The 72,089-nt window shown below is 44.1% G+C and overlaps 2 long non-coding RNA genes and 1 pseudogene across 9 annotated transcripts in view; all 3 read left to right on the plus strand.

The window, feature by feature from the left end:
* The first annotated feature begins 14,460 nt into the window (after positions 1-14,460).
* Positions 14,461-15,374, plus strand: LOC308051410 (tumor necrosis factor ligand superfamily member 10-like; annotated as a pseudogene). Its single transcript has one exon. The product of its transcript is annotated as a tumor necrosis factor ligand superfamily member 10-like (transcript).
* Positions 15,375-35,675: 20,301 nt separating this feature from the next.
* On the plus strand, positions 35,676-44,039 carry LOC308051362. 3 transcript variants are annotated; one of them, XR_013923465.1, is made up of 4 exons: positions 35,676-36,188; positions 36,373-36,424; positions 37,682-37,791; positions 42,287-44,039. It is a non-coding gene; the product is annotated as an uncharacterized lncRNA (long non-coding RNA). The 3 variants fall into 3 exon arrangements; XR_013923466.1 differs by lacking the exon at positions 37,682-37,791; XR_013923467.1 differs by lacking the exons at positions 36,373-36,424; positions 37,682-37,791.
* Positions 44,040-65,595: 21,556 nt separating this feature from the next.
* The window catches only part of LOC308051361, a 6,695-nt gene continuing 201 nt past the window's right edge, over positions 65,596-72,089 (plus strand). For 2 of the 5 annotated variants that reach the window (XR_013923461.1, XR_013923462.1), the window contains exons 1-2: positions 65,596-66,020; positions 69,304-69,539. This is a non-coding gene — a long non-coding RNA (uncharacterized lncRNA). Of the gene's footprint in view, positions 66,021-69,303; positions 69,564-72,089 lie in introns of all 5 variants that reach the window. The other 3 variants (XR_013923460.1, XR_013923463.1, XR_013923464.1) reach the window with 3 other exon arrangements.

A 72,089-nucleotide genomic window follows, 5' to 3' on the forward strand; every position in this document is an offset into this window, starting at 1 on the left:
ACAGTCTTCCAAAAAGCTTAGCTTTATGGCAAATACTAGGATAAACTTTTTTCCAGTTACATCTGATGCAATACTGCTGGGTTCCTCTGCCTACTTCAGATATACTCTGGAACTACATCTATCAGTGTAACAGAAACAGGTAGACAGAAATTACTTTGCAAGACTGAAGCAATTACAAGGAATCTAAATAGACTTGCCTTTCTCTCTCCCAAAAATGTATAGCAATTTTATTACTATTTCCATTATCTTGAGAGTTTTGCTCTTTAAAGACATCACTGGAAGTACTCTAGAAAGCACAATGACCTCTACTGACTTTGCATGTTACAGTCCTTGAGGTTGCTCACTGCAAAGGTGAGTTGTGAACCAGCCAGAAACCCTGAACTGGTTCTCATGTCCTTCACCAGTGCTTGGAAGCATTTGGTTCCTCCATGCACCGTGAAGCTCCCCTGACATCAACTCCAATTCAAAGATTTCTGGTGATTGAACTGTTGGCTAAAGTGACCCAAGAGGAGGGCAAAAACCAAAACTATCGCCTAAATCCACTCTTCTCTATACTTCAAATGTGATCACAAACACATCCTGTGAGCTCTATTGTGTTTTCTCTAATTTAAAAGTCAAAATGGTGTCTGAGACTGAAAAGGATAATGGCTCAAACATTGTGGCAAAAACAGTTCATCCAGCTGCAGGAGATGGGACATTCAAAGGAACAGGAGATGGGACATTCAGTATAAGGTAAATTGCAATTTACATATCAACGACAAGCTAACACAGACAAAGGCCGGATGGCTGACACAGGAGATGGGGGGCATGTTGGAGAGCACGTAACTCCATCTTCTAATAGGCCCAGCATGGCACTAAGGGAAAAGCTGAGACACTTCAATATAGATGGAGACTTGTCTATCTTTCGCAATCAGCCCCCCAGACTTTTCTATCTTACGCAATAACACCTCCACAAAAGACCAAAAATTATGCAAGCAGGCAACCCAGAGGGCTATAAAGGCCCACCTTGTGCAAGCACTGGTGGCACCCACCCACCATCCCGAGGACCACTCCGCCCACCAGTCTCACCGCATGAACTGAACAAGACACCAGAGGACACCGCACATTGCTGCATCTGAGACTACAAAACCCATCATACATAAAGCGGGGCCATACGGATGGTCAAATCTCTCTCCTTTTTTTTTTTTTATACTTCTATTCTTTTGCTTTTCATTTTATAAGTAATATAGTAACATAAGATTTACATCCCCGCATATGCCATGAACTTTTTGTTTACTAATTGAACCTACAATAATGTAAATCCTTCTGCCAACAAATCATTTGCTAATTGGGCTGTGGGGGACTACGGTGGGTCCGTGGATTCCCTGATGGAGGGCATGGGAACAGAAATTAGCCTTGAAGATATGAAGGCCTACCTGTGAGAAAGATGGGAGTAAAGGAATATCCGGAGATGTTAAGGATGTACCCGTGAGAGAGAAGGGAGTAGAAGAGTAACACTGATGATAGAAAAATTAGCCAATGAGATGTTACTGCTGAAACTTGTAACCAATAATGAAGAGACACATGAATTGGTAAAACTGTATAAAAATGCACTTGTGGCAATAATTGGCATCTACTACTTTCATCCTGGAAGAACTTGGTCTATGTCGTTTGTCCGTCTCAACCACAACATTGGGCCAAGCTGCAAAATAAAAGCCTTTTGTTTATAGAACTTAAGTACTGTGTGTACTGTTTTCCAAGGGGAAACCAAGGGGACCCACAAACCTGAGTCACTTCTCCCCCTACTCATACCTCTGGGCAGGAAGTGGCAAATGGAAATATCTTTTCATAAATGGCAATTAAAGAGAAAAATCACTAAAAAAGCCTCACAAATAATGCTTTGTTTTATAGCACACTTGACCATTTTATAAAAGAAATAAGAAATAATCCAATGAGATTTCTGCTAGATGACACATTCATTTTCATTTCATATTTAGGAAAAGCAAACTAGCTTGCTGAGTTCTGTACACAATATCTGAAGTATGTACAGAACAGTAGCAGCATCTTTTTGATCTGAGTTAAGATCAATGTCAACCCTGTTTGGCTGCTTTGCTGGTTTCATTTTCATTCCCAGGTAGACTTTTTTGGAATGATTTTAGGAGCTAGATGTTTTGAAACTGTCCCACACTCATATGTTTAAATTCCACCATTTGTGGTTCTTTGCAGAGAAAAAGATTAAACCACTGCCTGGAGCAAAGGAATATCTTAAAATGCTCTAGAAATGCCAAGAGCAATAAGAAATACAGGCAACATATTATTTGATGTTTTAATATAATACATTTCTAAAAAGCAACATCAGTTGAGGTTGTGACTCAGTTGTCATATATGCAAATTTTCAGTTCCCTGTGTCCAAAGGCTCCATGCCAAGAACAATCTTGAGACTAGTTTTAATTATTTCTGTCTATGACTTGTCTTCTAAAGCCCACTTTGACCTAGCAGGTACAGTCTGTGGTCAAGTGATGTTCCTTCTCTAATGGTCACACATTGTTTGTAGCCAAGAACACGGGGAGATCTTGTAAAACACTATGCTGACATCCCAAGCTCACAAAACAGGTCACAGGATGTCATGTGATGGATGTAGCTTTGCCTAATCTGAATCAGGCAAAGGAGTGTGGTGGAAAAGGAGGAAGCAAGTGCATTGTCTTGCACACTGCCTGTCCCCTGTGAAGGACCCCTGTGTTATGCACAGCAGGTCCACAGCTCACAGCCCTGCCAGAAGCAGGAGAGGAGGGAAGAGCAGTTCCACACTGTAACTGTGTGAGAGGCAGGTAACACAGCAGGAGAAGAGCCGCTGAACTGCATCTCTACATCCAAAGCAGGAGTTTGACAGGTTCAGCTGCCTCTCCTGCGAGAACATTTGCACAACAGCCAATGCTGACTTTCTCTTTTCATAGCATAAGAATGAAACAATGTATGTAAAATATGGCTCATTACTGCTAAGTATCTGTATACATAAAAAACAAAATTAAGTAGATACTAAAGATTAACCCCAGTCACACATAATCATGATCTGCATATAGGAGCTGAGTCTGGGAGTGGAGTCAGGAGGAGAAAGGCTGTGCAGCAGATAACCTAAAACATGATGAGAAAGCAGGTCCCACACTAGATGCTTTGTACGCCACGAAATCTCCGCTTCTAGATGGAGAGAAAGAGAAAGAAGCAGAGGTTTTTATGTCATGTAATGGTTGTGGGCATACTATGCCAGAGAAGAAAATGATTTTTAGTAGTAGGCAACCAACTAAAAGCAGTGTACTCGTGTGGATACAGAACTAATGATGACACTGATGAGTTATTCTTTAAGAAACTAAACAAAACCTCCAAGTCATCTGCCCTTGTCCTTATGGGGGACTTCAACTTGTCATATGTCAACTGGGAATATCATACAGCTGGCACCAAGAGGTCCAAAACATTCCTAAAGCATCTGGACGATAACTTCTTGGTGCAGGTACTCAGGGAACCGACCAGGAAAGGTAGATTTGCTACTCACTAACAGAGATAATCTTGTGGGAGACATGGCGATTGGTGGCTGCCTTGGCCACAGAGATCATGAAGCAGTCAGGTTCAAAATCTATGCTAATGGAAGGAAAACTGACACCAAGACCTCAACTCTAGATATGAGAACAGACTTCAGGTTGCTCAGAGAACTTAGTAATATTCCCTGTGAAGAAATTTTCTAAGGTGCTGGGGTCCATCAGTGTTGGTCACTTTTTAAGTACCACCTACTAAGAACACAGGACCAGGCAATTCCAAAATGCTGAAAATCTAGCAGGTGAGTAAAAAAACCAGCTTGGTTGAGCAGGGCCTCATAGTGAGGCCTCTCTCTGTGATTTTTCAATACTCCTGGAAATCTGGAGAGATCCCAGAAAACTGGAAGCTGTCAAATGTTGACCCAATCTACAAGAAAGGCAGCTGCGATGACCCTGGCAACTACAGGTCTGTCAGCCTCATTTCTGTCCTTGGCAAAATCATGGAAAATATTATTCTGGGAGTTATTGAAAAACATGTGAATGACAATGTATTTGTCCCAGCCAGCACATGTTCATGAGGGGAAAATCCTGTTTAACAAACTTAATTTCTTTCTATGACAAGGTTACCCACCTAGTTGATCAAGGGAAGCCTGTCGACATGATATTTTTGGATTTCAGTAAAACCTTTGATACTGTCTCTCACAGTATCCTCCTGGACAAGATGTCCAGCATACAGCTGGATAAACAGACAATGCAGTGGGTGAGCAATTGGCTGACGGGCCGGGCTCAAAGGGTTCTAGTAAAGGGGGTTATGTTGGGCTGGAAACCAACCATTAGCGGGGTTCTGCAGTGATCCATCTTAGGGCCAGTACTCTTCAATGTCTTCATAAATGACTTGGACACAAGACTTGAGGGAATACTAAGTAAGTTTGCCATTGACATAAAAGTGGGAGAAGCTGATGACACTCTCGAGAGCATAGAGGCCCTGCAGAGGGATCTGGACAAATTAGTGAACTGGGCAATCACCAACCGCATGAAGTTCAGCAACGGCAAGTGCCGGATTTTACACCTGGGGCACAGCTACCCTGGATGGACATACAGACTGGGGAATGAGATACTGGAGAGCAGCTCCGCAGAGAGGGATAAGGGGGTTCTGGTTGATGGCAAGTTGAGCATGAGCCAACAGTGCACCCTGGCAGCCAAGAGGGCCAACCATGTCCTGGGGTGCATCAAGCACAGCAATGCCAGCCAGTCAAGGGAGGTGGTTGTCCTGTTCTACTCCGCACTGGTGCGGCCTCACCTAGAGCACTACATGCAGTTCTGGGCGCCACACTATAAAAAAAGATATAAAGCTACTGGAGAGCATCCAGAGGAGGACCACGAAGCTGGTGGAGGGTTTAGAGGGGAAGCCGTATGAGGAGCGGCTAAAGTCATTTGGTTTGATCAGCTTGGAGAAGAGGAGACTGAGGGGAGACCTCATCGCTGTCTACAGCTTCCTCACAAGGGGAGGAGGAAGGATAGGCACCGATCTCTTCTCTCTGGTGACCAATGACAGAACCTGAGGGAATGGCAGCAAGGGGTGCCAGGGGAGGTTTAGGTTGGACATTAGGAAAAGGTTCTTCACCCAGAGGGTACTGGAACACTGGAACAGGCTCCCCAGGGAGGTAGTCGCAGCCCCAAGCCTGGCAGTATTCAAGAAGAGACTAGACAATGCTCTCAGACACAGTGTGAACTATTGTCGTGAGACGACGTGGAGAATGCAAAATTGCCGGCAGGACCTCTTTGAGCATGACGGGCGAGCCGTGAGAGTAAAGAGTCTAATTCAATATGAATTTACCATCAATACCCTTTAATGAACTCTTAACAACACTGAATATCAATGTCCGCCAGACCACGTTTTTCCAACCCTTATATACTCTATACCCAAAAGGCCATGTGGCAAGCACAGGCTATGATTGGTTACACATGCAGTCATTCTTCCCATCCCATGATGGTGATTAGCTGCAGGGCACTGTCCACATGCGCAGCAACGACGACGGCGCCCTCCTGCAGCCTGGGTCGAGGGCAGACCAGCTTCTGTATATTTCCGCATGGTCCTAGTGCACCACAGCCACAACAAGCCCTGGCTTGTTCACAGCATACAGCCCAAAACTCTCCACAAACTATGGGGCTGTCCTATGCACAGACAGGAGTTAGACTTGATGATCCTTGTGGGATCCTTCCAACTCAGGACATTCTATGAATCTATTTGTGCAGAACCTAGTGTATTTGGGGAGTTTCATGGCATGATAAGAAACTGTGATTTGGTGAGGAATGTGGCACATTATTGTTGGTTGTTCATTATTTCTTTTTGTTTAAGCGTTCTGGAAAGGTACACATGGGCAAAAAAGGTTCTGGGTAAAATAAAACAACTTAAAATACTGACCTTGTAGTCATAATCTACTATGAGTTCTTCATGAGATTGGAAATCTCTCTGCAAGAGATACAAATAGCGCAAACCTCTTCTCATTATATCTATCCACGTTTTATTGCAAGCATGTTGTTTGTGCTCATCAGAATGGATGACTGTTCTTGTTATCTTGGCCTTTAAAATGAAATTCTCTCTTGTAAAGCATCGTATTGAAGACTTTTTGGACAAAGGATTGTATTGGAAGTTTCTAGGACAGGAAATTGACTACAGCTTATTTCAAACATCTTTACAATTGTTCCAACCAAACTCATCTCTATCAAGTGAATGATGGTGGAAATGCTGTTTAGTTTCATATTGATATTGAACTGTAATATCATTGTTGCATTAACTGAATTTTCTCTATTTAGTTCCTCAAGGCATTTTCCTCACAATATAAAAGGTATTTTAAACTACAAATTCATACCACCAGAGGCTGATGTAATAAGGTTTTTTACAATGTACATTATGAAGAAACAGTGGGTTCTAAATTAAACTCTCATATCAAAAACCTGTGATGGGTTGACCCTGGCTGGATGCCAGGTGCCTACCAAACCCACTCTATCACTCCCCTCTTCAGCTTTCTCTCACATCTCTCTTCTGGCTGCTGTTGCCAAGGTTTGGTTTTGTGTTGTGGGTTTTGTTTTTCCTCCTTCTTAAATATGTTTTTACAGAGGTGCTACCACTGCTGCTGATTGGCTTGGCCTGGGCCAGCAGCAGGTTCATCTTGGAATTGACTGTCACTGGTTCTATCGGACATAGGGGAAGTATCTAGCAGCTTCTCACAGAAGCCACCCCTGTATCCCCCTGCTATCAAAACCTTGTCATGCAAACCCAATACAAAACCCTTTTAGAAAACTCAAAATATATTAACTCATTTATTCAACATTTTGATCATTCTAATTTTCATAGAAAACAAGAAACTAGATTACACATCAATATACCAAAGACAAAATACCAAGGAGCGACCAGAATAAATGAAAGACTGCATACTGGAGAATATGACCAAAAAAAAGACAAAGCATCAGTAACAATGCCTATTGTTCCAAGTAATTGAATTTGTACTCTGAGATGATGTGGGATCCTGAGGGTCTAGGAGGATAAAGAACTATGATTTTTCAGTACATTTGCAGACAGAGAAAGGTGTTTAACTAACTGTAAACAAGGGCAAATCTCACTTAATTTTTAACATCTGTTATCTGCAACAATCAGGTATAACAGCACATGATGCCTTTACTATCACTGAAAAGAAACCTACACACAGAATCTCTTCAAACTGAGTATATCCAAAAACTGCCTTGCAGAACAATCCTGAAACTGTATTTATTATAGAGCTGACTATTCAGTGAAACCTAAGGAAGCTGATATGCAACTGATCAAATTATTGATCAAAATGTCAGGGAAACTACAGAGAAACTGACAGCTAAAAAAGAGAAGATAATTTGGGGGATGTTGTTTATTTTTACAAAATTGAGACTGGACTCCTAATTTCATGTCATTTGCTTGCAGAGTAATTGACTTTCTGTGGTGGATTGACCCTGGCTGGATACCAGGTGGCCACCAAAGCTCTATCACTTCCCCTCCTCAACTGGACAGAGGAGAGAAAATATAATGAAAGGCTTGTGGGTCAAGATAAGAACAGGGAGAGATCATTCACTAAGTACCATCACGAACAAAGCAAAATCAACTTGGCAAAATTAGTTTAATTTATTGTCAATCAAATCAGAGTAGGATAATGAGAAAATAAAAACTAAATCTTAAAACACCTTCCCCCACACCTCCCTTCTTCCTGGGCTTAATTTTACTCACAAATTCTCCCCTTGCCCCTCTGGGTGGCACAGAGGGACAGAGAATGGAAGTTTTGGTCAGTTCGTCACATGTTTTTTCTGCTGCTACTTCCTCCTTAGGGGGACGACTCCTCACACTCTTCCCCTGCTCCAGTGTAGGGTCCCTCCCACAGGAGACAGTCCTCCACGAACTTCAACGTGAGTCCATCCCATTGGCTGCAGTTCTTCACGAGCTGCTCCAGTGTGGGTTCCTTCCACAGGGTGCAGTCCTTCAGGAACAGACTGCTTCAGCATGGGTCCCCCACGGGGTTACAAACGTTGTTACCAAACCTGCTCCAGCACAGGTTCCTCTCTCCATGGGTCCACAGGTCTTGCCAGGAGCCTGCTCCTGTGCGGGCTTCCCACAGGGTCACAGACTCATGCTGGTGCATCCACTTGCTCCAGTGTGGGGTCCTCCATGGGCTGCAGGTGGATATCTGCTCCACCATTAACCTCCATGTGCTGCAGGGGGAAAACGTGCCTCACCAGGGTCTTCACCACGGGCTGCAGGGGAATCTCTGCTCCAGCACCTGGAGCACCTCCTCCCCCTCCTTCTTCACTGACCTTGGTGTCTGTATAGTTGTTTCTCTCACATATTCTCACTCCTGTCTCCAGCTACAGTCACTGTCGTGCAACAACTTTCCCCCCTTCTTAAATATGTTTTTACAGAGGCACTACCACCATCGCTGATTGTTCAGCCTTGGCAAGTGGTGGGTCTGTCTTGGAGCTGGTTGACATTGGCTCTATTGGACATAGGGGAAGCTTCTAGCAGCTTCTCACAGAAGTTACCCCTGTAGTCCCCCTACTACCAAAATCTTGCCAATTTCCACTTTAACTTAAAACTCAGACCTGAATTACAAAGAAATGCCATTTTGAGGAATTTTTCTAAGAGGATTCTTGTAAGACAAAATTACCATAATCAAGAAAATAGGATTTTATGCACAAGTAGTATCTGGACAGTCTTGATGTCCATTTAAGACCCATGAGAGTAGGAAGGTCTAGGTTTCTTACATTTCCCACATATGAAAACTATTACAGAAAATTAAACTGTCCCTGGTTTCAATATGGCAACATTTATACTAATATAATTAAGAAAGCCCAAAGACCTGGCTGCGATCCCTCTCTGAAACTTAAAAAAACGTAACTTGTAGGGATGCAGCATAAACTGAACAATATAAGATATGGAAATAGTTTTTTATCAACAAGGATTGAAGGCACAATCCATTCACAGGTTTGCAGGGTTCCTAAAGACTGGTAAAATTGTTACAGTTGTAACTAAGTTTTGTAAACTATATCCAAGATTCTTACCTTATCTTGAGGCTTTGCAGGTTGTATACAGAAAGAGAACTGAAAGTTAGTCCTCAGTTAGTCCTTATCTTATCTTGCAAGGATAGGATGTGCTGAGAATGCACATCTAAGAAATCCAAGAATTTTACATGATTTCACAATGAACATAGGAATAGTGCGCATGTGCAGTGACAAAAGGTGAAAAGTACACGAGTGAAGAAGACTCCTTACTTCATCCTGAAGACCCCCTGAACGACCACCAGAGGACACTGCGCATGCTTAGAGTAGTTCCAAGGTATTGCAACTGATATTGTGAAATAGTTGTGAAATCTGATGAATATGCAATACAAACGTTGTAACCCTAATGAATATGTATGTAACCAAATTGTATAAATGTAGTGGAGTTTGAATCAGTGGCTGAAGCCAGCTTTGGGTACGAACCCCTGGTTTCCCAGCGCTGAAATAAAAGCACCGCATATAACTACGTCCATGGTTATGTGTCTCGTTTGCTAACATTTTGGCGACCCAGGTGGGACCTCGTGGGCACTGCTGAGGCGGATCGTGTCTTGATCCTGCTCCGGCTAGCACCGAGGTATTCTTAGGGAGCGCATCAGACGCGACCGACCCTCCGCTGCTCTCGACGGACCTCTGATTGGTAAGAAGGTGCTTTTATTATTATTTGGGTACCCAACATCTGGTTCCTGAATCCTGGTAGCCTGCTGGTCAGACGCGGCGAAAGCCACGCTCGGTTGGGCAGGGAGCTCCCGATCACTAAAACTTATAGGCGCCGTCCGTCAGAGAGAGGGAAACCTCTGCAGGTTCAGCATTTGGTCTAGTTCCTGAATCCTGGTTACTGAATTTATTCCAGTCTGGTTCCTGAATCCTGATTTCTGAATTTGTTCTGGTCTGGTTCCTGTATTGGTTCCTGTATTTGGTCTGGTTCTCGTATTTGTTTCTGTACTTGTTCTGGTCTGGTTCGGTTCCCGTATTTTTGTTTGTTTGTTGATATGTCCAATTCAAACGTATCGCCGTTAAATTGCTTACTGAAACATTAGAAGGAGGCTGGGTTTGGACAGTTTATGCATAAAAAGAAGTGTAATTGTGATCTGTTTGCATATTTGAACTCGATATTCGGTTTGCGTGTCTGAGCTCAGTATTTTAGTTTGTATGTTTATATTTGGTACCAAAAGAATTTGTTTGGGGAAATAATTACAAAATAAGAACCGGTTTCGTTACTAAAGTACCACCTTGCTCCCCCTTCAGATGCATCTGTACACATGAAAGTAAATTGAGTCAGCTGTATTGCAGTTAGTGTTGTTCTGTGGATAGACTGATTTGGATCTAAAATTAATGTCAGGGATTGATGCTTAATGTGCTGTTTATTGACATCTGTAAGAAGTTACAAAAGGTAGGAGCTGAGGGATGTAACTATTGTTCAGCTAATTGGAATTACATATAAAGTTTATAATCGCAGGAATTAAATGAAGAGAGAAAAAGGGCAAAAGGAGCCCAAACCTATGCCCGGCAGCTTCTCCTTGATAAGCTGTGGGGAAAAAAAAAAAAAAGGTGAAAAGCTGACTGTCTGTTAAAGCGGTGAAAAAAGGTGGGGGGAGCGGCGGCTGCTGGAGCTGCAGCTCCTCTCCTCTGGGCTCTCCCCGCCCGCGGGGGATGAAGCGGGGGGGGATCATCAAACGTAACAACATCCCTGCGGCAGGCAGTAGGTGTGGGGGGGAACCAGTCTATGTAAAAGTTCCGTTTTCGCCAGGGGATTTAGTAATCTGGAAGCAATCGGCTGGTCCTTATGGGGAAAATCCAGATAAGGTTGCAATAATTAAGATGATAATTAAAATGCAGAATCCTGATTGGGATGATTTACAAGTGATTTTGGATACATTAATGGACTCTAAAGAAAAAGATATGGTTATACAGGTTGCGAGGGATAAAGTGAGAGAAGATATTTGGAATGGGAAAGTAGAGGGTAACGTTGATGAGAACTTTCCAAAAGAAGATCCCCGATGGAATTATAATACAGGAGGCGGGTTATGCCGTCTCTGGAGGTATCAGGATTGGTTATTGATTGGCGTTCAAACTGCTATGCTGAAGCAAATGAATTGGTCAAAACTGTATAATGTGAGGCAGGAAAAGAATGAGTCTCCCTCGGCCTTTTTAGAAAGATTAAAAAAGCTGCCAAAACGGGGATATAAAATTTTTAGTAGACACAGGGGCTACTTACTCTGTATTAAACTCTTTACAGGGGGCGGTAGGTCACAGAGGTACAACAATTGTTGGTGCCACAGGGAAGGAGAAAGTACGGCCATTCCTACAACCTTTGGATTTGTGCTTTGGAGAAAAGGAACTAACCCACGAGTTCTTATATGTTCCAGATTGTCCAGTTTGTCTTTTAGGACGAGATATGTTGACTAAATTAGATGCCATAATAACATTTGAGGATGGAGATTTCGTAATGAAAATTCCGGAGTCAAAGGTAGGACAAATTTTACTATTAAAGGAAAATCCAATTATAAAGATACCACAGGCAGTAGAAGATGCAGTGATTCCCACAGTATGGGAAACTGACATACCCGGGAGGTCAAAAGCAGCTAAACCTGTGAAAGTGGAGCTGAAAGAAGGTGCTAAACCAGTACAATTGGGGCAGTACCCGTTGAAATTAGAAGCTAGATTAGGAGTAGTATCTTTGATTGAGAAATTCTTGAAATATGGAGTTCAGAAGAATGTGAATCAGAATACAATACTTCAATCTTTCCGGTAAAGAAACCTGATGGTAGCTATCGACTAGTCCAGGACTTACGGGCAATAAACCAAATCACTAAGGATATACATCTGGTAGTTGCAAATCCATATACCTTGTTAACATCTGTGAAAGAGGAATATAAATGACCAGGAAAGTAAAAAGCTATTTGCTTTCGTATGGGAAAATCCACACAGTGGAAGAAAGGCCCAATTAACCTGGATGCACCTTCCACAAGGATTTAAGAATAGTCCGACTATCTCTGGAAATCAACTAGCCAAAGAACTCGAAGAGTGGACTACCAGAGGCCATATCGGAACTCCCCGACAATGGTATTTGTTGCTGCAATATGTGGATGATATTCTGATTGCTGCTGAGACCCAAGAACTTTGCATCCAGGTAACAATTGAAATATTGAATCAATTAGGAATGAATGGATATAAAGTGTCAAAAAATAAAGCTCAGATTGCATCCACGACTGTGGTCTATCTAGGATGCGAGCTTTCTCAAGGACAACGAAGACTAGGTATACACCGTGTGCATGCTATCTGTGCTATCTCAGAACCGCGTAACTTACATGAATTAAGATCTTTTCTAGGAATGACAGGATGATGCAGGCTCTGGATCATGGACTATGGGCTTATTACCAAACCTTTATATGAGGCACAGAAGAATAAGACCTTAGTGTGGGGAAAGCCGCAACAAGAAGCTTTCCAAAAATTGAAACAAGCTTTATTAAAAGCACCTGCTTTGGGCCTACCTGACTTAAGTAGAGACTTTCAGTTATTCGTACATGAATGACAGAGACTTGCCTTAGGAGTATTAACCCAATGACTGGGATCCTGGAAAAGGCCCGTAGGTTATTTCTCTAAACAACTTGATCCGGTAAGCGCTGGATGGCCGGCGTGCTTGCGGGCGGTGGCTGCTACTGTGATATTAATCCAGGAAGTTCGGAAACTGACCACAGGGAAAAAGACTGAAGTATTTGTATCCCACATGGTGACTACGGTATTGGAACAAAAGGGGGGCCATTGGCTTTCCCCAAGCAGAATGATGAAATATCAAGCGATCCTGACAGAGCAAGATGATGTTATTTTAAAACAACTAAAAGAATCCAGCTGTGTTTTTAAATGCAGAAACTGAAGAAGAGGATTTGGAACATGATTGTGTGGAGGACATCGAATACACCCATAAAAGTCGTACCAGTCTGAAGGATACTCCATTGGAAGAGATGGATTGGGAACTTTTTACTGATGGCAGTAGTTTTGTGGAAAGTGGAGTGCGGTACGCAGGATATGCGATTACTGCTGTCAAAACAGTAATCGAAGCCAAATCCCTACCACCAAACACATCAGCACAGAAAGCTGAGCTGATTGCCCTAACTAGGGCATTAGAGTTCAGTGAGGACAAAAGGGTCAATATTTGGACTGATTCAAAATATGTGTTCGGTGTTGTTCATGTGCATGGAGCCCTCTGGAAAGAGCGTGGACTACTTTCCTCTCAGGGAACAAACATCAAATACCAGAAGGAAATATTAAACTGGATTAATGCCGTTCAAAAGCCATCGCGAGTTGCCATTATGCACTGTAAAGCTCATCAGAGTGGAACACTGAAAATTATTGAAGGAAATTGAATTGCCGATCAGACAGCTTGATCAGTGGCACAACAAGTTTGGACAATGGTGAGTCTTGTCCCCCAGAAGTTAAGAGCAATTGATTTATTACCTTCAGAGGCACCTAAATATTCTACAGAAGACGAGAGATTGGCAAATTTAGTAAAAGCCAGCAAGGATAATTCTGGGTGGTATGTAACCGTCCAATGAACAAGTTGTGGTGCCAATTACGACTATGAGAGGAATACTTCAGGTGAAACACCAGAAGTGTCATTGGGGTGCAGAAGCATTGGTAACAAATCTGAGAAAATGGATTATCTCAGTCCAGATGTTAACAATGGCAAAGTCTATCACAGCTAAGTGTGAAATTTGCTTGAAAAATAATCCTTTAGTAAAAAGAAAGATAGATATGGGGAAAATTAAGACAGGAGTACAACCAGGAGATTATTGGCAAATAGATTAGATGGAATTCCCCAGAACTCGAGGATTCAGATATCTATTAGTTGGGGTAGATACCTTTTCAGGATGGCCAGAAGCCTTCCCTTGTTGCAACAACCAGGCACAAGAAACTGTAAAATGGTTACTAAGGGAAATGATCTGATAGGGGACCACACTTTGTTGCTCAAGTGGTAACACAGTTTGGGAATTAAATGGGAATTACATACCCCATGCATGGAGACCCCAGTCTGGTGGACAGATGGAGAGAAAGGAAGAGAAAAAAAAAAATCAAACCTAAAAAGGCAACTTAGCAAGATTTGTCAGGAACCAAAAATTCAATAACGCTGTAGCCGCTGCGTATTGGGATTAAACCTAGGAGCGGAATGTTAGTAAGCCCATACGAAATTTTGTATGGCAAACCATATGAAGCACCTGATCCAAATCCAAGTGTGTATGTAAAGGGTAATCAGAATTTATACAATTACGTGTTTCATTTGCTAACAGTGGGACAGCAGCGGGTGAACCCCAGCCTGGCCCGCTCTGCCGCCCGAGGGAACAGTGCTGCACTGTGTGGGGACCAGCCTTGCCTGGCCATGATGCTGCCCGCAGCCAGTCCCAGCTCTGGGCAGACCTGCGGGGCCATGCTGGTCGCCACCGTGTTCCTGCAGTCTGTCTGCGTGGCTGTCACCCTCCTCTACCTCACCAATGAACTCAAACAGCTCCGGGACACGTACTCCAAGAGCAGCATCGCTTGTCTCACTAGGGAGGAAATGGGAAATTTCATCCAAAACTTGGATCTAATTGAAAGTGAAGACAGAGCAGCTGACCCCTGCTGGCAAGTAAAGTGGCACCTGGGAAAGGTAATTTAAAGGATGTCGAAAAGCTACGAGGAAAACGTATCTGCAGTCAACGCTGACTGTGCTGATGCTGTCACAGACCGATGGGCAGCAGCCGCGTGGTCCCATCAACAGGATTGTGGCATATCTGACAAAAACAAAAACGAAAACAAAAAAACAAAACAAAACAAAACAAAACAAAACAAATAATAAAAAAACCCCAAAAACAACAACAACAAAAAAAAAACAAAAACAAAAACAAAAAAAAACTGGGAATCGTCAAGAAAAGGCCACTCTTTCCTTTACAATGTGGAACAGAGAAATGGCGAGTTAGTGATACCCCAGACAGGCTTTTATTGCATCTACTCACAAATTTATTTTCGTTTCCGTGAAAACGAGAACGAGGATTCAGATTTGTTAGCACAAGTCAGGAACCCCAAACAGCTCGTCCAATATGTTTACAAACTGACTAATTACCCAGAGCCCATTTTGCTCATGAAAAGTGCAAGAACAAGCTGCTGGTCTAAAAAGACAATATAGACTTTACTCCATCTACCAAGGCGACGTGTTTCAGCTGAAAAGAGAGGACAGGATTTTCGTCTCCATCAGTAATGGTGACATAGCTGACATGGACAAAGAAGCAAGTTTTTTTTGGAGCCTTTATGATTGCTTAAAAGATTAAAACCGTGCTCCAAAGAAGCCATGATGAGGGTCAGTTGTTGAAAGAGCTGATTAAAATGGAGTGAAAATGCATTGTCTAGGAATAGAAAAGCATTTTCAAAGGGGGGAAATGTTACAGTTGTAACTAAGTTTTGTAAACTATATCCAAGATTCTTACTTTATCTTGAGGCTTTGCAGGTTGTATACAAAAAGAGAACTGAAAGTTAGTCCTCAGTTAGTCCTTACCTTATCTTGAAAGGATAGGATGTGCTGAGAATGCACATCTAAGAAATCCAAGAATTTTACATGATTTCACAATGAACATAGGAATAGCGCGCATGTGCAGTGACAAAAGGTGAAAAGTACACGGGCGAAGAAGACTCCTTACTTCATCAAGAAGACCCCCTGAACGACCACCAGAGGACACTGCGCATGCTTAGAGTAGTTCCAAGGTATTGCAACTGATATTGTGAAATAGTTGTGAAATCTGATGAATATGCAATACATACGTTGTAACCCTAATGAATATGTATGTAACCAAACTGTATACATGTAGTGGAGTTTGAATCAGTGGCCGAAGCCAGCTTTGGGTACGAACCCCTGGTTTCCCAGCGCTGAAATAAAAGCACCGCATATAACTACGTCCGTGGTTATGTGTCTCGTTTGCTAACAAAATCAACTACATTTTATAAATATGAGATATAATAAGTGCTTGTAATCCTGACAGAATAGCCACATCTCTCAGGGAACTGATCCTAAAGGCTCTTTGAGTAAGAGTTTGAAGAACTGCACTTTTAAGGCTCTCCTGTGCTATCAAGTTATCTTTATTAAACTTGGACAACCTGACTGTACATATTTCTTCTTTCCAAATCTCTCTCTGAGTCCTAGCCTTAGAACTTCATGATGCAGAGTTGTGTTGTTGTAATCATGAATGATTTGACTGAAAATGGACCTGGAAAGAGATGACACTCAAGGACCTTGTGGCAGAATGCAAACACCCCTCTCTCCCCCTCCCTCCTTCAGTATGGAAGGAGTAGGCACATCTCCCTCTCTCTCTGCTACTTGAGGCTAACAGCTGCTTTTGTTTGGCCCCAGAGCACCCTGGCCAGGGCCATTAGGAGAAGGGAGTGCCGAGGCGGCAGTGAGCCGCTGGGCACCTACGGCCAGCGTGGGGGATGTTTGGAGGCTTCAGGGGCACCCACAGCCAGTGTGGGGGTGCAGAGAAGCTTCTAGAATGCCTACAGTCAGATCTGATCAGCCAATATAAAAACGGGATTCTCGTCGAGACTCCGCCCATTGTCGCCGGTCTCTTGGAGCACGAGCAAGATGCTGCCGCTGAGAGCCTCCCTCCCTGGGATGGAGACTCCGCTTGCCTTGCCGCCACGGGTGTGAGTAAAACTTCTCGCAGAATTGCGAGTGTATTTATACTTTCTGTGCACATATGCATGTGTAACTTTCCATGCTCAATACGAGCACGTGTATAATTATTTCCTCACACAATCGCGAGTGTATTTTCCTCCCGTGCTTCCACATAAGCATGTGTAATATTCCGTGCACATTTGCACGTGTAAGTAAATTAACCCTCGCAGGATTGCGAGTGTATTATAAACTTACCCTCGCACAATCACGAGTGTACACTTTCTGTACTCACTACGAGTACGTATATCTCTTTAAAAAAATCCCACACCGTGTTTAGGCAAGTGTGTACTTCTCCGGGACTCAGGGACGGCTCCAGCATTGTTTTGGGTGAAGCCATGTGCACGCACTCTGTAGACCGCCTGTTGTATTAGTTGCTGTCCCTTAATAATTTTCCTCGACTGATATCCGAACCTGTATTTAAGTCACTTTTGGAGTGCTAAAACCCTGTTTCTCACTGGTTTAATAAAAGTTGTTTTGAACCCTGTTGTCCCTTAAACTAACCTCGGGGTGCCTCCGTGACAGACCTCTAGGAAAAAACATCTTTCTGTCACATAGGCCTGCTCCATAGGCATCTCTGTTTAGAATTTTACATGAAGAACAGATTGGAAGAATGGAAACATGATCCATCTCACTGTTCCTTCTAAAACTACACATTTTCTAGCAGTACCTGTCTGATATAATAGCTTTGAGCTCTGCAATGTAATAGCGCATCTGTTTGTTACTTTTCATTAGTATACAACAGCGGCAAGCCTTGGCACTTGCTATTTCAGGTAGTATTCCTCTCCACATGCCTGCAAGCTCAGGAGCTTTTCTTAGAAATGTTTCCAGGACATTTATGTGTATAAAGATTATGGGATTATGGATTTTGTAAAACTTAATATCACAAAATCTAACAGAATGTTTCAATTTTTTTTTTTTTTTTTAATTCAAAATGGAAGAAGTGTAACTTGCCAGGTAAAAACAAACAGGTCTTGCACTGAGGTGACAGATGGGGTGGGGGATGGACGCGGTGTTGGTGGTGGGGCTAGGCATGGTCGGCTTTTTTGCATAAGCATTAACTTTTTCCATCGGCAAAACATTTCTGATGTTCTGTTCCCATCTATTTCTAATCATGGGATACTGGCTTGTACAAGATCATTCCACATTCATTTTCTGAGTCAGCTAGTAAGGGTGTTATGGATGGGACAGACCTTGACTGACATCCAGACTGATCAATGAGAATATTCCACGCCATTAGCATCATGTTTCATATTTAATGAGTTGTGTTTTTTCTGGCTGGGGAGGCTGGTTCTGGTTCTCCTCTGTTTCAGATGAGTTCTGTTTGGGAGTTCCTTTAGTTTGGCCTTTTGCCATTCTACCACTTTTAAGTTGGCCGCTAGGCTTTTCTACCTTTTTCTCTCTTCGCCTCCCACACCAGGAGCAGTTGTTTGGGACCAGGGTGCTCTCTTCTCAGGACTGGCTGCTCGGCATGGATGGAGTTTGTGAGGAATTGCACTGATTATCTTTTATTTTATATTCTATTTCCCATTTTATATATATTAGCAGTAGTAGTATATTAGTATTATTTTGTTATTTTAGTAAACTGGTTTTATCTCAGTCCATGAATTTCTCCCTTCCCTTTTGATTCTTTCCCCTATTTGGATGGGAGGGGAGGTGAGTGAGTGGCTATCATAATTTTGATTGATAGCTGGGATTAAACTGTGGCAGTATTTTTTGGTGCACAACGTGGGGATCAAGACACTGAATTTGGCATGAGAGGGGCTAAAATTTCGAGATTTTGGTGCTTTTAATGCTGTGACTCAAGTTTGATTCTCTTGGCAGGGTGGCAGCTCAGAGGGTTGAGATCACTACAGATCTGTATGCTTTGATTGTAATCTAGCGGTGTTTATGTGGGAATAGCACAATTGTGAGGAGAATTGTAAATATGCTCAAGTGACTGCAGCTGGGGTATAGAAAAACACATAAATCACAAGTGGAATCTCTGTGTTTAGATAACAGGCCTGTGAAAAAAGTCATAAAGGCACCTTATCATACACCCTTGAGATTCCTGCAGGCAAAGATCAAAGCAGTGTGGTAAACTGTGCCTGCAAGAATCCCTATATACAGGCAAAAAAAAGCAGGCTTGTTGATTTTCACCAAGGGCTGAATTCTGCAATGCCTGCGTCTTCACTTGTGTGACCTCTGCCCAGGAGCTTAAGTGTTGTTTCGGGCATCCTCCAGTAGCAAGGTAACAAAAATAAATTTGCTCTTTGCATGGCATCTGTGGCCTCTGGTTGTTCTTGCACCTGCCTGTGCTGGCTCATACAGTGTTAAAGCAGATTGCATTTATTTTATTGGTTTAAAAATTCTGTGGCAAAAGTTGTATCAGCTACTCTCTAAAATGTGTTCTGTGGTACATTATTTGTGCTGTGCATATTTTACCAATGTTTTTACCATTTTTACCAACTCACTTCTGGACATTGGTCTACAGTGATGGTTTTGCTGTGTGGTTTAGCACTGATTTACTTCATCATACTTCAGCGACAATGAATTTGTATTCATTATTGTTGTACCTTGAGAGTCCTCTGGTAGAAATTAAAATGAAACATACCTATGTTTTATCCAATTGGATGAATCAATCTATAGAAAAGCTAACTAACAGCACCTTTCCTTTTTTTGTTAGGACAGATTACAGATGTTTTTGAGAATTTTGAACATCCTTGCGGAGTTGATCATAATCTGTTGGCATTGTCAGGTCTGCTGCATGTGTGTCAGTTCTTTCTAGGGATAGCATTATTCAAGGAGATAAGGCTAAATGGGAAGACTGAAGCTACTCCAACTCCTGCAGTAGATGTTACTTCTGTTTGAGCCTCAGTGACACACACTGGAGCTACAGCAGCTCCCAAGGCAGCTGCTGCAGCTACTCCACCCACCACATGGGGAAAGGTGGGCAAGCGTCCTGCTTTTGGCAGAGGTATCCAGTTCCTGAGAGAATTAGCTGTGCGAGAGATCATCTATTTTGGGTCAAACAACCAAGTGATGACAGACCCAGATAGAATCAATTGTACACGACCTCTGTGGCGCAGATTTATACAAAGTGCACCACCTGCGTATGCTAAGTCATTGGCATTGATGGTTTGGTCAGCTGCAGGTAGACAAAGGATTTCTCATGTGATTCAGCAGCTCCGGGACTTTGACGACAGCTTTGCTGGTTCTCTACGAGCTTGTGTCTCTGCTGTGGAGAAACTGTGTGAAAAATCTGATGACCGGTTTGAAAAGCTGTTGCAAGAAATCAAAGCACTCAGAGAAGACACGTATCATTCATGACCTGTACAAACCTATGTTTCAGCTATTAGGAGAAGGCATTTCCAATCTCAAGAGAGAGGACAGAGGCAGTCCACAAAAAGAGTTTCACTGTGGTTCTTCCTAAGTGAGCAGGGAGAAAACATTAATAGGTGGCACAGAAGACCTACCTCAGAACTTCAAGAACAAGTACGTGAGATAAAAGGAAAAACTCCTAGGAAAATGACGGCTCCAGGTTACAGAAAGGGCAGAAGAGATTCTGATGCTCTTGAAGGAACCTCTAATTCACACCCAGAGACTGTGCAACACAGAAATTAGAGGTGCCCTGCCTCTGGCCAGGAGGGGGAAAAAGACAACAGAGTTTATTGGACTGTACAAATACGATGGCCTGGTACAACACACCTCCAGGAGTATAAAGCTTTAGTGGACACTGGTGCTCAGTGCACAATAATTCCTTCAAACTATAAAGGACTGCAATCCATCAGTATTGTTGGAGTGACTGGGGGATCCCAGGAACTGACTGTTGTAGAGGCTGAAATGAGCCTAAGTGGGAAAAAACTGGCAGAAGCATCCCATTGTGACTGGTCCAGATGCTCCATGCATCCTTGGTATAGACTACCTCAGGAGAGGGTATTTTAAGGACCCAAAAGGGTATAGGTGGGCATTTGGTATAGCAGCTGTGGACAATGAGAAAACTGAACAGCTGTCTGATTTGCCTGGTCTTTCAGATGACCCTTCTGTTGCAGGACTGCTGATGGTTGACGATCAGCAGGTGCCAATTGCTACCACAATGGTGCATCGCCAACAATATCACACCAATCGAGACTCTTTGATTCCTATGCAGAAGTCAATTCGGCAACTGGAAAGCCAGAGTGTGATCAGTAAGACTTGCTCAGCTTTTAACAACCCAATTAAGCAAGTGCATAAGTCTAGTGACGTGTGGAGACTAACTGTAGACTATCGTGGCCTGAATGAAGTTACGTCACTATTGAGTGTTGCTGTGCCTGACATGCTAGAATTGCAATTTGAACTGGAGTCAAAGGCAGCTAAGTGGTATGCTACAACTGACATTGCTAATGGATTATTCTTTGATCCTTCAGCAGCAGAATGCAGGCCGCAGTTTGCTTTCACCTGGAGGGGCATCCAGTACACGTGGAATCGCTTGCCCCAGGGGTGGAAATACAGTCCTACCATCTGCCATGGATTGATCCAGACCACGCTGGAGCAAGGTAAAGCTCCAGAACACTTGCAATATATTGATGACGTCATCATATGGGGCGACACAGCAAAAGAAGTCTTCGAGAAAGGTGAGAGAATAATTCAGATTCTTTTGGATGCTGGTTTTGCCATAAAACGAAGCAAGGTCAAGGGACCTGCATGAGAGATCCAGTTTTTAGGAATAAAATGGCAAGATGGCCGTCGTCAGATCCCAATGGATGTGATCAACAAAATTGCAGCAATGTCTCAACCTACTAATAAAAAGGAGACACAGACTTTCTTGGGTGTTGTAGGTTTTTGGAGAATGCATATTCCTGACTACAGCCAGATTGTGAGCCCTCTCTATCAAGTGACTTGTAAAAAGAACCAATTTGAGTGAGGCCTGGAAAAATGACAAGCCTTTGAACAAATCAAGCATGAGATAACTCATGCGGTGGCCCTCGGACCAGTTCGGACTGGACTAGATGTTAAAAATGTGCTCTACACCATAGCCAGAGATAATGGTCCTACATGGAGCCTCTGGCAGAAAGCACCAGGAGAAACCCGAGGTCAACCCTTAGGTTTTTGGAGTCGAGGATACAAAGGATCAGAGGCCAACTATACTCCAACTAAAAAGGAGATACTAGCAGCATATGAAGGAGTCCGAGCTGCTTCAGAAGTGATCAGTACTGAAGCACAGCTTCTCCTAGCACCTCGACTGCTGGTGCTGAGCTGGATGTTCAAAGGGAAGGTTCCCTCTCCACATCATGCAACCAATGTTACATGGAGTAAATGGATTGCATTGATCACGCAACGAGCTCGAATTGGAAGTCCCAATTGCCCAGGGATCTTAGAAGTGATTACAGACTGGCCAGAAAGTAAAGACTTTGGGATGTCTCCAGATGTGGAGGAAGTAACACTGTTCACAGATGGATCCTGCCATCTTGTAGGTAAACATTGAAGGTGGAAAGCTGCTGTGTGGAGTCCCACATGACAAGTTACAGAAGCCACTGAAGGACAAGGTGAATCTAGTCAATTTGCAGAAGTGAAAGCCATCCAGCTGGCTTTGGACATATTGCTGAATGAGAAAAGTGGCCAGTACTTTATCTCTATACTGACTCATGGACGGTAGCAAATGCCTTGTGGGGGTGGCTACAGCAATGGAAGAAAAGCAACTGGCAGCGCAGAGGTAAACCCATTTGGGCTGCCACACTGTGGCAAGACATTGCTGCTCGGCTAGAGAGTCTGCCTGTAAAAGTTCGTCATGTAGATGCACACGTGCCTAAAAGTCAAGCTACTGAGGAACATCGAAACAACCAACAAGCAGATCAGGCTGCTAAGATTGAAGTAGTTGAGGTGGGCTTGGACTGGCAACATAAAGGTGAACTTTTCCTAGCTCGGTGGGCCCATGATGCTTCAGGGCATCATGGTAGAGATGCAACATATAAATGGGCTTGCGATTGAGGGATGGACTTAACTATGGACACTATTTCACAGGTTATTCATGAACGTGAAACTTGCACCGAAATCAAACAAGCAAAACGGTTAAAGCTTGGATGGTATGGAGAGGCTTGGCAGATGGATTATATTACACTTCCACAAGCATGTCAAGGTAAGCACTGTGTACTTACGAGGGTAGAAGCAACCACCGGATGGTTTGAAACATATGCCGTACCCCATGCTACAGCCTGAAATACTATCTTGGGCCTTGAAAAGCAAGTCCTTTGGTGACATGGTACACCAGAAAGAATTAAATCAGACAATGGTACTCATTTCAAAAACAGTCCTATAGACAACTCGGCCAAAGAACAGGGTGTTGAGTGGGTATATCATATTCCATATCATGCACCAGCCTCTGGGAAAATTGAAAGGTACAATGGTTTGTTAAAAACTACACTAAAGGCATTGGGTGGTGGAACCTTTAAAAACTGGGATTCACATTTAGCAAAAGCCACTTGGTTGGTCAACACCAGGGGATCAACCAATTGAGCCGGGCCTGCCCAATCAGAAATTCTTCATACTGTAGAAGGAGATAAAGTCCCTGTAGTACACATGAAAAATATGTTAGGAAAGGCAGTCTGGGTCACTCCTGCCTCAGGCAAAGACAAGCCCATTCGTGGAATTGTTTTTGCCCAAGGACCTGGCAGCACCTGGTGAGTGATGCTTAAGGATGGAGAAGTTCAGTGTGTACCTCAAGGGGATTTGATTTTAGGTGAAAATATTCAATACTGAACTGCATGATGTTAATTTCCATACTAGCAGTGTTTAATAAGTGTCTTACAGATCAAGACAGTGGTGATGAAACCAGAACTAGCTTCAAGTGGTGCCTGACAACTTCTTCGAAGTTGATGTCTATAACCCACAAACAGTGGTCCTGAGATGCACTAGATGTACCATTTTTCCTGCCCTGGGAGACTGTTGTGATAAATGGACTTAATGGAACTTTTCAAAGAATGGTCCATGGATTAAGAGAATGATGAATTACTCCTGTCTAAATATGTACATATGTATATACAGAGAGAGAGTAGTAGTGATTACTTAGATTGTATCGATAGATTGTGATTAATTAGACTGTATTGATAAGGTTTAAGTATACCATGAATGGCATGTTGTAAGGGGTGGAATGTCCTGGTTTTGTTAAAAACAAGTTTCTCTTTTATTGAATTTGCCTGTCAGCTAAAGCCTTCATATTAGCTGCATTTTCCTGAAAAGCCAGATACTTGTTTTGGTGGACATAGCAATGGTATGCAAGGTCATTGATAAGAATGGAGGCACATCTTGCGAGAGGGGCAATGAGAAACAGGTGACCAAAAACTGACCAACCAAGTATTGCATCCCATTCATGTAATACTTCATATAAAAGTGGGAGATCACAAGGATCTCATCCCTTTTCCTTATGGCCGACATTAGGAGAGGACCTTGCTAATCGTCCCTGTGAACTGAGGCCTAGTGACAGACTGAATCCAGTTCTGGTTGGCTGCAGAGTCCAGTCCAGGACTTCAGGTGCCAGCCCTTCATCTGCTGGAGCAGTTGCCGAGATTTTCAAGATTGGTTTTGTATATTTTGTATTATTTTCTCTATTTTTATTGGTAGCATTAGTAAAACATTTTTAATTTTTCTAACTCTCTTCTCTCTGTCCTTCTTTCCTTCCCAATCGCCTGTCCTTAGTGGGAAGGGGGGAGAGGGAGAGGCTAAAGGGGGAAGAGGGGGGGGGAGGAGGTTAACAATACATCTGCCAGGGTTTTATTGTCACCCTGCAATCAAACCTCGACAGCAAGGCAGCCAAGTCAGCTACTCCAGCCCCAGAGACAAGCACTGCAGCTACTCCACCCCAGGCAACAGGCCCTGCTGCTACTTCAACCCCAGCAATGGGCACTGCAGCTACACCAGTTCCAGTGAGAGCCACTTCAGCCACTCAAACCTCTGTGACACGCACTCTAACTACCCAGACTCTAGCAATAAGTCAGGCAGATGATGAGCCCGTGTCAGCATCCTTTGCCCCTGTAAAGTGAGTCACAAGAAAGACTACTCATGCAATGGACAAGGATGAGGGGGTGTTATCATCATTTCAAGAGGGAGAGCAAGAAACAAGCACTCAATCCTTTTCTCAAAATGAGCTGTGAGATATACAAAAAGATTTTGGTTCTCGTGAAGGCAAGAACATTGTAACATGACTGCTCTGTTGCTGACATAACGGAGCCAGTGTTCTGGAAGTGGAGGGTAAGGAAGCCAAGCAGGTGGGATCTTTGCCCAGGGATGCGACCCTTGACAAGGCAATTGCAAGAAAGAATCATGCACCCTCAGGAGTCAATTCCTGATAGCCATGAAGGCAAGGTATCCCTTCTATGATTCAAGGACAATGTTGTATGTCATCCAGGGAAGTAGAACACTATGGAGAAAAGTATCCAGTACCTGAGATAATTGCCTGTGCAGGACATAATTTATTTTCACTTAGACAATCAAGAGAGGACAAATCCAGATGGAACTGATTGTAGGCAACACATGCAGTGGAAGTTTGTACAAAGTGTACCACCAGCATATGTCAGGTTGTTGCAGGAATGATCTAGACAAGTACAGGTATACAAAAGGTGAATGAAGTGGCTGACCAACTTTGGGACTATGAGGACACCACCTACGAGTGCTGAGAGAGTTGGCAGATGTTACTGCAAACCCACTCTCCATCATCTTTGAAAGGTCTTGGAGAACAGGAGAGGTGCTTGAGAACTGGAGGAAAGCCAACGTCACTCCAATCTTCAAAAAGGGCAAGAAGAACAACCCAGGAAACTACAGGCCAGTCAGCCTCACCTCCATCCCTGGAAAGGTGATGGAACAGCTCATTCTGGATGTCATCTCCAAGCATGTGGAGGAAAAGAAGGTTATCAGGAGTAGTCAGCATGGGAAATCATGTTTGACCAACCTGATAGAATTCTATGATAGTATGACTGGCTGGGTAGATGAGGGAAGAGCAGTGGAAGTTGTCTACCTTGACTTCAGCAAGGCTTTTGACACTGTCCCTCACAACCTCCTCATAGGCAGGCTCAGGAAGTACGGGCTGGATGAATGCACGATGAGATGAGTCATGAACTGTCTGGATGGCAGAGCTCAGAGGGTTGTGATCAACAGCGCAAAGTCTGGTTGGAGGCCTGTAGTTAGTGGGGTTCCCCAGGGGTCAACGTGTTCATCAGTGACCTGGATGAAGAGACTGAGTGCACCTTCAGCAAGTTTGCTGATGATACCAAACTGGAAGGAAGGGCTGACACACCAGAAGGTTGAACTGCCATTCAGCGAGACCTGGACAGGCTGGAGGACTGGACAGGGAAGAACCTAATGAAGTTCAACAAGGGCAAGTGTAGGGTCCTGTACAGGTTAGGGGCAGACCTGCTGGAAAGCAGCACTGCAGAGAAGGACTTGGAAGTTCTGATGGACAACAGGTTGTCCATGAGTCAACAATGTGCCCTTGTGGACAAAAAGGTCAATGGTATCCTGGGATGCATTAAAAAGAATGTGACCAGCATGTCAAAGGAGGTTATCCTCCCCCTCTACTCTGCCCTGGTGTGGCCACATCTGGAATACTGTGTTGAGTTCTGGGTTCCTCAGATTAAGCAGGATAAGGAATTACTGGAGGGAGTCCAGCAGTGGGCTACAATGTTGATTAGGGGCTTAGAGCACATTTTTTATGAAGAGAGGCTGAGTGAGCTGAGTCTGTTCAGCCTAGAGAAAAAAAAGGCTGAGAGGGGATCTTATCAGTGTTTATAAATATCTCAAGAGTGGATATCAAGAGGATGGGACCAGACTCCTTTCAGTGGTGACAAATGATAGAATGAGGGGCAACAGGCACAGACTGAAGCATAGGAGGTTCCATTTGAATATGAGGAAAATCTTATTAACTTTGAGTGTGTCAGGGTTTAATTGCAAGGCGACAATAAACGGTGGCAGATGCTCTCTGTTAATCCCTCCCCCACCCTCTCCTTAGATAGGAAAAAGTGATAAGATGGATAAGGAAGACAGACTTCAGGTTGGAAAAGGTTTCAAAGGCTTTACTAATGCTACTAATAAATAGAGAAAATATACAAAATATACAAAACCAATCTTAAATGTCCTGGGGTAGAACAGCGTTGCCCGATATGGAGTTGGCATCACTCCAGTGGCAGTGGAGCTGGGAGTTGGTGTGGCTCCAGCAGCTGGAGGACAGGCACCCAGAAGTCCTGAGCGAGACTTCACAGGAAACTGGAAAATGGATTAAGGGATGCAGGGCCTGTCCAGGCCTCGGATCTGCAGACACGGCCAGCAAGGTCCTCTTCAGATGTCAGCCATGGTCAAAGAGACCGAGATCCTCGTGATCTCCCTCTTATATAGGGTGTATGACGTGTATGGGATAGAATAATCAGTTGGTCAGTTTTAGTCACCTGTTGTGTCTGCCCCTCCTTGCAAATATATCCCATTATCAGTTAACCTTGGTTACCACAGTAATAAATCTAAACATGGAGCTCCTTTTGCATTCCATTGGTCGCCCTTATCAGTTTTGGAGCACAGCGTCCAAAAAATATGCAGGCAAACTTCAGGAAAGTGCAGTTACTTAGAAGAATTTAGCTGAAAGGAGAATTCACTAAAAGAGAACTGATCTTGTGTGGGAGATTTGAGGGATTTTCTTGAGGTTGTTGTGTGGATGGGTTTCTATTAGATAAAGATTTATTTCTGAACTAGCCAAAGGAATCTCAAGGACAGCTCGTGAATATGGACAATATCCAATCAGCCAATGCGTGCTTGGAGCGTGGACGTGTGATCAAGAAATAACTGCATATATAAGGAGGCTTGTTTCTGTAATAAATGGCTTCGCTTGAATTCATATTGGATTGTGTGGAGTCCATGAGTTTTCGCCCTCGCAATCTTGTTTTTAACAAAACCAGGACAGAGCATGGCAGAGCACTGGAACAGGCTGCCCAGAGAGGTTGTGGAGTCTCCTTCTCTGGAAACATTCAAGACCTGCCTGGACACATTCCTGTGCAATCTACTCTAGGTGTACCTCCTTTAGCAAGTGGGTTGGACTAGGTGATCTCCAGAGGTCCCTTTCAACCCTAACCATTCTGTGATTCTGTGATATTCTCACTACAGATGCCCTGTGGGGGTGGTTACAGCAATGGAAGCAAAGCAATTGACAGCACAAAAGAAAACTCATTTGGGCTGCCACACTGTGGCAAGACATTGCTGCCCAACTAGAGAACTTGACTGTGAAAGTACATTGTGTAGATGCTTGTGTGCCTAAAACTCGAGCCACTGAGGAACATCAAAACAACCAGCAGGCAGATCAGGCTGCTAAGAATAAAGTGGCTCAGGTAAACATGGACTGGCAACATAAAGGTGAACTTCTAGCTCAGTGGGCCCATGATGCTTTAGGTCATCAAGGAAGAAATGCAACATATAGATAGGCTCGTGATCAAAGGGTGGACTTAACCATAGACACTATTGACACGTCTATGAATGTGAAACATGTGCCGCAATCAAGCAAGCCAAATGGTTAAAGCCTGTATGGTATGGAGGGCAGTAGTTAAAATATATATATGGGGAGGCCTGGCAGACTGATTATATTGCACTTCCACAAACCCACCATGATAAGTGCTATGTACTTACAATGGTGGAAGCACCCACCAGATGGCTGGAAACATATGCCATGCCCCTTGCTATTGCCTGGAACACTATCCAGAGCTTTGAAAAGCAAGTCCTTTGGTGACATGTCATGCCAGAAAGAACTGAGTCAGACAATGGGACTCATTTCAAAAACAGTATTATAGACAATTGGGCCAAAGAACATGGTATTAAGTGGGTATATCATACTCCATATCATGCACCAGCCTCTGGGAAAACTGAAAGGTACAATGGGCTGTTAAAAACTAAACTAAGGGCAATGGGTGGTGGAACCTTCAAAAACTGGGATTCACATTTAGCAAAAGCCACTTGGTTGGTCAAAACTAGAGGATACATCAGTCGAGCTGGGCCTGACCAATCAGAATTTCTATGTACTGTAGAAGGGAATAAAGTCCCTAAAGTGCATATGTCGCAGGGGTGTAATTTAGGGTTCTGCTTGCTGCAGAACAGTGTTTAGATTTCTCAAAGAGAAGCGTGATTTAAAAGAGTTCGGTGGCAGGTTCACTCTATTATTTACTGCACGGGGAAAATATGCCAAGCCAAATGCTGCTGACCTTCTCTCCAGGTGCCTGTATTCGTTCATGAAGTAAACTTTCAGGCGTCTTCCCTCCCTGATAACCGTTCGCACTAGGGGGCTGTGTCTTGGATCTCCGGAGACAAACTTTCAGGTGAGGCCATGTCTGTCGTGGTGCAAACTGTCAGGATTCCTCTTTCCCTGAAAACTGCTTGCTCCGGAGTCTGTATTTTAGAACTCCAGCAGCAGAGCAGACTTTCAGGAGACAAGATTCCCAGAAAATAAAAAATTTAATGGAGTAGAATAGCAGAAGGGCTGGCTCAAGCTGGGTACCTGCGCAGAGGTCCACTCAAGCATAGAAAACTACAAACTTTTATATCTTTACAGACCATTCACACCAAGATCCAGTCCAATAGCAAAATTTCACCACCAGGTCCTTTTGCTCCCCATTGGACCCTTTTTCCCTGACTCCATGTGGGCCTCTGTTTTGTTCAGTTGTAGACATTGTTTTTGGTCCATATCCTTGAAGGTGCCGTGTTGTCTGGATATATCCTTTCTTCTTAGCAAAGTGCAAGATAGGGCCTGCTCTGCAGATATCTGTGATGTTTCTGTGTTATCTTTGGATCGTTGTTTTCCCAGTCAGTTCCATTTTTCGCAGAAAAATGCAAACTAGACTTTATCTTGAAGGCATTTAGTGTAGTCTGCAGTTGCTTTTGGTAAATGTGAGCTTAAAATTTTAGCAAATCTAGTCTACCAAGTAACATGAATCAAAGAGTGTATTAAAAATCATACAACCCTATATCTCTAAATAATTATAATTAATAATAATTAATAATTAATTAATTTTAATATTAATATAATTTTATTAATTAATTAATTAATTTTAATAATTAAAATAATAATAATGATTAATAATTAATAATAATTACCAAATTACATTTGGTGTGCATCTACTTAAGCTAAATGATTAAAAAAGAACTTGAATTGGGCTCATCCACTGACCTCTGAGTAGTAAAACCATTGCCATACAGCTCACTTACTTAGCAGGGAGAGCTCAAAGTGAGCTCATCCAGACTGTCGTATTTATAGAATGAAGTGGTTGACTCGTAGTCAAATTGCATACAGTAGGAAAAGTATGCAGGAGACTCCCTGAGCCCACAAGCCACCAGCGTTCGATGTGCCATTCTGCTTCCCTGTGGGTCTCCTGGAAGGAGTTCTTGGCCTGGCTATGGCTCAGGCCCTTCCCTCCTCTGGAGCCTGGACCAAACTGCTGCTGGTTTGGCTGGGGGGGGGGTCGAGTGCATCCACCACAGCATATGAGGAATATGTTATGGAAATCAGTCTTGGTTACACCTGCCTCAGGCAAAAGGAAACCCATTTGTGGGATTGCTTTCACTCAGGGACCTGGGTGCACTTGGTGGGTAATGCTGAAGGACAGAGAAGTTCGATGTGTACCTCAGGGAGATTTGATTCTACGTGAGAATAATCAGTATTAAACTGTATGATATTAATTGCTACATAATACTATGTGCCATACCAATAGTGTTCAATAAGTGTCTTTCAGATCAAGGCAGTGGTAATGAAACCAGAGCTGGCTTCAACAAGCAGCGCCTGGCAACTTCCTTGAGATTGATACCGTAAATCAGCTAATCGAAGAAAATTCTAAAACCAAAACAATTTGTGTTTTTAAAAGCAAGCACTCTTTACTGACCATCAGCTCCCATGGGGATTGTTTCTGCCTAGTGGGGGCCCCCCGAACAAAACTCAGGCACAGGTTATATCCATACATCATACATATTCATTACATTTCCAAGAAATTCTTTGTGTATGCATTACATCCCTTTGTTATTCGGCTTGTAACCTGCTTGCACTGGTGTTGCCACCTTAGCTTCTGAAAGCAAGGGCATTGTCTCTTAACCTTCTCCTGCTTATCTTAACAAATACCATTCTTGTGACTTATCGCCTAACAAGTGCCTAACTCCTAACAGCTGTGAACCTTATTCTTATTAACTTGGTAAATGCCTAAAATCTATGAACCTTATTTGTATAGACTGATTTTATTATTAATTGCTGATTTTAGGTATCAAGGTTGACATCTTTAACCTGCAGACCATGGGCATGAGTCATGCCAGATAGACCATCTTTCTTGCCCTGGGAGACTGTTGTGAGAAATGAAGCCCAAAGTCATGAAATGAATGAACTCAGTGAACATTTTGAAGGGATGGCTAAGGGAATGATGAATGAAATCTTCGTGTATATATGCATATATGCACGTGTGTGTATATATATATACATAGTAGTAGTAATTAATTACAGTGTATTGGTAAGTCCTAAGTGTGATGTAAATGATATGGAATAAGGAGTGGAATGTGCTGGATTGACTGAGAGTTAATTTCCTTCATACAATAAGAATTTTTTATTTTATATACCTTGATGGGTCATTTTTTGGATTTAGTTTGAGAACAAGAAGATAACACCCCGGGACAGAATTAATGTTTTCAAGTAACTTTCCAGTGGTTTTGAGTTGGTATGAAGAGTATGTAAGAACTTTACTGTTATCTTAGCTTTTGACTGGGAGCCAAGGTCTTTCTGGACTCTCTCTCTGCAGGTGTGAGGCAGCTAGGAAGGAGGCATGGATGGGACAGACCTTGAATGATATCCAAAAAGATCAATGAGAATATTTCATGCCATTAGCATCATACTTCATATTTAATTACAGTTAGGATTTTTCTGGCTGGGGATACTGGTTCTGGTTCTGCTCTGTTTCAGTTGAGTTCCTTTCGGGAGTTCCTTTAGTTTGACCTTTTGCTGTTCTGCCATTTTGAAGTTGGACTCTAGGCCTTTCTGCCTTTTTCTCTCCTTGTCCCCCCCCACCAGGATCAGCTGTTTGGGACCAGGGTGCTCTCTTCCTGAGACTGGCTGCTTGGCACATATGGAGTTTGTGAAGAATTGCACTGAGTATCTTTGATATTCTATTTTCCATTTATCATATAGGAGTAGTATATTAGAACCATTTTGTTATTTTATTAATCTCAGACCACAAATTTCTCCCTTCTCTTTTGGTTTTCTCTCCTGTTTGGCCGAGGGAGTGAGTGTCTATCATGTTTTTGATTGCTGCCTGGGTTTAAAACCCTACACTACTCAACATTCACTGTTTAAATGATACCTCTGCCTCAGTGTCTATGGGTGAGAATCAAGGGGAAGGGCAACAAGGCATACACCCTGGAGGGGGTCTGTTACAGACCACCCAACCAGGATGAAGAGGCAGATTAAATATATTGCAGGCAGCTGTGAGAAGTCTCCCCATCGCTAGCCCTTGTTCTTATGGGGGACTTGTTCTTATGGGGGACTTCAACCTACCAGATGTCTGCTGGAAATACAGCACAGCGGAGAGGAAGCATTCTAGGAGGCTCCTGGAGTGCATGGAATACAACTTCCTAACACAGCTGGTTAGTGAGCCTATTCAGGAAGGAGCCCCACTGGATCTGTTGTTTGTAAACAGAGAAGAACTCATGTGCAACATGTCGGTTGGAGGTTGTCTTGGGCATAGTGATCATTAAATGATTGAGTTTCCTTGGAGATGTTAGAAGGGTGGTCAGCAGAACTGCTACTTTGGACTTTGTCACAGTTGAGATGGACAAACGACATAGACCAAGTTCTTAGGTACAAACAGCAGTCTCCATTTATTGCCACAAATGCCTTTTTATATAGTCTTTACCAGCTCAAGTGTCTTTTTGCTATTGGTTACAAGTTGCAGTAGTTACATCTCATTGGCTAATTTTGCTATCATCAATGTTACTCTTCTATTCCCTTCTCTCTCACGGGTACACCTTAATATCTCCAGATACTCCTTTACTCCCATCTTTCTCATGGGTAGGCCTTAATATCTTCAAGGCTAATTTCTGTTCCCATGCCCTCTGTCAGGGAATCCACAGACCCACTGTAGTCCCCCACAGGACTTCCAAAGGGCAGCCAGTCCAGAACCCTCTGTATGGCCTTCCTACCCTCCAGCAGATCAACACTCCCACCCAATTTGGTCTCGTCTACAAATTTACTAAGGGTGCACTCAATCACCTCATCCAGATAATTGATAAAGAGATTAAACAGAACTGACCCCAATACTGAACCCTGGGGAACACCACTCGTGACTGCCCGCCAACTGGATTTGGCTCCGTTCACCATGACTCTTTGGGTCTGGCCATCCATCCAGTTCTTTATCCATCTCAGAGTACACACATCCAGGCCAAGAGCTGCCAGCTTCTCCAGGAGAATGCTGTGGGATACGGTGTCAAAGGCTTTACTGAAGTCTAAGTATGCAACATCCACAGCCTTTCCCTCATCTACTAGGTGGGTCACCTTGTCATAGAAGGAGATCAGGTTGGTCAAACAGGGCCTGCCTTTCATAAACCCATGTTGACTGGGTCTGATCCCATGGTTTTCTTGTATGTGCCATGTGATGTCATTCAGGATGATCTTCTCCATGACCTTCCCTGGCACTGAAGCCAACAGCATCCTGGCTTGTATCAGGAATGGTGTGGCCAGCAGGACTAGTGAAGTGATTGTGCCACTGTACTCGGTGCTGGTGAGGCCCCACCTTGAATACTGTGGTCACTTTCGGGCCCTTCATCATGAGAAAGACATTGAAGTGCTAGAGAGTGGAGAGGAGGGCAACAAAGCTGGTGAGGGGTCTGGAGCACAACTCTTATGAGGAGCAGTTGAGGGAGACGGGGCTGTTTAGCCTGGAGAAAAGGAGGCTGAGGGGAGACATTGCTGTCTACAATGACCTGAAAGGAGGTTGTAGCATGGAGGGTGTTGGTCTCTTCTCCCAAGTAGCAAGTGATAGGATAAGTTGCGCCAGGGGAGGTTTAGTGTGGGAACAGAAAGATGTGCAGTTCCAAACACTTGGATGATAAAGGAAGACCAATACTAACATGATCATCTGGACGGTCAAAGAAGAAATAATACTAACATGATTACATCACAGCAATTAGTCAAAATGTAAAGGGCCTTGGACAGGTTGTACAGAAGTATGTTTTTCATAATTGTAAGGAGTGGTAGCCCAGACTTGTGAGAATGGTATCTCCAATCGGAAAACCACCCCAAGTATGTGTGACATGTGAATGTTGTTGGGTGTGGGCTGTGAATGAGTGGGAATGTGACTGAAAACAGTCACAAAATGAGTGCAGTGTGTTTGTGTATGGGAATAGCAGAAGATTGGTGAGGAGGTTGGTTAATTGTAAATACGCTCAAGCAGCTGCAGCTATGGCGTAGAAAAAGCACATACATCACACTAATTGTTTTACTGACCTTGTATCCTTGACAAGTAGCACCTCTCTGTTAGATAACATAAGCCTGTGAGAAACTCTAGGACACCTTATCATTGTGCCTGAGATTCCTGCTTTGTTGTGAGAAAGAGCAAGAGGATGTGCCTGCTTGAAGCCTTGAAATACAGGCAAGCGCAGGCAGCCCAGTGATCTTCTAGCAGGGCTGAACTTACCAGTGCCTGTGTCGCCGCTTGTGTTACCTCTGCATGGGAGCTTAGGTGCTACTTCGGAGATCCCCTGGTAGAGAGGTAATTAAAATAAAACTTGCTCTTTGCAAATGCATTCGTGGCCTCTGGCTCTTCTTGCGATGTGCCTGTGTTGGTTCACACAGTTTGGAATAAACATTATTGAAAAAACATCCTGTCTAACCTCTTAGTTCGGGCCTGTATCTGTAAACCTATAAATTGTGAATGGTTAATAAAGAGGGCCTCAGTCTGGCTCAGCTCTGCTCTGCTCTGCCTGACTCTGCGCTCCCTCCTGAACATGACCTCTGCCTGTGTGTGTGTCTTTGTCTGCGTCCCTGTGTGTGTCATTCTTCATTGCTGTAGTTTAGATTGCATATTAGGAAAACAGTCTTCACAGAAAGGGTTGTCAAGCATTGGAACAGGCTGCCCAGGGAAGTGGTGGAGTCATCACCCCCGGAGGCATTTAAAAGGCGTTTAGACGTGGTTCTTAAGGACATGGTTTAGTGCTAGATTTAGGTTATGGTTGGACTCAATGATCCTGAGGGTCTCTTCCAACCCATACGATTCTATGATTCTATAAGGATGCATGATTTTTAATATACTCTCTGCTTCATGTTACTTAGTAAGCTGGATTTGCTAAAATCTTAAGCTGTAAAGTTCTGCTCGTATTTACCAAAAGCAACTACAAACTGCACTGAACACTTGCAAGATAAGGTTCAGATCACACTTTGCTGAGAAGAACAGAACTGACTGGGGAAAAATAACGATTTCAGGGCAAACACAGAGACATTACAGACATTTGCAAAATGGGGCCTATTTTGCCCTTTGCTGAGAAGAAAAATATTTATTCAGACAAAACAGTACCTGCAAGGCCGTGGACCACAATGTCTACAGCTAAACAAAACAAAGGAGATCTGTGAAACAGATCCAACGAGAAGCAAGAAGACCCCTAAGTGAAATATTGCTATTGGACTGAATCATATGAATGGTCTTGATACAGGGAACTAACTAACACTTAAAGAGTTAACACTTAAAGAGTTAACCACATAGCAATTGCCTAGCTTAGAGCTTTGTGTAACTTATTGTACGAGAAACAGGCTTGCTGACGACTTTACAGGCCTTGCAAAGATAAAAAAACCCAGCTGCATCCTTGGGTGAACAAGATAACGAGAGTCTTGGGTACAGGAGAGAAGATAAGCCGGTTCTAACCAGCTCAACAGTTTGAGCTCCGGCCAACTCAGCATACCAGGCTGAAGTTTAAAAGTGCAAGCGAGGAAGACTGTGGGCCTTCATCCAAAAGACCCCAGCCCACGACCACCAGGTGGCACTGCGCAGGCGCAACCAGGAGGGGCCAAAGGTGGAGACTATGGAAATTATTTCCTGGAACTCATTGTAATAAGAACCGCCTTCTTGGGGACAGGTTATGAATATGTATAGGCGTTCCTAGAATTTTCATGAATATATAATACTTTACAGCATTTAACCAAGCTCGTGGTTGCTGGGGATTTGACACACTTTGGAGGAATTATCTTCATGTGTGCCCAGCGCTGAATAAACATACCTTCTTTATAACGTCACAGGTTGTATAGTGATTTCTGCGCATCAGTTTTGGCGAGCCAGGCAGGAGGAGGCTCTGCCATTCTGCAAGATCGACTGGGAGCAGACTCCTAGGCGCACCTCGAGGAGCTTTTCTCAGAGAAGCTCCACTCCCAGCCGCTTGCTGTGGGGGTAGACAAAGGACCTGTGGCATTAGCAGCGGATGAGGTATGTTGTATTGTAACGCAGGGGGCCAGTAAGTCGCAGGGGACGCTCACGCATGACCAGGGTTCTCGCAGTAGTATTTGGTGTAAACAGGTACCTAAAGGGGGGGTTACTGACCGCATGGGGGTCGGCCGCTAGTGATCTTGGGAGTAAATCAAGTAACCCCGAGACTATTGCTGCATCTCAGTTTCAGGAGCCAGGAGAGACCTGCTAATGATTGTATAAGAAGCAGGAGAAGGGTAAGCAGAGTAATAGTTGGTCTGGTAATTGTAACTGTGTGATATCTTTTGTAAGTTCCTGGGCATTCCATGCATTCCATTCTAAGCACTGTGTGAGATAGCTATCTGTTGTGAAAATAAGCCGGTAAGAGCATCTGTGTGATGTGTGATTGTGTGTGTGAGCAAGACGCAGTCTGACTGGGAAATGAGCGAGAGGTTACTGTTTAATTAGTAATTACTGTTTAAATGTATGGTGGTATTATGCTTTAGTTTGTGATCTGTAAAAAGCGGAAGATGAGCTTAAAACACCTTGATTTAAATCACAGGGAGCGAATTAAACTACAGTGCGTGTGGTGTAAGAAAGTATATGCAGATGTTTTTCCCCCTCCAAAACCACCACGAGTATCAGAGGGACTGTGTACTAGCTCTAGAAAGGGAAAATAAGAAAAAAGAAAAAGCCAATGAACCCTAGAAATGTTGTTCAGGATGTGATATAGGAGAAAGATGTGTAAACCCAGATCGGAGGACTTGCCAGAGTATTACAAGCCTCCAGGGGAGGGGCAGGAGGAGCGCAGAGCAGCAGGGGGCGGGGCAGGAGGAATGCGGAAGTGGAGAATCTGATCTGGATGCCCCTCAGCAAGGAGATAGTACAATCTCCCCTTAGAGAAGTTAAAGAAAGTAAGAGCAACAGAAAGTAGGAATTAGGAAACATTGTTAGATGAAGCCTGGAGAGTATTTAGTAACAGGGAAGAGGAAGATCGTCGGATAGGCAGGTGTATGACAGTAGCAGCACTGAGCTGAAAAGGTTAGAAGGCTCTGAAAGCCTTTAGAAAGAGATCAATGTATATTGGAAAAATGAATGTCGGGAAAGGAGGGAAGGAAGTAGGCAGAGAGAGAACTGCGTAGTAGCAAGAAAAAGACTGACGGGGACCTGGGATGAAGCTAGGAAAAGAACAAAAACAAGTGGAATTTCTGGTAGATATGGGAGCAACATTTTCAGTCTTCAATCAAGCGTTAATGCCAATAAGTAATGATTACATAGTAGTAAAGGAAGCCACTGGCCAAAGTGAAAGGGCTTATTTTTGTGAACTTCTGAAATACAAATTGGGTAAACAAGTAGGCATTCATAAATTTTTTTTTATATGCCTAACTCCCCAAAACTTCTTTTGGGGAGAGATTTGTTGGAACAAACGGGTGTGGTAATCAAATTTAAAAATGGGGAAATTATTCTGGAGGTAAATGATCAGCAATATGTGCAAATAATGAGCTTGCTTTTAGCAACTATTCCCACAGAGGGTAAAATTAATGAAGAGGTGGTGAACCAAGTGTACCCCTGAGTATGGGCCACTGACGTACCTGGAAGGGCCAAAAATGCCCCACCAGTCAAGGTAAAAATCAAAGAAGGATGGCAGCTGGTAAGGAGAAAACAATACCCTTTGAGAAAAGAGGACAGGCAAGGAATTTGGCCAGTAATCGAGAAATTCCTGCAAATACAGTTATTAAAGGAATGTGAGTCCAGTTACAAGACCCCTATATTGTCTGTCCAAAAGCTGGACGCATCATATCGGGTGGTCCAGGACTTATGAGCTATGAACAAAATAACTGAGGACCTCTACCCAGTGGTAGCAGACCCATACACCCTTTCGACAGTATTAACGCCTGTGCTGCAGCAGCGGGTGTGGCAGCTTGTGCAGCAGGGTGCAGAGAGCACTTGTTGCTTGATCAGCCCCTCTAACTTATTGCCAGCATCCCAGACTGCTGACGACCATGGTCGCCTCCAGGAGGAGAGCTTGTCTCAAACAGACTGTGGCAACGTAGACTGAGGTTCTGTCCCGAACAGTGGCTGTTCAGGTCTCCGGCTGCAGGGAGTGCCAGAGCCTGCTGCTGCCGGGGGAGGAAGGCCAGCACTCCACCTGTGTGAGGTGTGAGCAGGTGCAAGATCTGCTCCACATGGTTGTGAAACTTAAGGAGGAGGTTGAGATGCTGAGGACCATCAGGGAGTGGGAAAGGGAGATGGACTGGTGGAGTAACACCCTGACATGCCAGTCGGAAACGTCCCAGGGAGGTACCCCCCAAAAGGAGATGGACCTCCTGTCCTCTCGGACAGAGGCGGAAGTCCTGAGACAGCCCCACCCTTGTTGCTGTCAGGCAGAGGTAGGGGACCTAAAAGACGACGAAGGTTGGAAGCGTATTCCAGTTCGGCGTCACGGGCAGCCCCCCTCCCTGCCTCCTTTGTCTCCCCAGGTGCCCCTCCGTAATAGGTTTGAGGCCCTGGATCTTGAAGAAGAGGTAGGGGAGGAGGTGGTGCCAAGCCTGCCTACAAGATCACATAGGAAGAGGCGGTTGACTCCACAACTTAAGACTGCCTCTGATAAGAAAGAAAGAAGGGTGATTGTAATAGGAAATTCCCTTCTGAAAGGAACAGAGGGCCCAATATGCAGAGTGGACCCTCATCTTAGGGAAGTTTGTAGTCTACCTGGAGCCCGGATCAAGGATATCGTTAGAGAGCTCCCCAAACTGGTGCACTCGACAGACTACTACCCGCTGCTGGTCTTCCAGACAGATGGGGAGGAAGCTGCTTCCCGTAGTCTGAGGGGAATGAAGAACGATTTCAAGGTCTTAGGAAGGATGGTGAAAGACTCAGGGGCTCAAGTGATCTTCTCTTCACTCCTTCCATCTTCAAGTGACGATGTGAGATGGAATAGGAAAATTCAGTCTCTAAATGGTTGGCTCCAAGAGTGGTGCTACAGGCAGGGCTTTGGATTTTTTGATAATGGTTGGTTTTATAAGACACCAGTCCGGACAGTGTCACGCGGGAAAGGTTTGTCTCATAGGGGCAAAAGAATGCTGGGGCAGGAATTAGCTGGGCTCATTTGGAGAGCTTTAAACTAGGCTCGAAGGGGGATGGGGTTGTAGCTGGGCTTGTCCCAGTGGGGCAGCATTCTAAAACTGATGAGGGATGGGTGGCCTCCTATGCCCCTAGGGAGAAATTGGTGTGCTCTGCTTGCTCCCTGAAATGCCTGTACACCAGTGCGCGCAGCATGGGGAATAAGCAGGAGGAGTTAGAATCCTATGTTCGGTCGGGAGATTATGATCTGGTGGCAATTACAGAAACATGGTGGGACAGTTCACATGACTGGAATGTGGTCATGGATGGCTATGCCCTTTTCAGGAAAGACAGGCTGGCCAGGCATGGTGGTGGAGTTACTCTCTATGTGAGAGAGCAACTACAATGTACTAAATTCTGCCCAGGAGTGCATGACGAGCGGGTTGAGAGTGTATGGGTCAGGATCAAGGGGCAGGCTGGCAGGGGTGACACTGTTGTGGGCGTCTGTTACAGGCCACCAGATCAGGGTGAGAAAGTTGATGAGGCCTTCTATGGGCAACTGAGAGTGGCCTCACAGTCACAGGCCCTGGTTGTTGTGGGTGATTTTAACTTCCCTGATGTTTGCTGGAAGGACCATTCAACCATCCAGCCACAGTCCAGGAGGTTCCTCCAGTGCATTGATGATAACTTCCTCATGCAGATGGTGGAGGAGCCGACTAGGAGAGGTGCACTGCTGGATCTCATCCTCACTAACAAGGAGGGTCTGGTCGAAGCAGTAAAGGTTGAGGGCTGCCTGGGTTGCAGTGACCACGAGATGGTGGAGTTCAGCATCTTGTGTGGCAGGAACAGAATAACAAGTAGAATTGCAACCCTGGACTTTAGCAGGGCTAACTTTGGCCGTTTCAAGCAATTGCTGGGGGAAATCCCATGGGCAAGACTGCTTGAAGGAAAAGGGGCCCAAGAGAGCTGGATTGCATTCAGAGATTGCTTCTTCCACACTCAGGATCAGAGAATCCCCACACGTAGGAAGTCAAGGAAGGGAGCCAGGAGGCCTGCGTGGTTGAATAGGGATCTGTTGGGTATGCTCAAGCAGAAGAGGAGAGTCTACTGGTCATGGAAGCAGGGGCTGGCCACTTGGGAGGAATATAAGGCTGCTGTTAGAGGATGTAGGAAGGCAGCTAAGATAGCCAAGGCCTCCTTAGAATTACAGCTGGCGAGAGGGGTCAAGGACAGCAAAAAGAACTTTTTCAAATACATAGCAGATAAAACTAAGACCAGAGGCAATGTAGGCCCACTGAGGAATGGGGTGGGTGCCCTTGTGGCAGAAGATACAGAGAAGGCAGAATTACTGAATGCCTTCTTTGTCTCTGTCTACTCTGCTGGAGGCTGTCCTGGGGAGCCCTGTACCCCTGAGACCCCGGATGAAGCCAGGTCAATGGAGGAGTTTGCTTTAGTCGATGAGGACTGCGTTAGGGAGAAATTAAATAGTCTGGACATCCATAAATCCATGGGTCCAGATGGGATGCATCCGCGGGTGCTGAGGGAGCTGGCTGAAGTCATTGCTGGACCGCTCTCCATCATCTTTGCCAAGTCTTGGGAAACGGGAGAGGTGCCCAAGGATTGGAGGAAAGCAAATGTCACTCCAGTCTTCAAAAAGAGCAAGAAGGAGGACCCGGGTAATTATAGACCGGTCAGCCTCACCTCTGTCCCTGGGAAAGTAATGGAACAGCTTATCCTTGGTGCCATCTCAAGGCATATCAAGGATAAGAGGGTTATTAGGGGCAGTCAGCATGGCTTTACCAAGGGGAAGTCATGCTTGACCAACCTCATAGCCTTTTATGAGAATGTAACAAGGTGGATCGATGATGGCAGAGAGGTGGATGTGGTCTACCTTGACTTCAGTAAAGCCTTTGACACAGTCTCCCACAGCATCCTAGTTGCTAAGTTGAGGAGGTGTGGTCTAGACAATAGAGTAGTGAGGTGGGTTGCAAACTGGCTTAAGGAGAGAAGCCAGAGAGTGGTAGTCAATGGTGCGGAGTCTAGTTGGAGGCCAGTATCTACTGGAGTGCCTCAGGGGTCAGTACTGGGGCCAGTATTATTCAAAATATTCATTAACGATTTAGACGAGGGAATAGAGTGTACTATCAGCAAGTTTGCTGATGACACTAAGCTGGGAGGAGTGACTGACACGCCAGAAGGCTATGCTGCCATCCAGCGGGACCTGGACAGGCTGGAGAGTTGGGCGGGGAATAACCTAATGAAATTTAACAAGGGAAAGTGTAGAGTCCTGCATCTGGGCAGGAACAACCCCAGGTTCCAGTATAGGTTGGGAAGTTACATATTAGAGAGCAGTGTAGGGGAAAGGGACCTGAGGGTCCTGGTGGACAACAGGATGACCATGAGCCAGCACTGTGCCCTTGTGGCCAGGAAGGCCAATGGCATCCTGGGATGTATTAGAAGGGGGGTGGTTAGCAGATCGAGAGAGGTCCTCCTTCCCCTCTACTCCACCCTGGTGAGACCCCATCTAGACCATTGTGTCCAGTTCTGGGCCCCTCAGTTCAAGAAGGACAGGGAACTGCTGGAGAGGGTCCAGCGTAGGGCAACAAAGATGATTAAGGGAGTGGAGCACCTCCCTTATGAGGAAAGGATGAGGGAGCTGGGTCTCTTTAGTTTGGAGAAGAGGAGACTGAGGGGCGACCTTATTAATGTTTTTAAATATATAAAGGGTGAGTGCCATGAGGATGGAGCCAGGCTCTTCTCGTTGGCAAACAATGATAGGACAAGGGGTAATGGGATCAAGCTGGAACACAAGAGGTTCCATTTAAATTTGAGAAAAAACTTCTTCTCAGTAAGGGTGACAGAGCACTGGAACAGGCTGCCCAGGGAGGTTGTGGAGTCTCCTTCTCTGGAGACATTCAAAACCCGCCTGGACATGTTCCTGTGCGATCTCACTTAGGCATTCCTGCTCCAGCAGGGGGATTGGACTAGATGATCTTTTGAGGTCCCTTCCAATCCCAAACATACTGTGATACTGTGTGACTTGGTTACCGTTCTAGATTTAAAAGATGCCTTCTTTTGCCTCCGTCTCCGCTAAGCCAGCCAGACAATATTTGCATTTGAATGGGAGAACCCTGAAAATAGACATAAAACCCAGCTCACATGGACGGTGTTGCCGCAAGGATTTAAGAGCTGCCTGACAATATTTGGAAATCAGCTTGCTAAAGATCTTGAATCTTGGGAGGCCCCATCTGATGAAGGATGGATGTTACAATATGTAGATGACATTTTGATCATTACCAGAACACAGAAGACATGCATAACCAGGACCATAAGTTTATAGAACTTTTTGGGGCTCCAAGGATACCGAGTATCACAGAAGAAAGCCCAGATGGTACAGCAACAAGTAACTTATTTGGGTTATGAAATTAGTGCAGGGCAGCGAACCCTGGGACAGGCTGGAAAGGAGGCTATATGCCAAACTCCAAAGCCTCAAACTGTAAAAGAATTATGGACCTTTTTGTGCATGACAGGGTGGTGCTGGTTGTGGATTTATAATTACAGATTGCTTGTCAAGCCATAGTATGCACTAACAGCCACGGACCAGACGCACCTACGATGGAATCAAGAAGCTACATGAGCTTTTGGACTCCCAGATGTGAGTAAACAGGTTTTTTTCTATTTTCTCACAAGAAGCAGGGAACAGCCTTGGGTATACTGGCACAGGATCTTGCAGCCGCAACTGCAAAGGGGTGACCTGGATGCCTGCAGGCAGTTGCAGCAGTGGTACTGAATATACAGAAGGCCCGGAAATTTACCATGGATCAGAAAATGACTGTGCTAGTATCTCACACAGTGTCTACAGTTCTAGAAGCAAAAGAGGGACACCGGCTTTCCCCACAAAGGTTTCTCACATATCAGGCTATAATGGCGGAACAGGATGATGTAGAAATCGTCATCACTAACATTATCAACCCAGCTTCTTTCCTCAGAGGAAATGTTGGAGAATCAGTTTATCATGACTGCCTGGAGACCATCAAAGTAACATACTCCAGTCAACCAGATCTAAGGGTCAGTTCTAAGGAAAACGCTGAGAACTGGTTTATGGACGGAAGCAGCGATATCCTGAATGGTGAAAGACATGCTGATTATGCTATAGCTACTAGCCATGAAGTGATGGAATCTGGACCTCTGCCTAGAAGTGCTTCTGCAAAAAAAAGCAGAAATAATTGCCCTTATTCATGCTCTGGAATTAGCCCAAGGTAAAACTGTTAACATTTATACTGACTCCAAGTATGCTTTCAGGGTCGTGCATGTGCACGGAGCAATTTGGAAAGGGGACTCTTGAACTCTAAAGGCAAACATATCAAACATGCAGAGGAGATATTGAAACTATTGGAAGGAGTTCAACTTCCTAAGAAGGTGGCAATCATGCATATCAAGGCACACCAGAAAGTGAGCTCGGAATTGGAGAAAGGTGTTGGAACGATAAAGGACTCAGCACTCCGATTCAATGTGAATCACGCAAAGCCATTTATTACAGAAACAAGCCTCCTTCTATATGCAACTATTCTCTGATCACACGTCCACGCTCGAAGCATGCATTCACTAATTGGATATCATCTATGTTCACGAGCTGTCCACGTGCTGGAGTCTTACTGATGATAGGTCCGTTGTTTTACGTCATGTTGAGGCCTTGTTATTGTAGAAATGCCTCTCTCCCACAGCAGGTCCTGTTTTCAGCTTTTTGAAGTGGCCTTGAGATTCCTTTGGGCCTGACTAATTCAACAATAAATCTTTATCTAACAGAAACCCCTCCACAGTTCCCCCTTTTTGTTCTTGAACCAGTCAGGCCCTTGTAACAGCATGCTGAATCATCTTTGAAATACACTGCAACATAGAACACGTGATTAACAACATAATTAGAATTACATCTAATGCAGTTAAACCTTACTTAATAAGATCAAACAACTACCCATCTATTCCCAAATCTTCAAACCATTTGTCAAACCTTAATTCTACTATGACAATCTTCTTAACGTGCTGGTTTAGTTTGTCTAAAGTACTATGAATAGATTCAAAATGATTAGACAAGTTAATACAACACATCCTCTCCAGTTCTTCACAACCATGACCTAGAGTTAAAAGATCTGTAACTGTGTGATTTTGTAGAGCAGCATGCCTAATACCATCAACATCTACTATTAACTGAATTGAAGTATCTCAGAAGTTACATTAACCTATTTAAGAGATCAACAGCTTAACTTTGATATGTCTCCTAAAGCTTTACCAGCTGCTAGATCAAGGAGAAAGGGTGCAATAGATACTGTGGTAGGAATGTCTCATAATTTTACCTCATTTTTGCATTAACTATCTAAATGTAATATTGCCCTTTTGACTCTCGTGCTGTTTGCTCAAATTGCCATTCTCCACAGAAGGTACACCACCTGCTTGCTAATAGGCTTCTGGATCACCAGGTCTGTGAGCATCTGAATTAGGATCCATGGTTTACATCTGAAACAGTCCTCACAACTTATCTCCCTCCTGTCCATCTGCATCTGTTGAATCTTTGTTGTCTTTATTCAGCCATGGCTTAACACATTTTGCGGGAATCCGCTTCGATCCTTGGCCTGTAATGACACAAGCATAACCCTTTCCCCAAGTTATTAATTAGAAAGGACCTTCCCATTCACCAGTAATACCATTGTGCACTTTGACCTGACACTGATTTTCCCTAAGGTCTGTCAGACGGCCTTTTAAATTTGTTCCATGCTGAATCATAGGTGGAATATCAAACCCTTGTTGGAAGCGTAAAAAGTTCAAAACATATAATGCTTTGTTCAGTCTGTCATGTGGAGTAGTGCAGTCACTTCCCCTTTTTGTTTGTTTGTTTCAAATAAAACAAAACAACCAAAAAAACAGTTTGGAATCAGATACGTGCATTGGACCTGGACTACGCAATCAGAATCACAAATCAAATTTAGAGGTTCCTCCTTAAAAAGCTCTGAGTAATGTAAAGCTGCGCCAAGTTCTGCTAATTGGGTTGAACCTTCAATAATTTTTACAGAATAATGCCAATTGTTATCTTCATGTCAGACCACTACAGCTTTACGAGACTTCCCAGAACCATCAACAAAAACTGTGCAAGTATGTAGGATCAGACTAGATATAAGTATGGTCTGTGACCTGATGTTAAAGACTTGCAGGTTCTGCAGCAATTTACATTTATGCATGTCAAAAGCTGTGCTGTTAAGAAAACCAGCTAGTGCAATTTCTAAAGACATAGATTACAAATAGAAAAAAAATCAGAATTAAATTTCACAAATGGTACATATATGACAAAAGGATCACGGCCTATTAAGACTTAAATTAATTCCCTACATTTTCTTGATCAGAGTAACAATCAGTATATCAGTCTGTTAGCAATCTCATCATACTGTCCCACAATAGCCACAGGTTGTCTCTATGTTGTAGCTATAAATAGACAAATCTGCAAGTTCAGTTGAATACAGATAGCTTGTAAGGTTGTCATAAATTTATTCATCCAAGTTTTTAACTCCATTTTGGCTGTCATATTTATTGGATATTGTTTCCCTTACCGGATCAAAGTCCTGTTTCAGTTCTATCAGTGTAGTGTTTGCTTTATCGAGACATTGGCTGTTAATACTAGTGGAAATAGTGCATTCGAAATTTCATTGGAGGTTTCTCACTTGCAGCAAGCAGATCTGCACCATCCAAGCAGCTTCTTGTGGGACATGCAACTAAACAGAATTCTCAGAAAATATTATTTCAGCTTACAATTTACTTAACAGATCTTGACCCAAGAGAGGTATAGGGCTTTCTGGCAAATACAAGAATTCATATGGTAAAACTTTGTTCCAAATTCAGCATTCCATTGGTCTCAAAAAATGCCCTTTATTTCATTCGCTCCCATGACTTCAAAAACTAGCGCAGCGAATTTACTAAGAAGTCTCTTACAACTAGTTACCACAGAATAAGTCTATTAACAAAAATTTTGGTTTAATTTCCCAGTTTCATTAAAACTACGGATCTGCTAGGGATGCCTTTAAATTTCACCCTCAGGCTTCTCCATTCAGTGTTACAGCATCGGTGTAGGGGGGGTGGAGAAAACCCCCCTTTCACCACCTTGAAAGCAAGTAGCCAGGTTTTTCCTTTTTTTTTTTTTTTTTTCCTTTTTCTTCTTGTTGCAGTTTAGATATAGCCAAGGCCATGCAACTGGCATAATCGCTGGTACGAAGTAGGAGTCTCTGGCAGTTGCAATGAGCTGAGTTTATCTTGCACCTTGACACAGGCCTGAAATTTATATTCAAACTGTACAAACTGGGATATTTTGCTTTTTTGTTTTCCCATTTCATTCCAACCATAATCATAATACACTTTAGATGCAACTCCAAGTTGCTCAGCAATAGTTATATTCCTTAGCTTCATTTACCTTTAAAAATTTACAGATGTCAAAAACCAGCATATTAAACATCAATCCATTATTCCACTTTCCTAAATCCATATCAATTCATAATCTAGCAATTTTTAAATAAAACCTCATCCAAGTTCACATTCATCACAGCATTTAGTTTTCTTTCCCATTCCTCCAACTAGCACATGAATTAAATGCAAACCAAAGTTTAACAAATTATTTTCTGGTCTCAGAATTATTAGATAATAATATGAGCAGTAACTCTAATGTATAAGGATGCATCCTAAGGGGGGGCAAGGTAGTATTTTAGCAGCAGAACCAGTTCCCATTTCGTAATTATCTCCCCAAACAAAATTATTTTGGTACCAAATATATATATATGCAAATTAAAATACTGAGCTCAGATATTAAAACCAAACACCAAGTTCAAATATGCAGATAGATCAGAGTTACACTTATTCAAGCCAATATCTCACTTTTAGCATTGCACCTTTGGGCCTCTTACTGCTCAGCCAGGCAGAGGTACCGCTGGGTCTCTCTGACAAAACAGGTCAGCGCGCACTGGAGCCCAATTGGCACCCGCCCGCCTGCCGCAGCAGAAAGCTGGACCGGGCAAGGTTTTTATTAGCATCTCATCTGGTGTGCTACAACTGTTATTCCAAAAACAGGATTCTTTACTTGATGTGCATACAAAAGAGCCAAATTTAGTACACCAAGATGAGACAGAGCCTATCACAGAGTTGCGTAAGTCTGGATACCGGAATAAAGCTAGCATGCTAGAAAGAAAAATAACAGCTACTACACACAAAATGTTACCATCATATTGACGCAGGAAAGAACTAAATTACTCATCTTCTGTATTATCAGAAAACGCACATTTTGAGTCAATGGTTTATCATGATTTAACAGACTGTGAACTTATCGTACCATATACCAAAGACCTACAAAACTGCAACATGCTTAAACAGATACCCACAAAGAAAACAGGTTAATAAGGAAAGCATCTTGCAGACTTTAACAACTTTTCTGACCTGTGTGTTATCAGTTAATTCTCTCTCAGCTTGTTGAAGTTCAAATCGACCCGCCTGTAAAATCGTCTGAAATGATTTAATGATCTCTTCTAAAGATTTATTTTGTCCTGCTCTTCTCACCTTAAAAACAACATTAATTGTAACAAAGTGTTATACTTCAAGGTTCTATCCTCCGGTCACTTTTCCCAATCATTTAACTTATACAGCAGCCACCATTAATTACAGTATTTCACAAGATCTTACTTCCTCATATTTCAAGTGCTTTCCTATGTTTTAAAATGCCTCCCAATACCGATTTCTTAGGAACACAACTGAAAACAGTCATTCCTGACCCCATCTCGTAAGTAAAACCATGAGAAGAGGGAGAGAGGGATGGGGAAGCACAGAGCTGCTTGCAGCGCGAGTGGGAAAAGTGGGGAGAAGGTTTTATGGTGTACTTATACCACAAAGAAACAATTCTAACAACACCAGTAAAACAATTAACTCATATTCCTGACAAGCTGCTTGATTTTCAGAGGGGCAACACACAGAAGCACGTAATATGTACCGTAAAACTCGCAGATAACACATTGATAGCAAACATTAGCATTCTCTACTGCTAATTTCAACACCAGTGCTTCCTTAACTTCTAAGTTTTCAATCTGCTTATTGATAGCCTCTTGAAGGTGGTCAATAAATTGCATGTAATTCTCACTGGGACCCTGATTAATAGTTGCAAATGATTTTGCTGCTTTGTTGGTTTCAGGCACCTCTATCATAGCTTGATATCCGAGGGCTGTTGACTGCCTCAGGATTTCAGAAACTAATAGCGCCTGTAATTGTGGTGTGTCAATTAGTGTCTGTTCCAAGAGTTGGGGGATACCTGCCCCTTTCAACGAATCCCCATCATTCCGTCCTAAATGATCTATAGCTGTTACATTGCACAGGTCTAATTTTGCTTGAGTCTTTCCTGGTTTTTATCTGACCTTGAGGCAACACATACACATACTCTTTTTCCCTTTAACTTTTCAAACAAATGCTGCAGACCCTCATCCTCATCCGAGTCATCAGATAACGCAGACTTGAACGGTGCTGGAGAATTGTTGGTAACAGGGGTGTTCAGAACAGTGCACATTCTCACCAATACTTTCTAGCATCATAATTATTCGTATAACCTGAGTCCCCAGGAGCACCCCCTTTGCCGTCACGATCAGCACGACCGCATTGCCGACTGTTGGATTCACTCGCTATTAGCTGATCTAATCTGTCACAGTTCTTTTGCCCAGTTTTTATCCAGTGATTCCTTCTGCTCTCTCGTGGAAGTTGGAGGGTTAAAAGATGGTAAAGGCGGATACAAACTGGTAAAAGGACTGATAGTACACTTGTTTACGACTTTAGCATTCTCAGCTTTCACAGGCCTTTTGGGCAAGTTGTCTGATTCCAATCCTTTGGCCTTGTTGTTCTCATCAGGGTTGGGTAATAGTGTAGGAAGACACTCGCTCGGCATTTTTCCTCCCCCCGCCCCGGACTGCTGAACCATCGGGGGTGCTGAAGGTACAACAGGGGATGGAATAGGGTGGGTATCAAAGACACGAACCGGGTAAACTTCACAGCAACTTTCAGGATACTTATCAGGCTGCAACTCTACAAAAACTCCAGCAGCAGCAGACCATTCAGCCTTAAAATCTTTTAAGGTAGTAATTATAAGCTTCCATGTAGTTGCTAATGATTTAGCTTCTTTATCTCCATTGCTGACCTTATCCCATAATTTCTGCCCTTTATCATCCCAAAGTTCACATTTAAAAGCCTTCTCGGTTTCTCCCGGGTAGCTGTTAATTCTACACCAAATTAATAGTCTACGTATGTTACTTTCTTCCTATTTAAGTCCTCTCACAGAGAGAATATGCAGGAGGAGCTTAACTACGACTTATTCTTCAGAAAATACGTTTTGCTCCATAACTTCACTCTTCCCTCCTCCTGCCCCCAGCCGCTCACCTTTTCCGGTGATCCGTCGACGAATTTATCCCCAGGGCGTCCCTACGCCTCCATCTGGTCTTCAGTCCAGCTGAACCGCCTCCAGCTGGGCCGCTCCAGGCTTTTCCCCAATCGTAGTGATATGCCATTCGGAGTATCACGTCGGGGTCACCATTTGTTGGAAGGATAAAGGACTCAGCATTCCGATTCAATGTGAATCACGCAAAGCCATTTATTACAGAAACAAGCCTCCTTATATATGCAACTATTCTCTGATTACGTGTCCACGCTCCAAGCATGCATTCACTAATCGGATATCATCTATGTTCACGAGCTGTCCACGCGCTGGAATCTCACTGCTGATAGGTCCATCGATTTACGTCTCGTTGAGGCCCTGTTATTGTAGAATTGCCTCACTCCCACAGCAGGTCCTGTTTTCAGCTTTTCAAAGTGGCCTTGAGATGCCTTTGAGCCTGGCTAGTTCAATAAGAAATCTCTATCTAATAGAAACCCATCCACAAACAGGGACCTCAGGAGCCTGTGCAATATAATCACCTGCATCAATCTTGGATAGGAAGAGGGAAGCATATTCCCTCATCCTCTCCACAAGATAGTTCCCCCAGCACAGTAAAGACATCAATGACAGGGCAAAGCACATAGCTATTGTTTGTGTTGACATGTTCCCAAGCTCAGCAAAATAAAGAGATAAGCAGTGCAGCCAGCAAACTCTGTAATTTGCACAGAAGCTGCTACTTAATAACTACTATAACTATAGCACGCTTAATTCAAAACTGCCGTTGTCATAAAAGACTGTGGAGAGTTGACCTCAGCTGGTCACCAAGTGCCCACCAAGCCACTCTACCACTCCCTCTCCTCAGCGGGATGGGGGGGAGAAAATAAGATTAAAAACTTGTGGGTTACAGTATCACAGTATCACAGTATGTTTGGGATTGGAAGGGACCTCAAAAGATCATCTAGTCCAATCCCCCTGCTGGAGCAGGAACGCCTAGGTGAGGTCGCACAGGAACATGTCCAGGTGGGTCTTGAATGTCTCCAGAGAAGGAGACTCCACAACCTCCCTGGGCAGCCTGTTCCAGTGCTCTGTCACCCTTACTGAGAAGAAGTTTTTTCTCAAATTTAAGTGGAACCTCTTGTGTTCCAGCTTGATCCCATTACCCCTTGTCCTATCATTGTTTGGCACCGAGAAGAGCCTGGCTCCATCCTCATGGCACTCACCCTTTATATATTTATAAACATTAATAAGGTCACCCCTCAGCCTCCTCTTCTCCAAACTAAAGAGACCCAGCTCCCTCAGCCTTTCCTCATAAGGGAGGTGCTCCACTCCCTTAATCATCTTTGTTGCCCTACGCTGGACCCTCTCCAGCAGTTCCCTGTCCTTCTTGAACTGAGGGGCCCAGAACTGGACACTATATTCCAGATGTGGTCTCACCAGGGCAGAGTAGAGGGGAAGGAGGACCTCTCTCAATCTACTAACCACCCCCCTTCTAATACACCCCAGGATGCCATTGGGCTTCCTGGCCACAAGGGCACAGTGCTGGCTCATGGTCATCCTGTTGTCCACCAGGACCCTCAGGTCCCTTTCCCCTACACTGCTCTCTAATATGTAACTTCTCAACCTATACTGGAACCTGGGGTTGTTCCTGCCCAGATGCAGGACTCTACACTTTTCCGTGTTAAATTTCATTAGGTTATTCCCCGCCCAACTCTCCAGCCTGTCCAGGTCCCGCTGGATGGCAGTACAGCCTTCTGGCGTGTCAGCCACTCCTCCCAGCTTGGTGTCATCAGCAAACTTGCTGATAGTACACTCTATTCTCTCGTCTAAATCGTTAATGAATATATTGAATAATACTGGCCCCAGTACTGACCCCTGAGGCACTCCACTAGATACTGGCCTCCAACTAGACTCCACACCATTGACCAGCACTCTCTGGCTTCTCTCCTTAAGCCAGTTCGTAACCCACCTCACTACTCTATTGTCTAGACCACACCTCCTCAACTTAGCAACTAGGATGCTGTGGGAGACTGTGTCAAAGGCTTTACTGAAGTCAAGGTAGACCACATCCACCTCTCTGCCATCATCCATCCACCTTGTTACATTCTCATAAAAGGCTATGAGGTTGGTCAAGCATGACTTCCCCTTGGTAAAGCCATGCTGACTGCCCCTAATAACCCTCTTATCCCAGATATGCCTTGAGATGGTACCAAGGATAAGCTGTTCCATTACTTTCCCAGGGACAGAGGTGAGGCTGACCGGTCTATAATTACCCGGGTCCTCCTTCTTGCCCTTTTTGAAGACTGGAGTGACATTTGCTTTCCTCCAATCCTCGGGCACCTCTCCCGTTTCCCAAGACTTGGCAAAGATGATGGAGAGCGGTCCAGCAATGACCTCAGCCAGCTCCCTCAGCACCCGTGGATGCATCCCATCTGGACCTATGGATTTATGGATGTCCAGACTACTTAACTGCTCTTTAAACCAGTCCTCATCAACTAAAGCAAACTCCTCCATTAATTCTAAGGAGGCCTTGGCTATCCTAGCTGCCTTCCTACATCCTCTAACAGCAGCCTTATATTCCTCCCAAGTGGCCAGCCCCTGCTTCCATGACCAGTAGACTCTCCTCTTCTGCTTGAGCATACCCAATAGATCCCTATTCAACCACGCAGGCCTCCTGGCTCCCTTCCTTGACTTCCTACGTGTGGGGATTCTCTGATCCTGAGTGTGGAAGAAGCAATCTCTGAATGCAATCCAGCTCTCTTGGGCCCCTTTTCCTTCAAGCAGTCTTGCCCATGGGATTTCCCCCAGCAATTGCTTGAAACGGCCAAAGTTAGCCCTGCTAAAGTCCAGGGTTGCAATTCTACTTGCTATTCTGTTCCTGCCACACAAGATGCTGAACTCCACCATCTCGTGGTCACTGCAACCCAGGCAGCCCTCAACCTTTACTGCTTTGAGCAGACCCTCCTTGTTAGTGAGGATGAGATCCAGCAGTGCACCTCTCCTAGTCGGCTCCTCCACCATCTGCATGAGGAAGTTATCATCAATGCACTGGAGGAACCTCCTGGACTGTGGCTGGATGGTTGAATGGTCCTTCCAGCAAACATCAGGGAAGTTAAAATCACCCACAACAACCAGGGCCTGTGACTGTGAGGCCACTCTCAGTTGCCCATAGAGGGCCTCATGAACTTCCTCAGCCTGATCTGGTGGCCTGTAACAGATGCCCACAACAGTGTCACCCCTGTCAGCCTGCCCCTTGATCCTGACCCATACACTCTCAACTCGCTCATCATCCACTCCTGGGCAGAATTTAGTACATTGTAGTTGCTCTCTCACATAGAGAGCAACTCCGCCACCATGCCTGGCTGGCTTGTCTTTTCTGAAAAGGGCATAGCCATCCATGACCACATTCCAGTCATGTGAAGTGTCCCACCATGTTTCTGTAATTGCCACCAGATCATAATCTCCCGACCGAACATAGGATTCTAACTCCTCCTGCTTATTCCCCATGCTGCGCGCACTGGTGTAGAGGCATTTCAGGGAGCAAGCAGAGCACACCAATTTCTCCCTAGGGGCATAGGAGGCCACCCATCCCTAATCAGTTTTAGAATGCTGCCCCACTGGGACAAGCCCAGCTACAACCCCATCCCCCTTCGAGCCTAGTTTAAAGCTCTCCAAATGAGCCCAGCCAATTCCTGCCCCAGCATTCTTTTGTCCCTATGAGACAAACCTTTCCCGCGTGACACTGTCCGGACTGGTGTCTTATAAAACCAACCATTATCAAAAAATCCAAAGCCCTGCCTGTAGCACCACTCTTGGAGCCAACCATTTAGAGACTGAGTTTTCCTATTCCATCTCACATTGTCACTTGAAGATGGAAGGAGTGAAGAAAAGATCACTTGAGCCTCTGAGTCTTTCACCATCCTTCCCAAGACCTTGAAATCGTTCTTCATTGCCCTCAGACTACAGGAAGCAGCTTCCTCCCCATCTGTCTGGAAGACCAGCAGCGGGTAGTAGTCTGTGGGGTGCACCAGTTTGGGGAGCTCTCTAGCAATATCCTTGATCCGGGCTCCAAGTAGACTACAAACTTCCCTAAGATGAGGGTCCACTCTGCATATTGGGCCCTCTGTTCCTTTCAGAAGGGAATTTCCTATTACTATCACCCTTCTTTCTTTCTTATCCGAGGCAGTCTTAACTTGTGAAGTCAACCGCCTCTTCCTATGTGATCTTGTAGGCAGGCTTGGCACTGGCTCTTCACCTACCTCTTCTTCAAGATCCAGGGCCTCAAACCTATTACGGAGGGGCACCTGGGGAGATAAAGCAGGCAGGGAAGGGGGCTGCCCGTGACGCCGACCTGGAATACGCTTCCAACCTTCGTCGTCTTTTAGGTCCCCTACCTCTGCCTGACAGCAACAAGGGTGGGGCCGTCTCAGGACTTCCGCCTCTGTCCGAGAGGACAGGAGGTCCATCTCCTTTTGGGGGGTGCCTCCCTGGGACCTTTCCGACTGGCACGTCAGGGTGTTACTCCACCAGTCCATCTCCCTTTCCCACTCCCTGATGGTCCTCAGCATCTCAACCTCCTCCTTAAGCTTCACAACCACGTCGAGCAGATCTTGCACCTGCTCACACCTCACACAGGTGGAGTGCTGGCCTCCCTCCCCCGGCAGCAGCAGGCTCTGGCACTCCCTGCAGCCGGAGACCTGTTCGGGACAGAACCTCAGTCTGCGTTGCCACAGTCTGTTTGAGACAAGCTCTCCTCCTGGAGGCCACCATGGTTGTCAGCAGTCTGGGATGCTGGCAATAAGTTAGAGGGGCTAGCAAGCGTCAAGTGCTCTCTGCACCCTGCTGCACAAGCTGCCACACCCGCTGCTGCGCACAGTGTGGGTGGGACTCACCCGCTACGCAAGCTGGTTGCTCCTCTTGCTCCTGGTGGACAACGACTAGTCACTGCCCTCCCAAAGGACTTTTCAAGGTAAGGAGAGGGGGTGTGGTCGCCGTCACCGTGGGAACACCCCCCGCCACGTCAGCCGCTCTCTCGCAATGGCTGCCGGGGCTTTGGGGATGGGGACCCGCCGGGAATCACGCTGTCCCTGTACGTTTCCCTCTGAGCTTCCTAATCTCGGCTGAACCTCGTGGTCGGCTGAACCCCGCCGGCTCCGGCTCTCGCTGGGCTGGCTCCGATCAGCTGACTGGGTCAAGATAAAGGCAGTTTAATAAAGAAAAGCAAAGGCCACATGTGGAAGCAAAAGAAAACAAATAAAAATTACTGTCTACTTCCATCAGCAGGCAATGTCCAGCCACTTCTTGGGAAGTAGGGTCTCAGTATGTGTAGTGGTTGCTTCAAAGACAAAGGCCTTATTAACAAATCCCTCCCCCCCTCCACCTTTCTCTTTAGCTTTTATTGATGAGCACAATGTCATATGGTATGGTCTCTTTGGTCAGTTTGGGTCAGCTCTTCTGGCTATATCCCCTCCCAGCCTCTTGTCCACCCCCAGCTTATTGACCTTTGGGGAGTGGGGGTTGGAGAGACAGCCTTTATGTTGTGCCAGGACTACTCAGCAGTATCCAAAACATTGGTGTGTTATCAGCACCTTTCTAGCTACAAATACAAAGCACAACACTATGAGGGCTGCTATGGGAAAATTCAACTCCATCCCAGTCAGACCCAATGCAGTGGTCCTCAGCACATTTGACTGTTTGCCCACTATAGTCCTCCAAGAGTAACTCGGCAGGCATTGTGGGCTGCTTGGAGTCCAAGTCCTCATGTTCTTACCACTTCTCCACAGCTGTAGGCCACATCTTCCCTCTCCTACCACCAGGATCTGGGATTCCAGAGGACCGGTTGTAGCAGGAAAGAGAGAAGCAAGGAAGGCATTCAGTAACTCTGCCTTCTCTGTATCCTCCGTCAGCAGGGCACCCACCTTGTTCAGCAGCGGGCCCACATTTTCCCTAATCTTCCTTTTGCTGCTGATGTACTTGAAGAAGCCCTTCTTGTTGTCCATGACATCCCTGGGCAGACTTAATTCTAAGTGGAGCTTAGCCTTCCTCACCGCATCCCTGCATTCTCTAAGAGCGATCTTATATTCCTCTCAAGTGGCCTGTCCCTTTTTCCACATTACATAAACATCTTTCTTCCATTTGACTTTTGTCAGAAGCTCCTTGCTCATCCATGCAGGTCTCCTGCTCCTTTTGCTTGATTTCTTGTTCATAGGGATGAATCAATCTTGAGCTTGGAGGAAGTGATGCTTGACTATTGACCATCTGTCTTGGACCCCCCTACCTTCTAGAGCCCTATCCCATGGCATTCTTCCAAGTAGGACCCTGAAGAGGCCAAGGTTCACCCTCCTGAAGTCCACAGTTGTAATCCTACTTATTGCCCTGCTTCCTCCATGCAGGATCCTGAACGCCACCATCTCAGGGTTGCTGCAGCCGAGGCTGCCCCCAGCCCTCACATCTCCAACCTGTTCTTCTTGGTTTGTTAGGACAAGGTCCAGCAGCACACCTCTCCTCGTTGGCTCCTTCACCACCTGTGTCAAAAAGTTATAATCAGTGATCTGCAGGAATCTCCTGGATTATGTGTGCTTAGCTGTGTTGTCTTCCCAGAAGATATCAGAGTGATTGAAGTCCCCTATGAGAACCAGGGCTTGTGATTGTGAGGCTACTTTCAGCTGTCTGTAGAAGGCCTCATCAACTTCCTCTTCCTGATTAGGTGGCCTGTAGTAAACACCCACAACAGTGTCCCCCTTGTTAGCTTGCCCCTCAGTTTTTACCCATAAGCTCTCGACTCATTCCTCATCCCCCCCGGCAGAATTCAATACATTCCAGTTGCTCTCCCACATAAAGTGCAATTCCTCCACCTCGCCTTGCTGGCCTGTCTTTCCTAAAAAAGTGCATAGCCTTCCATGACAACATTCCAGTCATGTGAGCTGTCCCACCATGTCTCTGTAACTGCAATGAGATCATGGCCCTGCGACTGCACATGGATCTATAATTCTTCCTGTTTATTCCCCATGCTGCGTGCATTGGTGTCCAGGCACTTCAGAGAACTAATTGAGCATGCGGGTTTCCCATGAGGGATGCAGAAGGATCCACCATAGCCATACATATCCTTGAGGTGCTTGGCCTTCTGATTCTCATCTTGAGAGGCAGCTAAGGAATATGTGTTGCTGCTCTGTTTGGCCTGGCTTATTCCCCAGTTGGATGCGATTCCATGAGCATTGCCACTTCGTCCCCCGGCCCCCGAGCCCTTCAGTTTAAAGCCCACCTTACCGAGTTGGTCAGCCTACTGCCAAAGATTCCCTCACCTCTTCTAGACAGGTGGATTCCATCCCTCCCTAACAGGTTATAGTCATAAAATAATGTCCCATTGTCATAAAAGCCAAAACCCTCACGACGGCACCAGCCACGAAGCCAGGAGCGCATTATGTGTCTTTTTCTGGCTGCCCTCTTTCCTCCAACTAGTAGAATGGAGGAAAAGATGACCAATATTATTCATTTGCACCCCCAGGTCTTCCTCAATTCTACCCAGATTTTGGCTTGTGGTGTCATTCGTGCCCACATGAAAGAATAGCAGTGGATAGTAGTCTGTGCTCTTGACAGTAATAAAGTCTATATCTTATAAGCATTTTTATGAGCTCTCAAATAGCTTGCAGTATACTATTTAAATGTAGATTGCCTTTTTACAGTGTGATTTCTGAGGAAAGAAAAATAATTGTCCTTCTGAAACCATACAAATTCAATCCCATCAAAGCAGGTGGTCATTATTTTATGAGCTGCTTCTCCCCCAACATAAACTGCATTCTTTAAAAGAAACAGTGACATAATATAATGTATATTTTAATCGTGTCATCTAATTACAAAAAAGAGTAAATCACTTAAAAACCACGTGCAAAGTATCTTTGCTCCCATATAAAAAAAAAAAAAAAAGAGTAATTAGCAATAAAATAGGATAGTGTCATTTTGATGGACTAATGTAGTACATGGGACTCGTGGAATGCTTCTCCCATGGGAATGCATGACAAAGGCAGGATCTTTCAAAGTTGTTACAGGGAAATTCAAATATAATTAGGTTTGTTATTTAAATTCATCATATAACAACTTCTTTGAAACTGCATTTGTTCCCAGTTCAGGTGTATTCTTTGAATGAGATTTCTTTTGTACTTGTACAAGTTTCAGAGATGCATAAGTGCACTGATTCCTGTTCAGTTCTGCCAATTTACATCAATAACTGCTTAAGAAGAATAACGCTCCAGCGCTGAAAATGGCTGGGTACATCTCAGGGACAACTACAGAAAAATGACAGCTTTAAAGAGGCCACAACCACAGTCCAGGGATTAAAGAAATGGTGATGATGCCCTTTTATGATTTCAAATTCAATATTAATATATATTCTCTCATACATTTACCAAGCTCCACTTTCAAAGGAGACAGGTTGCTCACTGCCATTTCTACTATTAGAAAGCTGCCATGAAACTCCATTTCTTTAATGGTTAGAAACCTCCGAACTTTCTAAAAATTAGTTCATTTTCCATAAATATGGGAGACCAGTCTTGCTTAGAGTGGCCTAGATTACAGCTCATAAGTGCCTTTTATTTGTATACTGATTTTTCCCTATTGCTGTAGGCAATGCTTTATCTGATCCATGGCAGGTTAATTTTTGTCTTTTTCATGGCTGTAATACATAGTCATAACCAACTCTTACATCCCTCTTTTTTATCATCTCAAACTGGTGAATCTTAAAAGTTTGCCAGTCATTTTTCCTGTCAAACTTTGTAAGCAAGTTCTCCTATCAGTGCTCTCTGACTTTTTGTAGCACTGTCACACATGAAAATATTAAAGAACAATCCAAGAAAACAAAAAAAAGGCAAGAACACTTATCATTTAAGAACTGTACCTATTAATCTATTTGCCCCAAACAATATTTTTTAGTCCTCAAATACCATGGTGGTAATGTAGTTATTTTAGCGTTAACTTTATATAGTTTTTCAAAGTCACTGCTGACATATTCTCATTTCTGTGCAACATGATATGCTGAAGATGTGCTTTTTGGAAAGTTTCAGATTAATTGATCAGGGATTTGACAAAAAGAAAAAATTTAAAAGTGAAAGGTTTTTTACTTCTAAAGCCTTAATTCAGCAAGTCATCTACGCTTACTAAAGCTATCCCATTTTATTTATCTTCTTTGAAAAAAAAAAAAAAAAAAAGTGCCTTTATCCAGGTAATTAATTCTGGAAATAGTTGCTATATTTTTTTAAATATCTTAAAAACATGTAAGCTGTCTAACGAGTTTAGAGTATTTGCTGCCTCTGATGACAAGATGTGTCATCTTGTCTGATGACAAGAAATCTACAAGGATCATCAACAGACTTTATAAAATCAGAAGTGATGTTGAACAAATTCCTGAAGTCTGAAATATGGGAGTAATACAGAGCAGTAAACAGCAAAGTGCAGTTAGACTACAGAGCCCAATCAGATTGACTGCATTTAAAAACACCATGCACAGAAATATAAGAAGGAAATTGTGGGAACGGCAGGGTGTACGGCTCCAGCCACCTGGATGATAAAGGAAGAGCAATACTAACATGACCATCCGGACGAATAATACTAACATGATTGAATCACAGCAATTAGTCAAAACATAAAGGACCTTGGACAGGTTATACAGAAGTATGTTTTTTATGAGCGTAAGGAGTGATAGCCCAGGCCAGTGAGAATGATATTTCGGGTCGGAAAACCGCCCCCATATGTATGACGTATAAATGTTGGACCTGGGTGTGTGAATGAGTGGGTCGGAACGCCGCTCGCAAGATATGCATAGGAACATGACTGAAAACAGTCACAAGATGAGTGCAGTGTGTTTGGAATAACATTTTTTGAAAAAACATCCTATCTAACCTTTTGGTCCAGGCCCGTATCTGTGAACCTATAAATTGAGAACTGTTAATTAAGGAGGGCTCAGCTCAGCTCGGCTCAGCTCTGCCTGGCCGTGCTCTCGCTGCTAACAAGAACTCTGCGTCCGCATCTCTGTACCCGTCTCTGTATGCATCGTTCTCATCGCCTCAGGAAATATTAGTCATGTTTTAGAATGGTGGAAGATAAAGTACTTCTAATGAATGCAAAGGTCATTTCAAGATACAGGAAGGTGGATCTTCCTCTCAACTTTATCACCTATACATCAGTTTTATAATAAAAGTTTCTTGCTCGCTGATACATACTGGGTATTTTTTTCCTGGAAACTCCTTTAGAAGAATTAAAGAAATCTGAGAGGGAACTGATTTAGAAATTAGTACCTGAAGAATCTACAAACACCTTCAATTTCGGTCCTCTACTCAGAGGCTCCCACAGATTTTATTGCACAGGCCCTCTGTCTTTCAAATGGGTAGCCGAGGACATCCCACATCATCCCAAGTATCACTAAGTGCATGTAGGCACAATTTCCCTTGATCTTTGGAACTGAGCATGTCCTACAAATATTGTTAAATATTCTTTTCTGAGGTTAATGTTTACATCCATAGCTTAAAAATGTTACTAAAGATTTTTTTTTCTCTTAGAACAACCGAAATATTTATTCTCAATCACAACGAAAGAGACTGTAAGAAGTTCCTACAAAAGATGAATTCCTCCTTGTGCAAATCTGTAATTTTCTTGCAAACTGGCTTAAAGATATCACCTGAGAGATTTTGCAGATGTAAAAAGAGATCTGGCAAAACCCCAGCATTAGTTCTCACAAAACTGAATGCATGTGTACACATACGTTGAATACTCTATGTGTGTGTGTACATATAGTTTGAATAGTAATTAATAGCAGTTTATGAGAGAATTGTATCTTGAATCTTCAGAGTAAATGGTGAAGGTCTAGGCTGTAGAAGCTTGACAAGCACTGTTCTCATAGGTAAACATATTCATGAAAGAATGGTTTGGGTTGGAAGGACCTTAAAGATTATCTAGTTCCAACACTCCTGCCATGGGCAGGGATACCTTCCATACCTTCCACTAGATTAGGTTGCTCAAAGGCCCATCCAACCTGGACTTGAACACTTCCAGGGAGAGGGCATCATACCAAAATACACCTATCACATTTCCAGTGCAAACCACAAGCTCTGATTTACCTCTCTGAAAACACAATTGCACACACTGGCTTTACCAAGCCACATCCCAATTGCTGACTGGGACAGCCATGTATCAATTCTCAACCCTGCTCAGCTGCGACATAATCATAAATCACACACCAATGAATGACACATGCAAACACTGTTTGCAGTAGTAGCTGCAGAAAAGGGGGAAAACAGGACAGAGAAAAGAAAAAGGTACAATAACACCATGTAAGAACTGGGGATGAGAAGAGTGTGGTGGTTGAACCCTCCCCCCCCGCCCCCACCTCACCCATCCTGAGTCACTCTACTACCTGGCTACCAGGGCAGTCAGGCATGATTTGGGGAAAACAATTCCCACTGTGCAAGTGCGGTGAGACGGGACGCTGGGGCACCTTCCCTATATTCCCATAGCTCTGCTGAGAACAATTCCCCATTCTGTAAGTGCAGTGAAGTTGGGAGAAACTGAGACACAAGTGTGGTGAGTCAAGACACAAAGGCACGCCCTCCGTGCTGTTGGAACTCCTGTCATAGGGGAATAGACCCCTTTCTGCCTGGGAAAGGTAGTGACCATCAGTCACTTTTGACAGTTTGGTACACCTGCTACCTGGAACTCAGCCTGAGCAAAACAGTACCAGAACTATATGATCTAGAGAGTTCTGGATGCTGCCAGAATATTACCTCATCCTAAGAGTAGCTACAGTGGAAAAATACTGACTGAATCCAATGATCTCACAACCTATAAATAGCAATCCTAAAGTCAGGCCCTTTGAGCTCTCCTGGATCACAGCAGGCTGTGACTCAGTATCTCCCTCCAAGGTGGGATGCTCCTCAGAGACATATCACAACAAATTGATGCTGCAAAGCCATGGACGAGGACAGATTTCTCAAGATTCAACGAATCACCCATTGAGGAATGCCGGTGCATTAAAGTGAGTAATTCGCTTAACTCGAGAGGAAAATTGTATAGATATACCTCCACGTATATTCCACAGACATATGTGCACTGCTATAGGTTAGTGTGTGTGAATATATCCAAATATCCATGGATTAATGTGCGTATGTGTGTGTTTATAAATTTGTACGTAAGCTTTTAATCATATACCTCTGTGTGTGTCTATATGTAAGTGATTTAACTCTCCCTTTTGTAAGTACGGTGTGACCCTTGACATCATTAAATCTGTAATCAAGTTGCTGTTTTAATTATAACAAATCCCACTGAATTGTTTTAAATCATTTTGTTAATCAGCTGTTGATTAAGTATTATTAGAAATCATATATTAAACTTGTGATCCACCTTAATAAATCCTAAATTGTTGCTAAATCAAAGCACTGTTAACATGCCATTCTGTGACAGAGTTATGGATAGAAAACCAAAATGACAGTTTCAAAATACTCCACATGCAAAGAGGGTTCTTCAGCAGCAGTTTGTGGTCCCCTCAAACATTTTGCCTTGCTGTTTTTGGGGAAACAAGTTTATTTGGAACTTCTCAGTAGCTATGGAATAAAAGGCCTGCTGCTCCAAAGGGTTGTATTTGACAAACAGCAAATACAAATGGTAAATATTTTAAAAATGGGAGGTGACCGTTACTTACAGTCTTTACACATTCATTTTGGTTCTCCCAAATGAAAGGATGATTCACTATAATAACTATAAGGCACCCCAAGATGTGCAATAGTCAGATATTTGATGAACTTCTCAAGTAGACGAAGGCAAAATGCAATCTTATCCCCACAGTTTATTGCTATAATCCTAATAATTAACACCTCTGCGCTGGTTTTGGTTAAAACAAGACCAATTCTCTTTTAGTGAATTTTCCTTTGAGCTAAGTTCTTCTAAGTAACTGCACTTTTCTGACATTGGCTGTGTGTTTTTTGGATGCTGTTCGCTTCAGAGCTGATAACAGTAGCAATGGCTTGCACAAAAAGACCCAGGTTTATACTCATTGCTATGGTAGCTGTATGAGGATATAGCGGAAGATTTGGCGAGGAGATTAGTTAAATGTAAATATGCTCAAGTGACTTGCACCTGTCTGTAGAAAAAGCACATACATCACACTAATTGTTTTACTGACCTTGTGTGCTTGATGAGTAGAACCTCTGTATTAGATAACATAGGCCTGTGAGAAACTCTAGGCACCTTATCACTATGTCTGAGATTCCAGCTTTGTTGTGAGAAAGAGCGGGAGGCTGTGCCTGCCTGAAGCCTTGAAATGAAGGCGAGCTCAACAGGCCCCGTGATCTTCCAGCAGGCTTCGGAGATCCCCCAGTAGAGAGGTAACTAAAATAAAATTTGCTCTTTGCAATGCATTCGTAGCCTCTGTCTCTTCTTGCGATGTGCCTGCGTATGTGTACACATTAGCCAAATTTTGTATGTTCCATAAGTGAGAGGGGCGTACTCGCAGGGAGGGGAGGACAGAACAGGTGGCCTAAATTGACCAACTAGGTATTCCACGCCATCCACTTCGTACACTGTATAAAACTGGGAGATCACGAGGGTCTCGCTCTCTTCGTCCATGGCCGGCATCTGGAGAGGACCCTGCCTGTTCTGCCTGTGATCCTAGGCCTGGTTCCAGTCAGTGCAACCCTGAATCCAGTTTCTGTCTACTGCTGAGTCCAGCCCAGGACTTCCGGGTGTTTGCCCTGCAGCGTCTTTAGCGATGCCAGACCCCATGGTAGGCTGCCGCTGCGCTATGCTGGGAAATTCGATATTGATTTTGTATACTTTGTATTAATTTTCTCAGATAATTAGTATTATTAGCAAAGTGGGTGGTTTGTTTTTTTGTTTGGTTGGTTGTTTTTTTTTAAACTTTCCAACTTGTCTCTCTCCCTTTTCCTTCTATTCCCTTTCCTTAGTGGGGGAGGCAGGGTGTGTTAACAGAGAGCATCTGACACAGCTTATTATTGCCCTGCAATAAACAGTGACAACCTCCTTATCACATACAGACCTTAAACCCAAATGTAAACTGACATTCCCTTATGTGGTGTAAATCACTAACATCATTCCATATAAATATCACAATTTAGGATACACAGCCCAGTTAGCCTAACGTGATTAAAATAAGCAAACTGAACCCCTCAAAGGCTCTCAGCTTTAACAGTCTGTCTCTCTTCAATATGTCACATGGACTCACTCTTAAGTATAATCATATACCACAGCAGATCCTACAGAATCAAATAAACAAACAAATCTAAGCAAGCAAAACACAGAAGTTTGTTATCACAGAAGTTGATCATCCTTACAAAACTGCAACACATTCAAACAGATACTCATAGAAAAAGATTATTCACAGCTTTAAATTGTTCTTGTTGCGGAGGACCCATTCCTAGTTTAGTTTTTGGTTTAGTAAGGGTTTAAAATTTTGTTGAGTTCCCAGCAAGTAGAGCCCCTGACCCCCCCCAATCTTCTTTAAATGCTTTTTTTGCATTTCATCCCAAGTATATATGTTTGGGCCCAGGAATTGATTAAATCTCTCAGAACCCCTAAAGGATCCTCTAGTAGGTTCCCCATTTCCTTTTTAAATTCTCTTACATGTCCTGAATTCAGGGGGGATCGACACAAACCCCCCCCCTTGGCTGCGGCCCTCCCACAGCAAACGCCCTCAAGGGATACAGCACACTCTCTCATCCCCCTCCGGCCGGACTCCTGGCCACACCCCCACCTTGACCTGCCGACAGAGTGGATGGGGGGGGCTCAAGGCCAGGGTACACCGACCCAGGAGCCGAAGGGGCAAGAGGATCAAAACCCGAAGGGGGAATAGAAGCTGACGCAGCCGGAGGTGGGATACAGGGCAGGTGCGATAACCGTGAATCATCTATTTCTCAGCCCTTTTTCTTTTGTTCTTTTTCCCTTTCAATGTAAATAGACGAATTCGGGTGTCTGATCTAATCCATAAACTAGATGCACACACATACACGCGGGGGTGCGCACGCGCACACACACACACACAGGGTGTCACTTTTCTCCAAACTAAAGGGTTCTTTACTATTCACATAGATATTTAAGGCTTGGCAAATCTTAATACCATTTTTTTTTTTCCTTGCTTTTACCTTGTCTGGACGGCCAGTCATTCCAAGTGGCAATCATTACCCCTGAGGGACTATCTGGCAGTATACTGGGTAACCCTATCCTCGGGTTCCCATGGGGTCAGAAGGCTTGCTTTTCTTCTGCCCCATCTTTCGAAGTGTCCTCACTCACACACACACACACGCTCCCCTCGTTCGTGGCTCACGCCCTCGCGGGCAATGAGAACCGCACTACAAGAGGGTCCACACTCACTTCGTTCCTCTCTCAGGAACGTCTCGTTCAAGCTCACTACGGGAAACCCACCCCAACCGAACGGAATTCCTTATTAATACTGACTCAACCTGGAGTCTTCGTCTGGATCTTCGTGCACAAAAATTATGGGGTACTGCAGTTTCTTTTGCCCACTTGTCGAATTTAGGTTCGGAGGTACAGGTCCTGGGCGGGTATTCTTTACTTCAGGGCCATCCAAGGATGGGGCGCCTCCCCGAAGTTCAGATCCCGGACCAGGTGATCCTGTATCCGAGTTGTAATAGATAATGGTCAAGGTTGTTGAACAAATCGAGTAGGGTTCAATCATATTATGCATATCGTTGTAAGAAGTAATTGCGCTTGTGCAAGTTTCATTATATTTTGTAAAAAATAGTAGTTAAGCCAATGGCCGGATGCCGGGCCCCAACCAAGCCAACGGCTAGATGCTGGACCCCAACCAAGCCAATGGCCGGATGGTGCAACAGATAACAGAGCGTCCAGATGGTGCAACAGATAACAGAACTCCAGAGGCAGAAACACCAAGCGACACCCAGCAACATCTTTCACTGTCGACTAGCCAACCAGGAGCTAACTTGTCAGGGTGTCCCAGCGCGTGAACAAGTGTATAACATATATAAGCACATATGAAAAGTTGAGTTTTGTGCCGTTGGTGGAACTGAGCTTCTCCTGGTCACCCAGCGCTGTTTTGCCTAATTACCGCTTGCTTTAAATTCACTTGCTTAATAAAATTAATTAATTGGCTCAAAGACTCGTCTTCATTTATAACAAATTTTGGTGCCATGACTCAGATTAAGGATTTCTCGGAGGGACTTCTAAACTTCAGGGAGACGCCCTGTCCCAGTTTCAGATGGCCCTGGAGTGGACGAAGGATCGCCCCGAAACCTTAATCTCCGAACCCTAAATTCAGGTAATTAGGCAAAAGAATTAAGCCCCGTAAAACTTTGTGCACGAAGAACCGGATGAAGACCCCAGGGAAGGTAAGTATAGAAAGCGATTCCGTTCGGTTGGGGTGGGTTTCCTGCAGTGTGCTTGAACGAGACGCCCCCCTCCCCTTTTTGGGGAGGAAGCGAAGCGAGTGTGGACTCTGCCGTAAGGCAGGGCGGGACTCTCTAGTAGTGCGGTTCTCATTGCCCACGAGGGCGTGAGCCACGAACGAGGGGTGCGTGTGTGTGTGTGAAAGAAGGCACTCCAGAAGATGGGACAGAGGAAGAGCAAGCCCTCTGATCTCATGGGGAAGGGACCCAAGGAGAGGTCACCGGATATTCCCCGAGATTCCCCATTGGGCCTTATGCTCAAAAATTGGGAAGGTGCATTTTGCACGAGAAACAAGAGTAAAGAGAAAATGGTATATTATTGTATGTATGTCTGGGGAAACCAGCAGATTAGACCAGATCATTTATTTTGGCCAATTTTTGGGTCATATGAGAATTGGATTTGTCAGGCCCTAAATCTTTATGTAAATGATAAGGAGCCCTTTAATCCTGAGGAGAGCAAGTATGCGCGTTGTTGGCTACCTTCTGCTACTCGTGCTGGGATTTTCGCCTTAGGCGAAAAGAAATCTGGCCGCAAAAAGAGGGTCCCTGAGGAACCTCCACCCCCTCCCCCTCCCTATGATCCCCCGCCAGTAGCAAATCCAAGACCCCCCTCTCCCCCTATGCCTTCGGCTCCTGAGGAGGATTCCGATTCTTCGGGGTCAGTTAGAGGGACCCGAAGACTCACGAGGAGTCAAGCTAGACAGCAAACAACATCAGGAACAGGACAACAAGCATCATCAGAAACAGGGCTATACCCATTACGAGAAATAGCGATGGGAGGTCCACAACCCAGGGTGGGATTTGTGTCAGTGCCTCTAAACTCGAGGGATGTAAGAGAATTTAAGAAGGAAATGGGGAGTTTGTTAGAGGATCCCTTCGGAGTTTTGGAAACGATAGACCAGTTTCTAGGACCTAACCTATATACCTGGGATGAACTGCAAGCTATTTTAGGGATACTATTTACCGCGGAAGAGCGGGAGATGATTCGGAGGGCTGGGATGAGAGTCTGGGACCAACAACACCAACAAGGGCCGGGCGCTGACATTAAGTGGCCCCAGCAGCGCCCTAATTGGGATAATCAAAACTCGGAACACAGGGGCCATATGGGAGATCTCCGCACTATAATCGTACAAGAGATTAAGGAATCGGTCCCTCGAGGGCAGAACATAAATAAAGCCTTTAATGAACAACAAAAGAAAGATGAGACTCCCACAGAATGGTTAGAAAGATTAAGAAAGAGCTTGCAGCTTTACTCCGGGATAGACCCTACGACACCGGTTGGGCAAGCTCTTTTAAAAATTCAGTTTGTGGCGAAGTCATGGCCGGATACTAGAAAGAAGTTAGAAAAATTGGAAGATTGGCAAGTAAAAAGAAACCCGTAGGATATTATTCCAAATTATTAGATCCAGTTAGTGGCGGCTGGCCTACCTGTTTACAGGCCATAGTTGCTACTGCTCTCTTAGTCGAAGAAGTCAGGAAAATAAATATGGGAGGAGAATTAAAGGTATACACACCTCATAATATAAGAGGGGTATTACAGCAGAAAGCTGACAAATGGATTACGGATGCTAGGTTACTGAAATATGAAGGAATCCTATTGCACTCTCCTAAGTTAGAGCTTGAAACCACTAATTTACAGAATCCAGCCCAATTTTTGTATGGGGAACCGAGTGAATCTCCTTCCCATGATTGTATCAGGGTAATAGAATATCAAACCAAGATAAGGGAGGATTTAGAGGAAGAGGAGTTGTTATGTGGAGAAAAATTGTTTGTAGATGGATCATCGCGGGTAGTGGACGGGAAAAGGAAGCCAGGATACGCTATAATAGACGGGAACAGTTGGACAATTAAAGAATCGGGTCCCCTTAACATAAGTTGGTCGGCACAAGCCTGCGAACTATTCGCAGTATTGAGGGCATTACAGTTGTTAAAAGATAAGAGAGGAACAATATTTACGGATTCTAAATATGCATTTGGGGTAGTTCACACGTTCGGAAAAATTTGGGAAGAGAGGGGCCTAATGAATTCTCAAGGTAAAGGATTAAAACATGAGACCTTAATAAAGCAAACTTTGGAGGCATTAAGAGGGCCCAAACAAATTGCGGTAGTTTATGTAAAGGGCCATCGAAAGGGGACCTCCACGCAAATAAGAGGGAACAATTTAGCAGACGAGGAAGCTAAGAAAGCTGCGTTACTGGTAATAAAAGCAGTCGAACAGGATCCTGTACAAACTAAGTATGCTATGAGATTTACAAATCAGGAAAGGGAAAAATTGGAGCAAATGGGAGTAGTTGAACGAGAAGGAAAGTGGTGGCTACCTGACGAGAGGGAAATGCTCCCAAAAGGAGTAGCTTGGCGAGTCTTGAGAGAGTTTCATAGACAAACCCATTGGGGAGTACAGGCTCTGGTAGATCAATTCGCTAATAAATATATGGCCTTGGGAGTGTATGATCTAGCAAAAAGAATCGTTGGAGAATGTTTAACATGTCAAAAGATAAATAAACAGCGCCTTAGGGAAAGAGTCCCTGGGGGGAGGCAACTAGCCAAGAAGCCATTCGAAAGGATTCAGGTAGACTTCACGGAGTTACCGAAGGTAGGCAGATATAAGTATCTCCTAGTTTTGGTTGATCACCTAACTCACTTTGTCGAAGCCTTTCCGGTAGCTCGGGCCACTGCAAGGACGGTAGTAAAAATATTATTAGAGCATATCATACCTAGATATGGGATCATGTCGGTTATCGATTCGGACAGAGGGCCCCATTTTACTTCCAAAACAATTAGAGAAACGTTAGAAGCTCTGGGAACCAAATGGGAGTATCACACTCCTTGGCACCCCCAGAGTTCAGGGAAAGTTGAAAGAATGAACGGAGAAATTAAAAAGCACCTAACCAAATTAATGATAGAGACCAAAATGAGCTGGGTGAAGTGCCTCCCCTTAGCCCTCTTGAACATAAGGACACAACCGAGGGCTGATACAGGACTTTCCTCCTTTGAAATGTTATATGGAGTGCCCTATGATTTGGAGAAACCAATAGAACACCCTAAAGTGGAAGAAAAGATGTTACAAGAATACCTTATAGAGCTCATGAAAAGGAGGCAAGAACTGTTAAAGCGAGGCCTGGTGGTTCAAAGACCACCTTTAGATATAGCAATACATAGTATTAAACCAGGAGATCAAGTACTCATAAAAACATGGAAGGAATCATCGTTAACCCCTCGCTGGGAGGGACCTTTCCTTGTTTTACTCACCACAGATACCGCAGTCCGCACCGCGGAAAGAGGTTGGACACACGCTAGTCGAGTAAAGGGTCCTATTCTGCACACAGACTGGGAAGTCGCCGGGAAACCGGATGAGTTGAAGCTGACCTTCAAGAGGAAACAGACACGTGACGCATAGCCCTGGATACCAGGCTTTTTATGGACAATTGTAAGGAATTATAGAAGTCGCACATCGCATGTCCTGTATGTAAGCAATGCAATCCGTGGGTATGTCGCGTGTGTAACGGGTGCGGGATACAGCAGTGGAAAAAGTTTCCTTATGTTGAACGATGGTGTAATGAGTGTTGGGGAAAAACCTTAGATACCATTAGGATATTAATAATCACTGGACGAGAACATAGCACGGATCCTAGTTACGAATACTGTAGAAGAGATTGGTACAAAACCGTTGCACAATTAGAGGAAGAACTTATAGTTAGGGATATAGAGTGTAATAAAACTATTCAGGTACCCTCTGTTTGGACTGTAAGTCCAAACATTTGGGAAATAACCACGAGGAAGTGTAAGAAGCGTTTTGGTAAGAAAAGATACAGGAAGTGTTCCAAAACCTGTGAGGATTCGGGACAGTGGCCAAAACCTTGTATTCGAAAATAGCCCTATTGGGTTGAGTATTAGAAAGTGGGTTGTGGCAGAACAAGAAGAGAATTCAAGAGGCAGTTCCCTGAAGACTACAACTGCTGCCAAGAAGATAACTTACCCGGCTACTCTGAAGCAACAGAGTAGGCCCAGGGCAAGGCAGAGGGGTATCCTTGTGGGGATTGGCAAGTGCCTCCAAAAACTTCTAAAATAAAGCAGCTCCATTAAGCAGAACAACCCTCAACAAAATGAACCTCCACTGGCTGATTTTCAGCCAACTAAGGGCTGGGTCGCTCTCCCTAATCCTCCTTACCTTATCGGTAATAATAGCAATAAACCAAGGGAGTTCCCATCAACCTTTTAAATGGACCCTCTATCGATGGGAGGACCAAACGATAATACAACAACAAACCACATCAGGGTCACCCTCTTTTACTCCAACCTTATGCCAATTAGTTCAGGTTAAGCCATGCCTTAACGAAATGGGGTTTTATATGTGCCCTAGCACAGGGCCCTCATTTTGTAATACCCCAGGACACTATTATTGCGCTTACTGGGAGTGCGAAACAATTGCCTCAAATTGACAGATTCCTCAGGCCAATGTGGATAAGTTTTTAAAGGTTGAATGGGGACCTCCAGGATGCATTTCCCCTAAGGGACTCAGGGGCGGGATGCAATTAGCTCGCCATGGGAAACTAGAACCCGATGGCAACTGTAAATACATAGTCATGAACATAACAAATCCTGAACATAATGGATGGCTTGTTGGAAAAAACCTGGGGAATGTGGTATTACCAGCCGGGTAATGACAGAGGAGGCATGTTTATCATAAAGAAGGAAGAAGTTAAACCGACCTTTCGAGCAATAGGTCCCAATCCAGTAGCAAAATCCCCTCCCCCTCTAGGTAGGGAAACAAAGACAGTAGAAAAAGAGATTATAATAGTAAGAGAGGAAACTGTCACTGAAGCCTTGAAATCTCTGAATACTGAAGCCTCAGAATCTTTGAATCCTCTATGGGAAATTATCCGGGCTACTTATCAAACCCTAAACTATACTCAACCCAACCTAACCACTGGTTGCTGGTTGTGTTATAACGTTAATCCACCCTTTTATGAAGCTATAGGGGATAATCGTCTGTATACCACAAGCAAGGAGTCTGCGCCTATTCAGTGTCTTTGGGAAAAGCAGAAAAGAGGGATAACTATGCAACATGTAACTGGGATAGGGACTTGTATAGGTAAAGTACCAAATTCCAAGAGGTCACTTTGTGGTAAGATCATACCGAGCCTTAATGAAACCACAGGATATATTATTCCCCCGAATGGAACAAAATGGATATGTTCCAGGACGGGACTTACTCCATGTGTGTCTTTAAAGGTGTTTAACAGTTCCCGAGAGTATTGCATGTCAGTTACCATTATTCCAAGGATATTATATCATCAAGAAGATGTGATGTATGATATTTGGGATACAGGGCTCCATCGTACCAAGCGAGAACCCATTACGGCTATTACTGTAGCCACGTTGCTAGGGTTAGGGGTAGCCAGAGCAGGAACAGGGATAGCTCCACTTGTTCAACAAAATCAAGGATTCAATTCCTTGAAGACTGCGATAGATGAGGACCTAGAGAGAATTGAAAACTCCATAACCGCCTTAGAGAGATCTCTAACCTCAATATCTGAAGTGGTGTTACAAAACAGGAGAGGGATGGATCTCCTTTTCTTACAGCAAGGGGGACTATGCGCAGCCTTGAAGGAAGAGTGTTGTTTTTATGCAGATCACACAGGGGTAGTCCAAGACTCGATGGCAAAATTAAGGGAGAGACTGGAACAGAGAAAAAGGGAAAGAGAAGCTGCAAAAGGGTGGTACAAGTCTTAGTTTACTCAGTCCCCTTGGCTAACTACATTGCTATCCACAATAGCTGGACCCTTGATAATATTATTACTTACCCTAACCTTTGGACCCTGTATCCTAAATCGACTTATTGGACTAGTTAAAAGCCGTGTAGAGCAGGTACACCTTATGCTGCTACAAAGATATGTTACTGATGAAGAAGCTGAAATGATCTTACTAGCCCAAGAAGCGGTAACTCGATTTGATCAACAAATAGATGGTCAAAGGAAAGGGGGGAATTGTAATAGATAATGGTCAAAGTTG

The sequence above is a fragment of the Nesoenas mayeri genome (genome assembly GCF_963082525.1).
Source record: "Nesoenas mayeri genome assembly, chromosome: W".
In the NCBI taxonomy this organism is placed as follows: Eukaryota; Metazoa; Chordata; class Aves; order Columbiformes; family Columbidae; genus Nesoenas; species Nesoenas mayeri.